The sequence below is a fragment of the Aegilops tauschii genome, chromosome 3 (genome assembly GCF_002575655.3).
Source record: "Aegilops tauschii subsp. strangulata cultivar AL8/78 chromosome 3, Aet v6.0, whole genome shotgun sequence".
Lineage (NCBI taxonomy): Eukaryota > Viridiplantae > Streptophyta > Magnoliopsida > Poales > Poaceae > Aegilops > Aegilops tauschii.
Window position 1 is genome coordinate 616,094,724 of NC_053037.3, and position 72,089 is coordinate 616,166,812.

A 72,089-nucleotide genomic window follows, 5' to 3' on the forward strand; every position below is an offset into this window, starting at 1 on the left:
GCTCGGCTGCAAAAGATACCTCGAATACAGTCCGGCGTTGGAGCTCGGATGCAAGAGGACAGCGCCGCACGGGAACAACTTCAAACCCGAGGTGTGGCGTAAAAAATAACAAGGCATTGATAAAGGCCGATAACTTAAAGGGACTCCTCGGATACCCGACATGTAAACTCTCCGGATTCACTTCGGCGATCTTCAAGATCGAAGATGAGATGATTTGTTGAACCAGTTTTCAAGACCGACGACCGAAGATGAAGAACAGTTCAGAAGAATCGAGGAGCGTCGCCAACTTGAAGACCGGTTCAGGGGGCTACTGACGGTGTCCTGGACTAGGGGGTACTCACCACGTCGTCTCCCGATCAGTTAGATTGGGCCGAGGACCCCCATGGCCGTATACTCATGGGCCAGTTCGGACAGCCGATGACATGCATGAGGAAGATTCCACAAGACTTGGTGATCAAGACAAGGACTCCTCCCCACCGGCGTATTCGACTAGGACTCTTGTTATCCTAGGCCTCTGGTGCATTATATAAACCGAGGCTAGGCTAGTTGATAGATATATGCTAGATCATTATGACATTACTCATCATACCTCTAGGGTTTAGACCACAACATATGATCTCGAGGTAGATCAACTGTTGTAACCATATATTCATCAAGATCAATCAAGCAGGAAGTAGGGTATTACCTCGATAGAGAAAGCCCGAACCCGGGTAAACATCGTGTCCCCTCTCTCCTGTTACCCATCGATCCATGACACACAGCTCGGGACCCCCTACCCGAGATCTGCCGGTTTTGACACCGACACCAGGTGCCCAGAAAATGGGTGGCCTGGGAGGAGGCAGAGGCCACCGGTGACACCGAGCACGAGGGAGCCGCCGGCCCGGAGGACACGGGCGTCAGCAGGCTCGAGGAGGAGCGGGTACCGGCCGTGGTGCCGGCGAGGGAGGAGCCGGAGGTAGGCGCGGAGGCCAGGCCGAAAGCCCGGAGGACACGGGTGTGCGCAGCCCCGACGAGGTGCGGGTGGTGGCCGCGGAGCCAGCACCGGGAACACCAGATGGGAGCGATGCAGTAGGGAGGGAGAGAGCCGAATTGCCCGAAGATACACGGCGCCGCTGCGGGGGCGGGACGGACCCGCCGGACGAAGAGGAGGCAGACGAGAGGCGAGCGGTGCACTCCTTGGCCTTATGCCCGAAGAACCGGCAACGCGCGTAGCGGATGTCGCGCCGACACTCGGAGCATGGATGCTCGGTGTCGAAGCAGTGGGAACACTCCCCCTCGTGGAGCCAAGACGGCCGCTGGCAGGATGGCTCGCCGGTGCCGCGGCGCAGGCGACGGGGAGGGGCGCGCGAGCGCAGGCACTTCTTGCCCTGGGCTACCAGCCAGCCGTCGCCAGGGGTGGGCGCAACGTCCGTCCGGCAGATCTCGGAGCGGAGCGTGCGGCGGGCGACCGACGGCGAGGGCGCGGGGGCCAGGGACGTGGGCGACGGGAAGGAGGGCGACGCAGGCACGGGATGGGAGGAGGAGGCCGGCGAAGGCGCAGACGGCCGGCAAAGGGCTTGCCGGTAGGACATGGCCGAGTCCGCGGAGCCGCCCGAGGAGGGGCTCGACTCCAGCCAGCGGACCTCGCGTGAGCGCCCCACGTCGGGCGGCGGAGGGGAGGCCATGGAGGGTGGACAGCGGGGCCGGAGTGGCCGGCGCCAGGGAGGGTGGGCGCCGGGGCTGGAGTGGCCGCCGGTGAGCGCAGGAGCGTGGGAGGCTAGGAGCGTCCCCGACGTGTATAGCGAGACGTGCTACAGTGAACAACGACGACGTGGCGGCAATTCAGAATCTTTCACCCTTCTATCCGTCTCTTTCGGCTACTAATTGAGAATCCTTCTCTCTGTACATACTGTACACGCTGCAATAAAGAAAACTACGTAAATAAATATGGAGCCAGTCGACTACAGTAGAACCGTCCAGGTGGGTGGAATGGGAACGCAAGCAACCCCACAAGTGCAGTGACCTACTTCCTTCATCCCATAATATATAAAAACATTGTTGCAAGCTTTCTCATTCTCATTATATAAGAATGTTTCTTGCTTAAAAAATATTCTTATATTATGGGACCGAGAGAGTACTTAGTTATTTCATTTGTCCAGATTTATTAGGCCCATCATAATTTAGGTATAACTTTTACCATTTATATATATCTATTGACATATGGTTTATACATGCTACAAAAAATATATCATTGGATTTGTATTTGAAAGAGGATTCCCTCCATATGTTTTTATGGCATATAATTTATATTTTACTGGTTAACTTCATACAATGTTTGACACTAAATACAAGATGGCCGAATAAACCGGGACGAAGGACTAATTCAACTAACATCCTCGGAAGCACAATGTATATGTTCTCAATACATCCTTGGTGTAGCATTGTGCCCAAAGACGTTGTATCAGCCATCTTGGCCTCTTCTTTTACGAATATATGATGTGTATGCTTGTGCGTATTCTAGAAATTATAAACCCCCATATCACCCGACCCCGTGTGTTTTGCATGGATGTACAAGCCCGGTCGAGTCAAAAACTATTGCTCGAAAGGATGGCCACCAATCATATGAAGTCATGCTCGAAGAATCTGACAAAAAGAACTTGCATGATCCACATAAGATCGCTGCCTTGTGATTAAGTAGGGGGGTGGTTATATGTACCAGTATTACCACACCTAACTACTCTCTGAAATGGAAGTGTAAACAATTGCCAGGACGGTGACGACACATGATAATATCTGGATATGATCCGTGATTGAAAGATTCGTTTTGCCTCCGACTTTGGAAATTTTGTTTGTTATTTGTGCGACCATATAAGTACATGGGGTACTAGTACTTTTCCAAATGTGTATAGCGAAACCGATCGGTCATGTATTCTCCGGAAATTTGGGACTGGGCATACTTAACTTACTTGGATCGAGACATAATTAACTTGGCATGCCAACATGATAATCTTTTCTTTGGATGCGAACATGATAATTTTTATGTGGCTTGGGGATACCGCATCTTGAGGATAGAGAGGCTAACGAATAACATAGCCGATGGCCATGGTCAAGCTTATAAATAGGACGTTATTCCTATATTCCGCAGCAAGACGCATGAGGCCTTGTACAATGAAAGGTGCTTAGCGGAGGTACTTAGAGAAATAAACCAGACTTTCCTTAAGCACCGGTGCTTATTTGTACGGGTAGACGTTTAATAAGCGTCTCTCCTGTAGAAATAGGCACCGGTGCTTCAGAAAATCTTGGTTTATTTTTCTAAGCACCCCTCTAAGCATCTCTCCCATTGTACAAGGCCGGAGGCAACCACATATTAACTTTTGATCTACAGTTAAAGTCCATTCTAGGTTAGGTTTGTGGAACTTAAGCTACATACTAATTACTTCAGCTAACGTCCACAGAAGCACAATCTACAAGCAATTAGTACATCTCTAATTTAAACTCCCATGCCGCCTTACCGTACCCCGGCCCGTGTGTTTTGCATGGATGCACGCAAGCCCGATCAGCAGGTCAAAAACTATTGCGCGTACGTATGGAGCGCCACCAATGATATGAGGCCGGGCTGGAAACAATCTCACAAAAAATAAAGCATGCATGATCGCTTGCTTGTGATTAACTAGTGGGGTGGTTATATATGGCACTATTACCACCTTTAAGTACTCTCTAAAATGGAAGTGTAAACAGTGTGAACAGTTGGCAGGAGCGTGACTGCACGTGATAATATCTAGATATGATCGATGATCGAAAGCATCTGACTTTGGAACTCCCGTTAGTTATTCGTACGACTATATACATGAGGCTGGTTCCTACATTGCTTTTTCCAACGTGCATAGCGGTGATCGGTCGATCATGTATTGTATTGAAGGATCTGGTTGGACATGGTAGGAGCCACGTCCAGAAATTTGGGACAGAAATATAATTAACTTGTTTGGATCAAGAAATATAATTAACTTCCTATTTTTATAATTTCCACCGGCCCTTTACCAGTTTCGGAATTAGAGAATTATCAAAAGGACAGTAGCCTACTTTCTGCTCCCACAAATAATCGGGCTATAATTGGGGTTTTGGATGTACTTCTCTTATGCTGAATGGTTCTGGATGTACTTCTTCAGCTGAGGCGTTCTGGATGCACAAATTCTTCCAGTGTGGTTTGAGATTTAGGCCAGCTAGGGTAATAAAATGTGCGATGATTAAATGCCCGTTCATCTTTGAAGTTTACAACTCTCATGTGTACGAAACCCAGCAGTACCTACCTCATATGAACTAGCTTTGTTGCAATGACCTACTGAAATGATGTACTCAGAATATACATATCAGCCAGCCAATTGTACTTATGTCACACTGTAATATGGATGTGAAGCTATATTCTGTTATGACAAACATCATATCAACCGTTGCTTACAAAGTTACAAAAAAATAAAAGAACCAGATGCATATTAGAAGGCCCACAAAATTTATCAACAATGTCACACTCCACAAACAATGGTCGAACCACGAATTCAGTGAAAAGAGTGCCACTCAAGATAGCACGCCACAGAGAACAAACAAGAACAGAGAAACGAATCATCAGCTGGTTGCCACAAAATTTCAGCATCCCATGTTCAATATTTACAAGAGGCAGAACTCACCCCTACTAATTGCATCGCGTTAACAGTAGCCTCAAGTTATCTTGACTTCCCATGACTACCCACCTACTCTTTACAAAAGTTGCCATGACCACCCACCTACTATTTACAAAAGTTGCCATGACTACCTATCTACCTACTATTCACAGTTTTTCCATGTCAAAGAAACATTGGTCATATCTAAGAATGTGCATGGCTAAGGAATGAATGACAGCAGAAGTTGAGATGATGTATGGGAAGAGGAGTCAGGTACAGATCCTATTTCTAGATTATAGGTAATTCTAGGGTCATTGCTAAGATACAGATATATATACTTGAAAAGGACGACATGAATTTCACTTAGTAATTATGAAGCAGATTTCTTAAATTTGAAGTACTAGAGTACTCCTAAGATATCCAAGGATGCCACCATGCAAAGACTGGAAAAAAAAAACGTGTACTGCTGTTCTGATTGAATACTATCAATCATGGCGAGTGGCAAAAGAGTATAAAAAGGATAATGTTGAAGTTTATCATAAAAAGGACAACAAGAATTTTATAGTTGGTATCTAAGGATGATATCGCCACCATGCACAACACTGGAAAAAAAAAACGTGTGCTGCATGTTCTAATTAAAGGCAAGCTGGCAAAGGAGTATAAGGGCCCTTTCCCTTACTGGCAAAAGAGAGAATCAGCTATTAGCGCTGACATACAGAGCAAACAAGAACAGAGCAATCATCATCTGAGACCTGACTGCCAACAAAATCTCAGCATTCCTGTTCTCTATTTACGAATTCACCTAATGGCAAGCAGTAGCCGCAGGATAACTAGCAATACCTCCAAGCGATTGGAACTCAATAAGAAGAAATTATTTATAAAGAGTGGCCATGACTACCCACCCTACTTAGTATTCACAGTTGGTGTCCAAGAGATGTAACCAATCTAGGAACATATATGGCCAAGAAATGACGGTGATGAATGGGAAGAGGAGTCATGTACACAACCTACTTCTAGATTATACATAATTTTCAGGCCATTACTCAGCCAACACCTATTTGACAAGGGCAAGAATTTCACTTGGTATTGATTGATGAAACAGATTTCAACATTACCGACCTAGTTGATGCCAAAGAAACATAACCATATCTAAGAACATATCCACCTAAGGAATGACCGAACAAGTTGAGATGATGATTGGAGAGAGGAGTCAAGTACAGAATCTATTTTAAATTAGTATACACAATTTTAGAGTATCTGGAAAGAACAGGAAGAATTTTACTTAGTCACGATGAAACAGATTTCTTAAAATTGCAGTATTAGATTAGTCCTTAGATATCTAAGGACGATGTAGCAGCCACCATGCAGAACACTGAAAAAACGTGTACCGCATGTTCTGACTGAAGACTATCAATCATGGTAAGTGGCAAAAGAGTACAAGAACGGTCATGTAGAAGTCTATCATGGAAAAGGACAAGAATTCTACTTGGTAATGGTGCAACAGATTACTTAAAAAACAAAGTGTTAGAATACTCCTTGGATATCTAAGCAAGGTATTGCCACCATGCACAACACTGGAAAAACATGTGCTGCATGTTCTGTTTGAAGTGGCAAAAAAGTGTCAAGGGCCCCTTCCATACTGGCAAGCGAATGAATCAGCTATCAGCGCTGACAGCATAAAGAATTGGTTATGAATAAGCAGAGATTGAGGCACTCATCGAGATTAGACGGGAATATCTGAACATGCGATTAAACACAAACAAGTCCACACAAGTAAGCCATGGTTGAGAATCTGAGGAAGATAGAGAGATAAGCATGAGGTTTATTGGAGAGTTGAAGGGATGGAGAAGACTGTTTTTGATCTAAGGACATTATGGGATGGCAAGAGTCCGATAGAGCTGACTGAAGTGTCCACATATATCCTTTCAAACTACAGCGGGAAGAACGTCCTTAAGTAGACATTATGAAAGCTTTGATCAAATTCTCTGCCGACTGCCTCTGCTCATGGGTGCCAAATATGTGAGCAACATGCTCATGACGAGATGATTTTGATTCAATAATTTCGATGTCAGCTCCAGAAATCTGCAGTTATAATCAATGATTGCATGTCAACTGTGAACTAGTACTGTGAGGAAAAGGTGAAAAGAACCCCCAGTGGATAGTGAAATAGAACGTGAAACCATACTTTAAGTAAAATTAACCTACCTATCAAGTAATCCTAAAAATAGACCATTCAAGATGTCAGATTATAAGTTCATAACTGATCATGCTTTCCATATGTTCATGCGTGCTAATCCTGTACAAAGGTTGCCTGAAAGCAATCCACTCTTGGTGTTGTACACACACCATTACGTTCTACATTTCATCTGTAGTCATGGATAAAATTACCCTTTTTTACAAAAAAATAATAATAAAAGAATCAAAAGATCTAATAGACTAGAAAACAACCTATTCTTTTAGGTACTGGTATATACTAATGGACTCCCTCCGTCCCAAAATAAGTGTCTCAAACAGCAAGTAGCACCCCATATGAACTGGAGTGAGGACACTCCTTCAGGCAGTCACCTGTAAAAAAAAATTGCTATCTACATGTGCCTCTTTTCCACACCTTTACTAGATGCTGAACTCACATCAAAGCTATATCTTAATTAAAAGCGCAAGCACCAGTAAAATGAAATAGTAAACTGACCTTTCTAATATTGTCCAAGTTTGTGCCATGCTTCCCCATTACTTTTGAAAGGCCACTAGATGGAATAAACATTTCCATATCCGGGACGCGTCTGATCAGTGGTAATCAGCAAAAAGAAATACAATCGTAAGGATTAGAATAAAGACCCAAGTAATAACTACAAATCTAAGAGAGCCACACAAGGAGCATGGCTATTCGTAAAAAAATGGAGCATGGCTTAGAAAGGGTTTATGGTGAGTTCAGTTGCAACCTACCTTCCATATGGCTTTGAAGTGTACGAGGAGCGTACTCCAAACCCATCATCTACAGCCTGATGGAGGATATCACCGGTTAAGTTTATCTCACAAACTTAATAGGCACGTCTCATTATGAAGATCAATAGAGAAACAAAGAAAATTGACGTTGAAGCAAAACATTTTACCTGCCTGGGGCTGTATCCATGATACAAGCTGCTACGAGGAAATACATTTGAGCCACGCTCAACTTCACTCCTTTGATCATAGCGCAATGGAGTGATTTGTTGACTGTACGGTAGTAATGCTGGCATCGGAAAGCTGCTTGAATACACTGGTTCAGTGGTGGCAACAGTTAGCTTCCCATCCTTGCCAGAATTTTGCCTTCCCACGCTGTCCTTCAGAACATCTTCCCGGAGTCTTAGAACGATCTGAACAAGAGCATCACGCAGGTTGTCCACTTCCCCGGACACCTACATGCAATAAAACTCGTAAAGACATCTAGATAGATCCACGGAGACTATCTCAAACAATAACACAAGGGGCAAACCTCAACGAGCTCATCACTGGAAGATGCCCTCCGAGGCTTAGTGCCCTTTGATATGTAGATAATTGCCTTAGACTTAGTCCGCATGTCATTAATGATTGAACCACCCTTGCCGATAAGACAGCCAATCACATTAGCTGGAACAAGAAGACGAAGATGCATTCTATCTTCATTTTCATCATTGATCTTTGCTTGAAGCAGAAGAACAGCTTCCACTGCTGCAGACTTTACATCATCGGTGGCCTGAAACAGAAGGTGTCACCTCAAATAAAAAGCATATCATAGGGTATAACGACAAAGCGCAGCTAGCCAGCTGGAAATGTGGTCTAACCTCAGTGGATGCAATGGTGATTATACTTTCCTCCTTGTCATTCTTTGCATCATCAACGTCTACCCTTGCACCACTCTCTTTCCTTATACTCTTTATGGTCACCCCACCTTTACCAATAACCAACCCAATCTTGTCAGCAGGGCATGCAACACGCAGCAATAGTTCTCCTGAACATTTTGGGGTGTTATAAGTAGGAATAGCTGGAACCATAGAATGATAAATGGGCAATCCGCCATGAGCATCAGTGGGTACAGTAAATTCAGGAACATGAGAACCATGACTTGGTGCCCCTAAGATAGACAGACTTGGATGTCCAGATGGCATAGAAGCATCTGACACTGAGTATAAGCTACTAGCCGGATAAACCGGAAGCTCTGAAGGAAGTATAATGGTTGGAGGAAGTTCATCAATAGATGTTTCGAGAGAAATGTTCTCTTTTGATGGACATTTGTAGATAATTGTTGATACTGCAAACAATGCCTTCTTGACAGCTCTAGCATCCCCAGTTATCTGTTAAAAATGGTAATAGTAATAGTTAATAATTAGCAGAATACCGAAGAAGAATGGACATTGAACAACATATCAGAACTCAAAATGTTGGAATTGTTCAACAGTGTAAGTGAGCACCACACAAACAGAAAACAAAATAGAATTATCAATTGTCTTCATCTGGGAAAATAAATTATTAATATGCATTAATTTCCAATCTTCATCAATATGCATTATTCCATCCCATAATACAGTGCGCATTAATTTCTTCAAACATCAATCTTCATCAACTTGACGAAGTTTATACCCAACTTGTTTAGGACTGAAAGGCCTTGTTGTTGTTGTTGTTGTTGTTATAGAGAAAAATAATTATATCTACAATACCAGATGAAAATATATTTCATGATAAATAAAATGGCATTGATTTGATATTCTATATGTTGATAATTTTTTCTATAAACTCAGTCGGAAGTTAACAAAGGTTGATTTTGAAAAAAATTATATACAAAGTATACTTAGGGGCGGAGGGAGTATCAAACAACTTGCTGATTTCTTTACCATGATAGAGAGATGACAATGATATATGCCATTTTAACACAAAAACATGTACTGGGAATTAAAGAATTGCTGCTTGATAGAATTAACCTACTCACTAATAGTTAATCTCACATTATCTCGGCACAGCTCACCAAACTATTATATGGAGGAAAATATACCTGAACGAAATTATCAAAACTCATAGCACATGAGTGTGTAACATCGCTTGGATCTTTTGGTTTAACTTTAATGAATGATTTTGAAACCGAGCGAAGCCTCTTGATGACAGAACCAGATTTTCCAATAACACTTGCAGCTTGACTAGCTGGTACAAGAATGTTGGCTTCTTCATCATCAGAGTCACTATTGACTGCCAGAGCATCAACGATTGCATCATGCACCTTGAGTAATGCATTTTGTGCTGCGCAAACAGGCTCCCTGTCATCATCATCAGCATCTATGTCGCTATGCTTGAGGTCTCTATGCTTGACATAACAATATACCAAAATAACCCTTTTCTCAGCACCAGGGTAAGGGTCGACAACCTTGACTTTGGCATTCGTCTGTTGCCGGATGGAATTTATCAACTTGCCACCCTTGCCAATTACACTACCAATCACTTTGTCTGGACAAAGTATCCGGTAAACAACCAATTCATCCGTACTGGAGGTTTCCTGGGTGTGGGCCGGCCTCCGCTTTTGGTCCCTGTCTTCTCTGTCATGATCCCTGTGTTGGCTGGTACGCTTACCGGCATGGCTCATGGTTTACTCACTAGACAAGAATATGCACAAACAGATTAATGACAGGCACTACAAAGATGAATAGATACATATCAGCTATATATATAAGATAAGCATTCATGGTTAGACATTCATCCGACATGATAGCGCAGAATGATAAGAATCAAACAAATGGGTCATGTATCACTGCGATGCATGTGCTAGAAAGATGTGGCCATGATTCCGGTAAATCAGTCGCTCAATCGGCATTCACAAAGAAAAAAGCAGCAGCAAGCTTATCCATAAGAACTCAACAAGTAACCGTTGTCGATTATTCATGTAATCACAACAAATATTAATCAGCACTTGCAAATAAAAAGGAAATACCTAATAAGCAGTAATAAGTCGACCACGACAGCTACACCAAGCACAACCAGTATAACATATCAAAACGAACGGAGAATGTACATTAATTACGCGCCACTGCATGAGTTAAAAAGGTAAGACATGCATGGGTTGTTTGGATACGTGGAATATATAGAATTCATTCTCTACAAACCAGGAAAAGAGTAAAATCACGTTTGGCAATTCTAACAAACTCCTGGAGATTTCCGCAAAAAAAAAAACTTCTAGATATATAAAACTTGGTTCTCGTACTTACTTACGAAGCCTTTTATCCCAAATAAGTTGGGGTAGGCTAGATATGAAACCCTTTCACGAGGACTTCCAGGAGGTCACCCATCCTAGTACTACTCTCGCCCAAATGGGTTTCATACCCAAAAGACTGGCTAGTTTTTACGTTGGCTCGCCAAGCCTATCACAATCCTTAGATATGAAACCCTTTCACGAGGACTTCCCAGGAGGTCACCCATCCTAGTACTACTCTCGCTCAAACGGGTTTCATTCCTATGGGACTATAAAACTTGGTTCTCGTAAACCTGGAATTTCAGGTTTGTAGAAAAACGACTATTACTCGTTTTTCTAAAAACGTGAATTACATATACGTACTTATCGTCTTATCCTAACAAGAACACGGCCAATCATGGTGTTGGAGCATCAGCCGAAGAGAAGCTGTCGGCGCCGCCATGGAGTTCGTGCTCCTCCAGCCGCTGTGCCGCCATCTCCGCGGCGGCCGCTGTGGTCGTTAGCGCCACCGAGGCCAGCACCTTGAGCGTCTGCTCCGGTAGAGCAGGTTCCAGCTCCGTTCCATGTTCTAGTACTGGCGCGGCTCACGGCAGCGCCCCGCACCCACGCTGTCGTCAAGAAGCCGCACCGCGAGGCCCCGAACAATCAAGCATGCACTTGTGGGAGGCCATGGGAAGTCGAGATGCCACCCAAAGCACGTGCCCACGCAGCTAGATGCCACGGCGATGAACCCCCCACAATCGAGCATGCACTTGTGGGAGGCTAAGGGAATCGGGACGCCACCCAGAGCACATGCCCACGCAGCTAGATGCCACGGCGATGAACCCCACACAATCGAGCATGCACTTGTGGGAGGCCAAGGGAATTCGGGACGCCACCCAGAGCACGCGCCCACGCAGCTAGATGCCACGGCGATGAACCCCGCACGATCGAGCACGCACTTGTGGGAGGCCAAGGGAATTCGGGACGCCACCCAGAGCACGTGCCCACGCAGCTAGATGCCTCGGCGATGAACCCCACACGATCTGCACTCACTGGCGGCAACGAGGGTGCGAGCCAAGGCCAGCAGCCAAGGGGCGAAGCACCAAGAGAAACACGAATAAAATGGAGCGCACAGAGCTGCCGATGCGGTGCGCCTACGGGTCGTGCGAGGGGCAGAAACTAGATGGTTAAATGACCCATCAAGCGACATCGAACCCATGCCTAGAAACCAGATCCAACGACCGAACGTGACAGGACCAGCAGGCGGAACGAGGCGACAAGGAGCTGGATTCCAATCCAGGATCCAGGTAAGCGAAACAGGACAGCATATTCCCCTACAAGCATTATCATCATCACAAACGCCTATCAATCAAACAAAATCCTTTCCCATGTAACGCTGAGCACATGCACACTCATCGAGAAATAATCATCGTATATTCTACAACAATATCAAATCTACAGCAAGCATTCATCCAGTACAAAAATCAGGTCAAGCAGAGGATACGAGAGGAGAGGGGGGGGGGGGGGGGGGGGGGGGGGGGGGGCTACCTGACTATGGACCGAGCCGCAGCGTTGCTGGGCGGGAGCGGCTGGTCGAGGGAGGGAGGCGCCGCTGGGCTCCTGTATTGAAATCTGGCCTTTGACTTCCCCGACTCGCTGCCGGATTTGAGGTAGCGGGGGGAGGTGCCGGAACGGAGTCGCGGTGACGACGGCTGACGGAGGGGGGGTCGAGGAGGAGGCGGTGGACGGCGTAGAGGTCGCGGGGCGACTGCCGACGGTGGCGCTATGGATCTCGTCAACGGAGGGGGCGGGCGAGAGGGGTGGTGGTAAACCCTAGCTGAGTCGCTGCTCGCTGGGACGGACGGACGGACGGACTCAAGCCTGCCAGTGTCGCACGGGCGGGTGGACCGGCCGGCCCAGGCCCAAGGCCCACGAGACATGCTGTGGTGTGGTACGAGCATACCAGTGTGTGGCTTCTTCTCAAAAAAACCAGTGTGTGGCTGTGTACGATGGCGATTCTCAAAAAAAAGAAAAAGATTGTGCGATGGTAATCGTGATGAGTCAAACGTGTTTTTCCAGGTAAAAGTTGTATTACTCGCACCACAAGGGGATTACAATCGATATAGTTAAGCTATCCTAAAAAGAAAAGATATAGTTAAGCTCAATGGCTCAGGCCAGGTCATCGTTCTACCATCTAACGAGGGTAACCCTACAAAAAAGCTAAACGAGCAGAGTTTGCCAAAGAGCTACTAATTACTCCTATATTCTAAGAACGATTAGTGTGCGTAATACTCGTTCTACGGAGATTCGTCACGTGTTTGACCTCGTTCACCAATGAAGAGTAACGCGATCTTCCAGGGACGCGAGCTTGAATCATCTTGACTGCCACTAGAGAGCCCATCTCGATCGCTGCCGACAGGTCCGTACGCATTAAGGCTAAAGATAGACCTTCCATGCACGCTCCAAGTTCAGCTTACAACGCTCCCCAACAAGAAAAGGCTGCCTGCACGAGGAGAACAAAATTGATCCATGCTCATCGTGCGAGACCATACCCAAACCAGCTTTACCATCAAGAGAGCCATTGCAGTTCATTTTCATCTTACCCAGCGTAGACAAACTCCGCCTAATAGGATGTATGCCCTAGTGGAAGGATGAACATAAGCTACAACAATTTGCCTTTACATGGATCGGCGAACGACTTTGCCTCAAGGCTTAATATTTTCAATCACAAGAAATGACACACATCAGACATGGCTCTCAACTATTCGAAAAGCTCTTGGACAAATATAGAAAGGATGAAAATTTAGCTAGTACTCCCTCCGTCCGGAAATACTTGTCGGAGGAATGGATGTATCTAGACATATTTTAGTTCTAGATACATCCATTTTTATGCATTTCTCCGATAAGTATTTCCGGACAGAGGGAGTAATTCTTTAGGGCTTGGTCCAGGCCGCCATGTTTGGCTTTTCGAGCCCCAGATCTTGCAAAACCTTACACTTTAGTTCAGAGAACTATGCGCAACGCTATTGTTCAATGAAAAGCTCCTAAGAATGGTATGGCAAAGTTAAACATTGATGATGCGGTTACTTTCTCCAGGTTTTCCACCTAAGTTCAACGCATGAACTTCTATAAGATGAAAAATTCTGAAAGTTCACTGTTCATTTGGGAAAATTCTGAAAGTTCAATTTTTTATTTTATTTTTTAAACTTGCAAAAACTTAAATTTTCTGAATGTTTGCATTTCCAAAGTTCAAACACAAATTTCTCAAAGTTTTGAATCCCAAAAGTTGGGTCTTGATTTTTCTAAAAGTTTCAGACATAATTTTCTAAAGGTGCCAAAAATGGAAAGCAGTCAAGTGTTTTGACTTTCTATGAATGGGAAGTTCACACCTGCTGGTAATTGTGCAGGACTAACCCCCATCTCTTAATAATTCATAAGTTTGTTCAGATTATGGAATAATGTTTTGCTACTGTGTTGAGCTACTTGGCATATTTGGGTTTTTTAGACTGCAAATAAGCACATTTCTTCCGAGAATTAACTTGTATCACTAGTAGAAAAGAGGGCTTTGGTTCAGGCCGGGTCAGCCCATTAGTCCCGGTTCAGTCCAGAACCAGGACCAATGGGGGCACTGGTCCCGGTTCGTGAGGCCAGAGGCCTGCCGGGCCTCGTGGGGGCATTGGTCCCGGTTCGTCTGGCCCCTTTGGTCCCGGTTGGTGGGACGAACCGGGACCAATGGGCCTCGCTCCTGGCCCACCACCATTGGTCCTGGTTGTGGCTTGAACCGGGACCACAGGCTGCCCTTTAGTCCCGGTTCATGCCACGAACCGAGACCAATGAGGTGCCTATATATACCCCTCGCCCGCGAGCAGAGCACTCCAGTGCTCTGTTTTTCTCTGGCCGGCGAGGGGAGGGCTTTGTGGTGCTCTAGCTCACCTCCTATGCACATGAGGTGTTCGATGAAATGCCCGAGCCACACTAGTTAAGCTTTCTCCTCTCGAAGCTCGACCTCAAAGCTCCATTTTCCTTGAGATTTGTCTAGGTTTAGCGGCCCGTCACGTCCCATTCCCGTCTTCACCGCCGTCGATCGCTCGCTCCGATCTCGTCGCCGGCACCACCGTGGTGAGCCTCTTGTTCTTATCTTCTTTCTGAAAGAAAAAAAATTCTTACTTTAGATAGATACTTGTCTAATTTTCTTACTATTTTATTGCTTGTTATTATATAGTGCGATGGTTTTGGTATCCGCCCCCGTCGGCCCTCGTCCTGTCTATGATTCGGATGTGGTATATATTATCTTTATAACTATTGGTTCATTTATTGTTTATGAAAATTATGCCGACCAACGTGACATAGATTTTATTTATCTAGGAGGTATGTGAACTGGAAATTCCAACCGACCCTATTGTCGAGAGGTTAAATTTAGTTGAAGAAGAAAACAATTTCTTGAAGGAAAAAATAAAAAAAATTGAGGAGGAGAAGATGATATTGGAGTTGCATGTTGCGGATGTCGTCGATGATCACAAGATCAAGATGGATGCAATGCGCTTGAAGATTAGAAAGATTAGAAAATATGCCATTCGTACCGAGGCTTGGTATCATTATGTCGTTGGATCAATTGTTACCTTGATTGTGATATGATCGCATTTGTTTTCGCATTGAAATGTTTTACATAGTTTCAATGTATGGTTTAATTAATTAGATGCTCTGGAGAGCTATATGTTGTTAGATGAGAACTATGTATGTACTTTGGTTTTAATGTGATGATGAACTTCTATTAATTTGGTCACTTAATTATCTATTCATGATGTTCTATAACGGTTTTTGACACACTTAATTATATATAATGCACGCAGATGAACCGGCAATGGATGTACGGTGACAGACACACCTCCGAGTACATTAAGGGCGTGCATGATTTTCTCGAAGTGGCTGAGGCAAACAAGCAGAATGGTTTTATGTGTTGTCCATGCCCTAAATGTGGGAATACGAAGTCTTACTCTGACCGGAAAATCCTTCACACCCACCTGCTTTACAAGGGTTTCATGCCACACTATAATGTTTGGACGAGGCACGGAGAAATAGGGGTTATGATGGAAGACGGCGAAGAAGAAGAGGACGATGACAACTATGTGCCCCCTGAATACGGTGATGCTACAACGGGGGAAGCTGCTGAAGATCAAGAGGAACCAGACGATGTGCCCAATGATGCTGCAATGGGGGAAGCTGCTGAAGATCAAGAGGAACCAGTGCCCGATGATGATGATCTCTGCCGGATCATTGTCGATGCAAGGACGCAATGCGAAAGTCAAAAGGAGAAGCTGAAGTTCGATCGCATGTTAGAGGATCACAAAAAAGGGTTGTACCCCAATTGCGAAGATGGCAACACAAAGCTCGGTACCGTACTGGAATTGCTGCAGTGGAAGGCAGAGAATGCTGTGCGTGACAAAGGATTTGAGAAGCTATTGAAAATATCGAAGAAGAAGCTTCCAAAGGATAACGAATTGCCCAACAGTACATACGCAGCAAAGAAGGTCGTATGCCCTCTAGGATTGGAGGTGCAGAAGATACATGCATGCCCTAATGACTGCATCCTCTACCGCGGTGCGTACAAGGATCTGAACGCATACCCGGTATGCGGTGCATTGCGGTATAAGATCAGACGAGATGACCCTGGTGATGTTGACGGCGAGCCCCCCAGGAAGAGGGTTCCTGCGAAGGTGATGTGGTATGCTCCTATAATACCACGGTTGAAACGTCTAGTCAGAAACGAAGAGCATGCCAAGTTGATGCGATGGCACAGTGAGGACCGTAAGAAAGACGGGAAGTTGAGAGCACCCGCTGACGGGTCGCAGTGGAGAAAAATCGAGAGAAAGTACTGGGCTGAGTTTGCAGCTGACCCAAGGAACGTATGGTTTGGTTTAAGCGCGGATGGCATTAATCCTTTCGGGGAGCAGAGCAGCAATCACAGCACCTGGCCCGTGACTCTATGTATGTATAACCTTCCTCCTTGGATGTGCATGAAGCAGAAGTTCATTATGATGCCAGTTCTCATCCAAGGCCCTAAGCAACCCGGCAACGACATTGATGTGTACCTAAGGCCATTAGTTGAAGAACTTTTACATCTGTGGAATGGAAACGGTGTACGTACGTGGGATGAGCACAAACAGGAGGAATTTAACCTGCACGCGTTGCCGTTTGTAACCATCAACGATTGGCCCGCTCTCAGTAACCTTTCACGACAGACAAACAAGGGATACCACGCATGCACGCACTGTTTAGATGACACTGAAAGTATATACCTGGACAAATGCAGGAAGAATGTGTACCTGGGCCATCGTCGATTTCTTCCGACCAGCCATGAATCTCGAAAGAAAGGCAAGAATTTCAAAGGCGAGGCAGATCACCAGAAGAAGCCCCCATGCGTATCGGTGATCACGTACTTGCTATGGTCAATGATTTACATGTAATCTTTGGAAAGGGTCCCGGCGGACTAGCTGTTCTGAATGACGCTGAGGGACACACACCCATGTGGAAGAAGAAATCTATATTTTGGGACCTACCCTACTGGAAAGACCTAGAGGTCCGCTCTTCAATTGGCGTGATGCACGTGACGAAGAACCTTTGCGTGAACCTGCTAGGCTTCTTGGGCGTGTATGGGAAGACAAAAGATACACCTGAGGCACGGGAGGACCTGCAACGTTTGCACGAAAAAGACGGCATGCCTCCGAAGCAGTATGAAGGTCCTGCCAGCTACGCTCTTACGAAAGAAGAGAAAGATATCTTCTTTGAATACCTGCTCAGTATGAAGGTCCCGACTGGCTTCTCGTCGAATATAAAGGGAATAATAAATATGCCAGAGAAAAAGTTCCTGAACCTAAAGTCTCATGACTGCCACGTGATTATGACGCAACTGCTTCCGGTTGCAATGAGGGGGCTTCTACCGAAAAACGCCCGATTAGCCATTGTGAAGCTATGTGCATTCCTCAATGCAATCCCTCAGAAGGTGATCGATCCAGAAATCATACCAAGGCTAAGGAGTGATGTGGCGCAATGTCTTGTCAGTTTTGAGCTGGTGTTCCCACCATCCTTCTTCAATATCATGACGCACGTCCTAGTTCATCTAGTCGACGAGATTGTCATTCTGGGGCCTGTATTTCTACACAATATGTTCCCCTTTGAGAGGTTCATGGGAGTCCTAAAGAAATATGTCCGTAACCGCGCTAGGCCAGAAGGAAGCATCTCCATGGGCCATCAAACAGAGGATGTCATTGGGTTTTGTGTTGACTTCATTCCTGGCCTTAAGAAGATAGGTCTCCCTAAATCGCGGTATGAGGGGAGACTGATTGGAAAAGGCACGCTAGGAGCGGACTCAATAATATGCAGGGACGGGCATTCTTGGTCTGAAGCACACTACACAGTTCTACAGAACTCTACCTTGGTGACCCCGTATGTCGATGAACACAAGAACAGTCTGCGCTCCAAACACCCGGAGCAGTGCGACGACTGGATTACATGTGAACACATCATGACTTTCAGCAGTTGGTTGGAAACACGTCTCAGAGGTGACAACACTGTTTGTGATGAGCTGTCACTAGTAGAAAAAGGGTCAAATGTGAAGCACATTAGTGCCGGTTTGATTTTGAGCCGGCACTAATGTGTCCATTAGTGCCGGTTCCAACGGCTAGGTGGGCGGAGATCATTAGTACCGGTTCGTGAGCAACCTTTAGTACTGGTTCGTGTCACAAACCGGTACTAATGAGGCTGCGTCAGGCTGTGGTCAGGCTGGGGCCCCACGGGCACCTTTAGTAGCAGTTCGTGCCATGAACCAGTACTATAGTTTCTTAGTAACCTGTTTTTTAGTCCCACCTCGCGAAGAGAGAGGCACTAGGAGCGGTTTATAAGCCCTGAGTGCAGAGACGATGAAGGAGAGGCGCAATGCTCATCTGCACGTTGCTTAGCTTGAAGCCTTGAGGAATAGTGTAGACTGCACGGAGCTATGTGCAGTGCAGTTTGCACTATTCTGAAAGGCTTGAAGCTAATTAACGAGCATTGTGCCTCTTTTTATCTTTAATAACTTATTACAACTCCGGACTTCTTGTGTTACGGCAAAAACTGGACGCACTTCGTGTACAAACTAGACAATCTCTTTCGAAGTATCACGGTTTCTGACGAGAACTCATCTGTTACATGGGCACTTCATTTTTTTAAACTTATTACAACTCCAGACTTTTTTGCGTTTTGTACACACCATTCAAAGCAACGTCATCAATTTTTAAAACTTTCTGACATCATTTGCTATTTTTCAGTCATTTACCGATTTGTTTAGAGAGCTAAATGGCCGTGAAATTGAAAATCACTACAAAATGAACTCTGAAAATGTCGAAACTTGGCATGGTATCATCATTTCACCCACATAGCATGTGCAAAAGAGTAGAGAGGGTTACGGCAAAAACTGGACGCACTTCGTGTACAAACTGGACAATCTCTTTCGGAGTATCAGGGTTTCGGACGAGAACTCATCTGTTACACTGGCACTTCATTTTTTTAAACTTATTACAACTCCAGACTTTTTTTGCGTTCCGTGCGCACCATTCAAAGAGACGTCATCAATTTTCAACACTTTCTGACATCATTTGCTATTTTTCAGTCATTTACCGATTTGTTTAGAGAGCTAAATGACCGTGAAATTGAAAATCACTACAAAATGAACTCTGAAAATGTCAAAATTTGGCATGATATCATCATTTCACCCACATAGCATGTGCAAAAGAGTAGAGAGGGTTATGGCAAAAACTGGACGCACTTCCTGTACAAAGTGGACAATCTCTTTCGAAGTATCAGGGTTTCTGAAGAGAACTCATCTGTTACATGGGCACTTCATTTTTTTAAACTTATTACAACTCGAGACTTTTTTGCGTTCCGTACACACCATTCAAAGCGACGTCATCAATTTTCAAAACTTTCTGACATCATTTGCTATTTTTTAGTCATTTACCGATTTGTTTAGAGAGCTAAATGACCGTGAAATTGAAAATCACTACAAAATGAACTCTGAAAATGTCGAAACTTGGCATGGTATCATCATTTCACCCATATAGCATGTGCAAAAGAGTAGAGAGGGTTACGGCAAAAACTGGACGCACTTCGTGTACGAACTGGACAATCTCTTCCGGAGTATCAGGGTTTTGGACGAGAACTCATCTGTTACACTGGCACTTCATTTTTTTAAACTTATTACAACTCCAGACTTTTTTGCATTCCGTACACACCATTCAAAGCGACATCATCAATTTTCAAAACTTTCTGACATCATTTCCAATTTTTCAGTCATTTACCGATTTGTTTAGAGAGCTAAATGACCGTGAAATTGAAAATCACTACAAAATGAACTCTGAAAATGTCGAAACTTGGCATGGTATCATCATTTCACCCACATAGCATGTGCAAAAGAGTAGAGAGGGTTACGACAAAAACTGGACGCACTTCCTGTACAAACTGGACAATCTCTTTCGGAGTATCAGGGTTTCGGACGAGAACTCATCTGTTACATGGGCACTTCATTTTTTTAAACTTATTATAACTCCAGACTTTTTTTGCGTTCCGTACGCACCATTCAAAGCGACGTCATCAATTTTCAACACTTTCTGACATCATTTGCTATTTTTCAGTCATTTACCGATTTGTTTAGAGAGCTAAATGACCGTGAAATTGAAAATCACTACAAAATGAACTCTGAAAATGTCGAAACTTGGCATGGTATCATCATTTCACCCACATGTTGGAAATATGCCCTAGAGGCAATAACAAATTGGTTATTATTATATTTCCTTGTTCATGATAATCGTTTATTATCCATGCTAGAATTGTATTGATAGGAAACTCAGATACATGTGTGGATACATAGACAACACCATGTCCCTAGTAAGCCTCTAGTTGACTAGCTCGTTGATCAATAGATGGTTACGGTTTCCTGACCATGGACATTGGATGTCGTTGATAACGGGATCACATCATTAGGAGAATGATGTGATGGACAAGACCCAATCCTAAGCCTAGCACAAGATCGTGTAGTTCGTTTGCTAAGAGCTTTTCTAATGTCAAGTATCATTTCCTTAGACCATGAGATTGTGCAACTCCCAGATACCGTAGGAATACTTTGGGTGTACCAAACATCACAACGTAACTGGGTGACTATAAAGGTGCACTACAGGTATCTCCGAAAGTGTCTGTTGGGTTGGCACGAATCGAGACTGGGATTTGTCACTCCGTGTAAACGGAGAGGTATCTCTGGGCCCACTCGGTAGGACATCATCATAATGTGCACAATGTGACCAAGGAGTTGATCATGGGATGACGTGAGTTACGGAATGAGTAAAGAGACTTGCCGGTAATGAGATTGAACAAGGTATAGGGATACCGACGATCGAATCTCGGGCAAGTAACATATCGATAGACAAAGGGAATTGAGTACGGGATTGATTGAATCCCCGACATCGTGGTTCATCCGATGAGATCATCGTGGAACATGTGGGAGCCAACATGGGTATCCAGATCCCGCTGTTGGTTATTGACCGGAGAACGTCTCGGTCATGTCTGCATGGTTCCCGAACCCGTAGGGTCTACACACTTAAGGTTCGATGACGCTAGGGTTATAGGGAAAGTATGTACGTGGTTACCGAATGTTGTTCGGAGTCCCGGATGAGATCCCGGACGTCACGAGGAGTTCCAGAATAGTCCGGAGGTAAAGATTTATATATGGGAAGTCCTGTTTGGTCACCGGAAAAGTTTCGGGTGTTATCGGTAATGTACCGGGACCACCGGGAGGGTCCCGGGGGTCCACCAAGTGGGGCCACCAGCCCCAGAAGGCTGCATGGGCCAAGTGTGGGAGGGGACCAGCCCAGGTGGGCTGGTGCGCCCCCCACCAAGGCCCAAGTGCATGGGAGAGTGGGAGGGGGCAAACCCTAGGTCCAGATGGACCTTAAGGCCCACCCTAGTGGCGCCCCCCGTTCTCCTCCCCTTGGCCGCCCCCCTTGGATGGGATCTAGGGCTGGCCGCCTCCTCTTGGGGTGGGAACCCTAGGGGGGAGCAGCCCCCTCCCCCCTATATATAGTTGAGGTTTGGGCTGCCCAAAACACATGAGAACGTCTCTCTTTCGACGCAGCCCTACCCCTCTCCCGCCTCCTCCTCTCCCGCGGTGCTTGGCGAAGCCCTGCGGGATTGCCACGCTCCTCCATCACCACCACACCGTCGTGCTGCTGCTGGATGGAGTCTTCCCCAACCTCTCCCTCTCTCCTTGCTGGATCAAGGTGTGGGAGACGTCACCGGGCTGCACGTGTGTTGAACACGGAGGCACCGTTCTTCGGTGCTTAGATCGGAATCAACCGCGATCTGAATCGCTACGAGTACGACTCCTTCATCCGCGTTCTTGCAACGCTTCCGCATCGCGATCTACAAGGGTATGTAGATGCACTCCCCTTCCCCTCGTTGCTAGGTTACTCCATAGATTGATCTTGGTGATGCGTAGAAAATTTTGAATTTCTGCTACGTTCCCCAACAGTGGCATCATGAGCTAGGTCTATGCGTAGTTTCTATGCACGAGTAGAACACAAAGTAGTTGTGGGCGTAGATGTTGCCAATTCTTCTTGCCGCTACTAGTCTTATCTTGTTTCGGCGGCATTGTGGGATGAAGCGGCCCGGACCGACCTTACACGTACGCTTACGTGAGACAGGTTCCACCGACTGACATGCACTAGTTGCATAAGGTGGCTAGCGGGTGTCTATCTCTCCCACTTTAGTCGGAACGGATTCGATGAAAAGGGTCCTTGTGAAGGGTAAATAGATATTGGCATATCACGTTGTGGTCTTACGTAGGTAAGAAACGTTCTTGCTAGAAACCTATACAAGCCACGTAAAAACTTGCAACAACAATTAGAGGACGTCTAACTTGTTTTTGCAGCATGTGCTGTGTGATGTGATATGGCCAGAAGATGTGATGAATGATATATGTGATGTATGAGATTGATCATATTCTTGTAATAGGAATCACGACTTGCATGTCGATGAGTATGACAACCGGCATGAGCCATAGGAGTTGTCTTTATTTTTTGTATGACCTGCGTGTCATTGAATAACGCCATGTAAATTACTTTACTTTATTGCTAAGTGCGTTAGCCATAGAAGTAGAAGTAATCGTTGGCGTGACAACTTCATGAAGACACAATGATGGAGATCATGATGATGGAGATCATGGTGTCATGCCGGTGACAAAGATGATCATGGTGCCCCGAAGATGCAGATCAAAGGAGCAAAATGATATTGGCCATATCATGTCACTATTTGATTGCATGTGATGTTTATCATGTTATGCATCTTATTTGCTTAGAACGACGGTAGTAAGTAAGATGATCCCTCACTAAAAAATTTCAAGAGACGTGTTCCCCCTAACTGTGCACCGTTGCGAAGGTTCGTTGTTTCGAAGCACCACGTGATGATCGGGTGTGATAGATTCTAACGTTCGAATACAACGGGTGTTGACGAGCCTAGCATGTACAGACATGGCCTCGGAACACATGCAAAACACTTAGGTTGACTTGACGAGCCTAGCATGTACAGACATGGCCTCGGAACACAAGAGACCGAAAGGTCGAACATGAGTCGTATAGTAGATACGATCAACATGGAGATGTTCACCGATAATGACTAGTCTGTCTCACGTGATGATCGGACACGGCCTAGTTTGACTCGGATCATGAATCACTTAGATGACTAGAGGGATGTCTATCTGAGTGGGAGTTCTTTAAATAATTAGATGAACTTCATTATCATGAACATAGTCAAAAGGTCTTTGCAAATTATGTCATAGCTTGCGCTTTAGTTCTACTGTTTAAGATATGTTCCTAGAGAAAAGTTAGTTGAAAGTTGGTAGTAGCAATTATGCGGACTGGGTCCGTAAACTGAGGATTGTCCTCATTGCTGCACAGAAGGCTTATGTCCTTAATGCACCGCTCGGTGTGCTGAACCTCAGCATCGTCTGTAGATGTTGCGGAACATCTGACATACACGTTTTGATGACTACGTGATTGTTCAGTGCGTAATGCTAACGGTTTAGAATTGTGGCACCAAAGACATTTTTTGAAACGTCGCAGAACATATGAGATGTTCCGAAGACTGAAATTGGGATTTCAGACTAGTGCCCACGTCAAGAGGTATGAGACCTCTGACGAGTTTCTTATGCCTGCAAACTAAGGGAGAAAAGCTCAATCGTTGAGCATGTGCTCAGATTGTCTGAGTACCACAATCGCTTGAATCGAGTGGGAGTTAATCTCCCAGATGAGATAGTGATGGTTCTCCATAGTCACTGCCACCAAGCTAGTAGAGCTTCGTGATGAACTATAACATATCAGGGATAGATATGATGATCCTTGAGCTATTCGCGATGTTTGACACCGCGAAAGTAGAAATCAAGAAGGAGCATCAATAGTTGATGGTTAGTAAAACCACTAGTTTAAGAAAGGCAAGGGCAAAAGGGATACTTCATGAAACAACAAGTCGTTTGCTGCTCTAGTGAAGAATCCCAAGGTTGAACCCAAACCCGAGACTGAGTGCTTCTGTAATGAGGGGAACAGTCACTGAAGCAGTACTACCCTAGATACTTGGTAGATGAGAAGGCAGGCAAGGTCGACAGAAGTATATTGGATATACATTATATGAATGTGTACTTTACTAGTACTCCTAGCAGCACCAGGGTATTAGATACCGGTTCGGTTGCTAAGTGTTAGTAACTCGAAATAAAAGCTGCGGAATAAATGGAGACTGGCTAAAGGGGAGATGACGATATGTGTTGGAAGTGTTTCCAAGGTTGATGTGATCAAGCATCGCATGCTCCCTCTACCATCGAGATTTGGTGTTTGCGTTGAGCATGATTGGATTATGTTTATCGCAATACGGTTATTCATTTAAGGAGAATAATGGTTACTCTATTTATTTGAATAATACCTTCAATGGTCTTGCACCTAAAATGAATCTCGATCGTAGTGATACACATGTTCATGCCAAAAGATATAAAATAGTAATACCACATACTTATGGCACTGCAATTTGAGTCATATTGGTATAGAACGCATGAAGAAGCTCCATGTAGATGGATCTTTGGACTCAGTCGTTTTTGAAAAGATTGAGACATGCGAATCATGTCTATTAGTATATATGCATGAAGAAACTCCATGCAGATGGATCGTTTGGACTCACTTGATTTTGAATCACTTGAGACATGCAAATTATACCACATGGGCGAGATGACTGAAAAGCCTCGTTTTCAGTAAGATGGAACAAGAGAGCAACTTGTTGGAAGTAATACATTTTGATGTATGCAGTCCAATGAGTGCTGAGGCATGCAGTGGATATCATTATGTTCTTACTTCACAGATGATTTGAGTAGATACTGAGTGTATTTACTTGATGAAACACAAGTCTGAATTATTGAAAGGTTCAAGTAATTTCAGAGTGAAGTTGAAGATCATCGTGACAAGAGGATAAAATGTATGTGATATGATCATAGAGATGAGTATCTGAGTTACGAGTTTGGCACACAATTGAGACATTGTGGAAAGTGTTTCACAATTAATACCACCTGGAACACCATAGTGTGATGGTGTGTCCGGACGTCATAGCTGCACCCTATTGGATATGGTGCATACCATGATGTTTCTTGTCGAATTACCACCATCATTTATGGGTTAGGCATTAGAGACAACCGCATTCACTTTAAAAGGGGCACCATGCAATTCCGTTGAGACGACACCGTTTAGAGAAACCTAAGTTGTCGTTTCTTAAAAGTTTGGGGCTGCGATGCTTATGTGAAAAAGTTTCAGGCTGATAAGCTCGAACCCAAAGCGGATAAATGCATCTTCATAGAATACCCAAAACAGTTGGGTATACCTCCTATATCAGATCTGGAAGCAAAAGTAATTGCTTCTAGAAACAGGTCCTTTCTCGAGGAAAAGTTTCTCTCGAAAGAATTGAGTGGGAGGATGGTGGAGACTTGATAAGGTTATTGAACCGTCACTTCAACTAGTGTGTAGCAGGGCACAGGAAGTTGTTCCTGTGGCACCTACACCAATTGAAGTGGAAGCTTATGATAGTGATCATGAAACTTCGGATCAAGTCACTACCAAACCTCGTAGGACGACGAGGATGCGTGCTACTTCAGAGTGGTACGTGATCCTGTCTTGGAAGTCATGTTGCTAGACAACGATGAACCTATGAGCTATGGAGAAGCGATGGTGGGCCCATATTCCGACAAATGGTTAGAAGCCATGAAATCCGAGATAGGATCCATGTATAAATGGATCTTTAAGAAGAAGACGGACATGGACGGTAATGTTACCGTCTATGAAGCTCGACTTGTGGCAAAGAGAATTTTCACAAGTTCAAGGAATTGACTACGATGAGATTTTCTCATCCATAGCGATGCTTAAGTCCGTCGGAATAATGTTGGCATTAGCTGCATTTATGAAATCAGGCAGATGGATGTCAAAACAAGTTTCCTTACCAGTTTTCGTAAGGAAAGGTTGTATGTGATATGATCAGAAAGGTTTTGTCGATCCTAAGGATGCTAAAAGGTATGCTAGCTCCAGGGATCCTTCTAAGGACTGGAGTAAGCATCTCGGAGTTGGAATGTACGCTTTGATGAGATGATCAAAGATTTTGGGTTTATACAAAGTTTATGAGAAACTTGTATTTCCAAAGAAGTGAGTGGGAGCGCTACAAACATTTCTGATAAGTATATGTGATTGACATATTGATGATCCGAAATGATGTAAAATTTCTGGAAAGCATAAAGGGTTGTTTGAAAGGAGTTTTTCAAAGGAAGACCTGGATAAAGCTGCTTATGTATTGGGCATCAAGATCTATAGAGATAGATCAAGACGCCCGATGATACTTTCAAAGAACGCACACCTTGACATGATTTTGAAAGAGTTCAAAATAGATCAGCAAAGAAGGAGTTCTTGGCTGTGTTACAAGGTGTGAGTATTGAGTAAGACTCAAGACTTGACCACGGCAGAAGAGAGAGAAAGGACGAAGGTCGTCCCCTATGCTTCAGACGTAGGCTCTACAGTATGCTATGCTGTGTACCGCACATGAAGTGTGCCTTGCCATGAGTTGGTCAAGGGGTACAATAGTGATCCGGGAATGGATCACATGACAGCGATCGAACTTGTCCTTAGTATCTGGTGGACTAAGGAATTTTCTCGATTATGGAGGTGAAAAGGAGTTCGTCGTAAAGGGTTACGTCGATGCGAACTTTGACACTAATCCGGATGACTCTGAGTAGTAAACCGGATTCGTATAGTAGAGCAGTTATTTGAAATGGCTCCAAGTAGCGCGTGGTAGAATCCACAAGATGACATAGATATTCGTAAAGCACACACGGATCTGAAAGGTTCAGACCCGTTGACTAGTAACCTCTCTCACAAGCATAACATGATCAAACCAGAACTCATTGAGTGTTAATCACATAGTGATGTGAACTAGATTGTTGACTGTAGTGAACTCTTTGGATGTTGGTCACATGGTGATGTGACCTATGAGTGTTAATCACATGGTGATGTGGACTAGATTATTGACTCTAGTGCAAGTGGGAGACTGTTGGAAATATGCCCTAGAGGCAATAACAAATTGGTTATTATTATATTTCCTTGTTCATGATAATCGTTTATTATCCATGCTAGAATTGTATTGATAGGAAACTCAGATACATGTGTGGATACATAGACAACACCATGTCCCTAGTAAGCCTCTAGTTGACTAGCTCGTTGATCAATAGATGGTTACGGTTTCCTGACCATGGACATTGGATGTCGTTGATAACAGGATCATATCATTAGGAGAATGACGTGATGGACAAGACCCAATCCTAAGCCTAGCACAAGATCGTGTAGTTCGTTTGCTAAGAGCTTTTCTAATGTCAAGTATCATTTCCTTATACCATGAGATTGTGCAACTCCCGGATACCATAGGAATACTTTGGGTGTACCAAACGTCACAACGTAACTGGGTGACTATAAAGGTGCACTACAGGTATCTCCGAAAGTGTCTGTTGGGTTGGCACGAATCGAGACTGGGATTTGTCACTCCGTGTAAACGGAGAGGTATCTCTGGGCCCACTCGGTAGGACATCATCATAGTGTGCACAATGTGACCAAGGAGTTGATCACGGGATGATGTGAGTTACGGAACGAGTAAAGAGACTTGCCGGTAACGAGATTGAACAAGGTATAGGGATACCGACGATCGAATCTCGGGCAAGTAACATATCGATAGACAAAGGGAATTGAGTATGGGATTGATTGAATCCCCGACATCGTGGTTCATCCGATGAGATCATCATGGAACATGTGGGAGCCAACATGGGTATCCAGATCCCGCTGTTGGTTATTGACCGGAGAACGTCTCGGTCATGTCTGCATGGTTCCCAAACCCGTAGGGTCTACACACTTAAGGTTCGATGACGCTAGGGTTATAGGGAAAGTATGTACGTGGTTACCGAATGTTGTTCGGAGTCCCGGATGAGATCCCGGACGTCACGAGGAGTTCCGGAATGGTCCAGAGGTAAAGATTTATATATGGGAAGTCCTGTTTTGGTCACCGGAAAAGTTTCGGGTGTTATCGGTAATGTACCGGGACCACCGGGAGGGTCCCGGGGGTCCACCAAGTGGGGCCACCAGCCCCAGAAGGCTGCATGGGCCAAGTGTGGGAGGGGACCAGCCCCAGGTGGGCTGGTGCGCCCCCCACCAAGGCCCAAGCGCATGGGAGAGTGGGAGGGGGCAAACCCTAGGTCCAGATGGGCCTTAAGGCCCACCCTAGTGGCGCCCCCCATTCTCCTCCCCTTGGCCGCCCCCCTTGGATGGGATCTAGGCTGGCTGCCTCCTCTTGGGGTGGGAACCCTAGAGGGGGAGCAGCCCCCTCCCCCCTATATATAGTTGAGGTTTGGGCTGCCCAAAACACATGAGAACGTCTCTCTTTCGGCGCAGCCCTACCCCTCTCCCTCCTCCTCCTCTCCCGCGGTGCTTGGCGAAGCCCTGCGGGATTGCCACGCTCCTCCATCACCACCACGCCGTCGTGCTGCTGCTGGATGGAGTCTTCCCCAACCTCTCCCTCTCTCCTTGCTGGATCAAGGCGTGGGAGACGTCACCGGGCTGCACGTGTGTTGAACGCGGAGGCACCGTTCTTCGGTGCTTAGATCGGAATCAACCGCGATCTGAATCGCTACGAGTACGACTCCTTCATCCGCGTTCTTGCAACGCTTCCGCATCGCGATCTACAAGGGTATGTAAATGCACTCCCCTTCCCCTCGTTGCTAGGTTACTCCATAGATTGATCTTGGTGATGCGTAGAAAATTTTGAATTTCTGCTACGTTCCCCAACACCACATAGCATGTGCAAAAGAGTAGAGAGGGTTACGGCAAAAACTGGACGCACTTCGTGTACAAACTAGACAATCTCTTTCGAAGTATCAGGGTTTCTGACGAGAACTCATCTGTTACATGGGCACTTCATTTTTTTAAACTTATTACAACTCCAGACTTTTTTGCATTCCGTACACACCATTCAAAGCGACGTCATCAATTTTCAAAACTTTCTGACATCATTTGCTATTTTTTAGTCATTTACCGATTTGTTTAGAGAGCTAAATGACCGTGAAATTGAAAATCACTACAAAATGAACTCTGAAAATGTCGAAACTTGGCATGGTATCATCATTTCACCCATATAGCATGTGCAAAAGAGTAGAGAGGGTTACGGCAAAAACTGGACGCACTTCGTGTACGAACTGGACAATCTCTTCCGGAGTATCAGGGTTCTGGACGAGAACTCATCTGTTACACTGGCACTTCATTTTTTTAAACTTATTACAACTCAAGACTTTTTTGCGTTCCGTACGCACCATTCAAAGCGACGTCATCAATTTTCAACACTTTCTGACAGCATTTGCTATTTTTCAGTCATTTATCGATTTGTTTAGAGAGCTAAATGACCGTGAAATTGAAAATCACTACAAAATGAACTCAGAAAATGTCGAAACTTGGCATGGTATCATCATTTCACCCACATAGCATGTGCAAAACAATAGAGAGGGTTACGGCAAAAACTGGATGCACTTCGTGTACAAACTGGACAATCTCTTTCGGAGTATCAGGATTTCGGACGAGAACTCATCTGTTACATTGGCACTTCATTTTTTAAAACTTATTACAACTCCAGACTTTTTTGTGTTCCGTACGCACCATTCAAAGCGGCGCCATCAATTTTCAACACTTTCTGACAGCATTTTCTATTTTTCAGTCATTTACCGATTTGGGGAAGAGAAAAAAACTATATAAAAAACTAATCAGAAATAAATAGAAGAAAATAAAAAAAGCAGAAAAGAAAAAACTATATGAAAAACTACTCAGAAATAAATAGAAGAAAATAAATAAAGAAGAAAAGAGAAAAAACTATATAAAAAAATTTCAACACCTTCTCACAGCATTTGCTATTTTTCAGTTATTTACCGATTTGGGGAAAAGAAAAAAACTATATAAAAAACTAATCAAAAATAAATAAAAGAAAATAAAAAAAGCAGAAAAGAAAAAAACTATATAAAAAACTACTCAAAAATAAATAAAGAAGAAAAGAATAAAACTATATAAAAAATTATTGGGGCGCTGCCCAGTGGGCCTGCTAGACCACGGGCGTGGGAATTCAGATCCACAAGGGCCAGCAGGCTCACAGGGCAGCGTGCCATAGTTAGGCCCAGAAGCCTGCTTTACAAGGGAGTTCAAAGTAGTAGCCGCAGCTGGGTTTATAAACCAGTGCGGCTGCCCTTCGCCCGGCGAGGTGGGACTAAACTTTCTACACCGCGGGTGGCAGCGCACCCCCTTTAGTACCGGTTGGTAGCCCAACCCGGTACTAAAGGTGGGTCTTTAGTACCGGTTGGAGCCACCAACCGGTACTAAAGGCCTGCTCTTCCCGCTTCTTGGCCTGGCCAAAATAGGCCTTCAGTACCGGTTGGTGGATCAAACCGGTACTAATGGCCACCGCTATATAAGCACCACTTACGAATATTTTCAGTTCGTTTCAGTTTGTTCTTCGCCCCCGTCGCCGCCCCTGTCGCGCCCCAGCCCGTCCCTGTCGCCGTCGTCGTCGCCGCCCCCGTCGCCGTCGTCGCCGCCCCAGCCGGCCCCCGTCGTCGCGCGACCCGCCGCGCCGTCGTCGCCGTCTCGCGCCATCGCCCCCGGCCCGCCGCCCGTCTTCGCCGTCCCCGTCGCCCCCAGCCCGCCGGCCCGTACGTGTCGCCGTCTCGCGCCGTCGCCCCCGGCCCGCCCCCCGTCGCGCCGTCCCCGCCGCCCGTACGCCGCCGCCCCGCTCGTACACACACACACATACACACACATACACACACATACACACACAGAGACACACACACACATTTTTTTACTTATTTTCTGTTTTCTGTTGTTTAGATTAATGCATGTCAAATTTTCTGTTGAATTAATATAACTAGTTTATTTTTAGTAAATGCTTAGTTGAACTAGTTGAATTAATAGAACTAGTTTATTTTTAGTAAGAAAATTTAGGTATATGAGATTTGATGATCTAATTAAAATATTACTATATATAGCTACTTTATATATTTTAGTAAGAAAATTAATATAACTAGTTCATTTTTAGTAAATTCTTAGTTGAATTTGTTGAATTAATAGAAATAGTTTATTTTTAGTAAGAAAATTTAGGTATATGAGATTTGATGATCTAATTAAAATATTACTATATATAGCTACTTTATATATATATTAGTAAGAAAATTAATAGAACTAGTTTATTTTTAGTAAATTCTTAGTTGAATTAATAGAACTAGTTTATTTTTAGTAAGAAAATTTAGATGTCTGAGATTTGATGATCTAATTAAAATATTATTATATAGAACTAGCTACTTTATTTTAGTAAGAAAATTAATAGAACAAGTTTATTTTTATTAAATCTTAGTTGAATTAGTTGAATTAATAGAACTAGTTGAACTAATAGAAGTAGTTGAATTAGTTGAATTAATAGAACTAGTAAGTGTTTAATGTTTCACCTATATGAACATAGGAAATGTCGTCTGATGACGAAAAAGGTTTCATTAAGTGCGAATTCTATGAAGACCAGCGCGGCCTGTGCGACAGAAATTTCCTTGTTGATGATAGGCGCTTCAGCATCAAGCTAGATGAGACCTTCGAAGTGGATACAGTAAGTCACAACGACAAGTCATTTTTCATAATTAAGCATGACTTATATATGCTTCATTTGCTTCAACTTATAATTTTAAATTTTCACTATTCTACTAGCGCATCCCCTGCCATGCAAGAATTTTTGTCTTGGATAAGATAGGTTTCAGTGCTATGGAAACTATGGAGGTAAAGAGAGTTTACCTGAACACCGAGCATGGTTATACTTTCAACGTCAAATTATACAATGCAGACACGTACACCTATTTTGAATGCAAAACTTGGCAAGCACTATGCAAGGCTTATGCATTTGAGCCTGATATGGTTATCACCTTTGATATTCGTCCAGAAGATGATATTGAAGGTAATAGAGACATCTGGGTCGATGTGCAGATGCCTCCAGTTCTACCATTATGTGAGTTTCTCAACCATATTTATGTCTTTGATCACTACAAGAAACCTGTTAATACATGACAGATTTCTCGTGACGTTCTGAGAAATCGTCATGGACGATGACGGATTTCTCTTATCCATCATGGAAATCGTCATGGATCAGCAGGATGTGACTGTACTCCGAAAAAGGTAGCTCATTTATGATGGACCTCGATGGGCCGTCACGGAAACTGTCACAGATCAACTTGCTGGTCTAGTCTTTTTCTTTCTTTATACAGCATCCGGACCGTCACCGATGGCTCCCGCCGATGTGTCGTGTGTGGTTCTTTAGTTGGCCCATATGTCAATGTATAGTCAACCGTATAACGGAAGTTAAAAATAAAAGGAGGACGCGCCAGAAATTTCGAGAGCGCGCGCGCGTGGACATACAAATTTTAAGTGGCCGACGCGGCCGGTGCAAAATTTTGGGGCCAGCCTATTTAACCCATAGTCCAAGCCCATCTAAACCCTAATCCCCATTCTCTCCTCTATTCCCTCAGCCGCCGCCACAACTGCCCACTCTCGATTTAGGCGGCTACCGCCAGCGCGGTGCACACCGCGGAGCTCGCCTCGCTTGGGTCCATCCTCCCCTCCGGCAAGATTTTCCCTTCCCAGCCTCTGTAGGAGATATGCCCTAGAGGCAATAATAAATGATATTATTTATCTCCGAGTTCATAATTATGTTTATGTTCCATGCTATAACTGCTATGGTTCTCGAGTCTGCAATAACCACGAGGCTCGGAGGAAGACTCATATGCACGTGTGGAATAATAAACGGTAAAATGTATTCCTAGTCTGGCCTCTAAGACTAGCTCAAGTGTTGCATGATGGTTATGTTTTCCTGATCATGGGCATGTCTATGTCAGCAACCTTGAGGGCATAATGTTAAGAGAACATTTGTGTTGAATCGACCCGGCATGATGTTATGCTATGAGATTCATTCATCACAAGTTTATTGGTACATAACACAGAGATGGTTAACGTTTGCATGATTCCTTAGACCATGAGAGTATCGAGTTTCTTCATGCTTGCTTCATGAACTTTGGGGTTTGTTAAACGTCATCCGTAAATGGGTGGCTATTACGGCGGCTTACAGGTTCATGGAAAAGTGTGTCAAGTAACTTGATAGCTCAAGATTGGGATTTGCTCCTCCGACGATGGAGAGATATCTCTGGGCCCTCTCGGTGTTATGGTATCCATCATCGTCTGGCCAGACACTTTGTGATTTGATCACGGGGATGCCGGAACACGATAACGAGAAAAGAGAACAATACCGGTAACGAGGTAACTAGCATAGTGGACAAGTTGTTGATCCACGGGAATGCCAACATGTCTCACCTCGGGTATTTGTAACATATCGCGAAGCAACAGGAATAGCACACGGCAACTGGAGGTTCACTCGAATATTTATTCGTGTGGGTATAGGGGTCAATATGGGTGTCCACGGCTCCGATGTTGATCATTGATCGGAAGGGGTTCCGGGTCATGTCTATACTTCACCGAACCTATAGGGTCACACGCTTAAGGGTCATCTATCTGCTGAATACTAGACAGGGAGTCTGAGAGAAAATCACCGAAAAAGTTTCGGACAGCGAAAAGTTTCGGACAGCGGAATCGTACCGCAGAGAGAGGTCATCGGATAAGTTTGGATGATACCGAAAAGTTGTTTCGGGATACACCATTAAGTCAAATTGGTTTCGGCACATGCCTGATAATTCTTGGAGGATGCCAGAATCATTCTGGAAGCTTTTTGGAATTTTCTGAGATAAAAACCGGAAATGTTCCGGAGCTGCCGGAGCCACTTCAGATGCGTTTCGCAGATGAAAATCACTAAAACCGGAATTGTTTCGGAACGCGTTGAAAATCATTTTAGTGGGTACTGGAAATGTTCTTGGCCCACATAAATATTTTCAGTTCGATCAGACGCTGAAAAATGTCGTCGTGAATAGTGAAAATCAGCTTTATGGTTACTTTATGGAAAGCCACCTTTTGGGGCTTTGCTCCAAAAGATCTTGGGGATGACATGGATGGATAGGAGCCATTTTTTGGGCCCCTCATGGGGGTGTGGCCGGCCACATGGGGTATCCCCCCTTGGGGACCCTCTTGTTCCGTGGTTTCACTCCTAGGTCCTTGTGGAAGGACTTCATTCATGTTCATTTTGGGTTTTTTGTGAAACTACCCTACCCCCTTGGGATTTCCTATAAATAGAGGTGGAGGGGAAGCCCTCCACATCATCCCTTGCTCTCATACACATGCCATGCATTATCTGGCTTCTTCTCTCCCTCCCACGAAAAGAGTTTCGTAGAGCCGTAAGGCTGTCTGGGTTCCGGCAGGAACTAGTTCTGGACGGCGAAGCCCTGCCGGATAGATGACACCGTATGTGTGCAACTCTGTAGAGAGATTGTAGTTTCGGTCTTAGTTCGTGAGTGCCTCCCGAAGGGCTGTCCGTGTGACCGTCCGAGTTTCGAAGGTCCTCCCGAAGGGCTGTCCGAGTGACCGTTCGAGTTTCGAAGGTCCTCCCGAAGGGCTGTCCGCGACACCGTCCGGGGGGCTGTTCGACCGCCTCCTGGAGGGCTGTCTGAGGAGCAGATGAGGGTATACATCCTCGCGGTTGGGAGGTTGTAAATCCTAGCTGCGGGGATCTGCATCGCCGATCGTCATCGACTCTACTTCCCGCTGCGCTACGAGTCGGTAACGAAAAAGATCAAACCATGTATGCAGTCTCCATAGTGGTCCTGGGCTGGTGCGTAGGTCAGAAATTTTTTGTTTTCTGCTGCGTTCCCCTACAGCCTCTACCGCTCGCCTAAAACCCACACCCGTCCTAGGGTTTCGGCCTCTGACATCACCTTCGTCGTCGATGCATCTCCGACGGCTCTTCTCCATCGTCTACAGCGCCCCACACGCTGTTGGAAATATGCCCTAGAGGCAATAATAAATGGTTATTATTATATTTCTTTGTTCATGATAATTGTCTATTGTTCATGCTATAATTGTGTTATCCGGAAATCGTAATACATGTGTGAATACATAGACCACAACGTGTCCCTAGTAAGCCTCTAGTTGACTAGCTCGTTGATCAACATATAGTCATGGTTTCCTGACTATGGACATTGGATGTCATTGATAACGGGATCACATCATTAGGAGAATGATGTGATGGACAAGACCCAATCCTAAGCATAGCTCAAAGATCGTGCAGTTCGTTTGCTAGAGCTTTTCCAATGTCAAGTATCTTTTCCTTAGACCATGAGATCGTGCAACTCCCGGATGCCGTAGGAGTGCTTTGGGTGTGCCAAACGTCACAACGTAACTGGGTGACTATAAAGGTGCACTACGGGTATCTCCGAAAGTGTCTGTTGGGTTGGCACGGATCGAGACTGGGATTTGTCACTCCGTGTGACGGAGAGGTATCTCTGGGCCCACTCGGTAATGCATCATCATAATGAGCTCAATGTGACTAAGGAGTTAGTCACGGGATCATGCATTACGGTACGAGTAAAGAGACTTGCCGGTAACGAGATTGAACAAGGTATTGGGATACCGACGATCGAATCTCGGGCAAGTAACATACCGATTGACAAAGGGAATTGTATACGGGATTGATTGAATCCTCGACACCGTGGTTCATTCGATGAGATCATCGTGGAACATGTGGGAGCCAACATGGGTATCCAGATCCCGCTGTTGGTTATTGACCGGAGAGGCGTCTCGGTCATGTCTGCATGTCTCCCGAACCCGTAGGGTCTACACACTTAACGTTCGGTGACACTAGGGTTGTAGAGATATGAGTATGCGGAAACCCGAAAGTTGTTCGGAGTCCCGGATGAGATCCCGGACGTCACAAGGAGTTCCGGAATGGTCCGGAGGTGAAGAATTATATATAGGAAGTCCAGTTTCGGCCACCGGGAAAGTTTCGGGGGTTATCGGTATTGTACCGGGACCACCGGAAGGGTCCCGGGGGTCCACCGGGTGGGGCCACCTATCCCGGAGGGCCCCATGGGCTGAAGTGGGAAGGGAACCAGCCCTTAGTGGGCTCGGGCGCCCCCCTTGGGCCTCCCCCCGCGCCTAGGGTTGGAAACCCTAGGGGTGGGGGCCGCCCCACTTGGCTTGGGGGGGAAGCCACCTCCCCCTTCCCCCTTGGCCGCCGCCCCCCATGTAGATGGGTTCCAGGGCCGGCGCCCCCCCTCCAGGGGTCCTATAAATAGTGGGGGGGGGGGGGAGGGAGGGCAGCAATACTACAGCCCCTGGCGCCTCCCTCTCCCCCTGCAACACCTCTCCCTCTCGCAGAAGCTTGGCGAAACCCTGCCGAGACCCCGCTACATCCACCACCACACCGTCGTGCTGCTAGATCTCCATCAACCTCTCCTTCCTCCTTGCTGGATCAAGAAGGAGGAGACGTCTCTCCCAACCATACGTGTGTTGAACGCGGAGGTGCCGTCTGTTCGGCACTCGGTCATCGGTGATTTGGATCACGGCGAGTACGACTCCATCAACCCCGTTCACTTGAACGCTTCCGCTCGCGATCTACAAGGGTATGTAGATGCACTCCTTTCCCCTCGTTGCTAGTATACTCCATAGATGGATCTTGGTGATGCGTAGGAAATTTTAAAATTCTGCTACGATCCCCAACACGCGCGACCTCGCTTCCTGATGGTCAACCTCCAGCAGGGCAGCCTGGAGGACCCCCGCCCGCAGGATCTACGGACGCGGCGCACCATGCAGACGCCTGTCCTGGACGAGGGCGACCACGGGGGCCTTGTCCTGCTCAACGACGGCCGCGGCGAATGCCAGTGCTCCTCCTCCTTCTCGACCTCCAAGGAGGGGCGCCGGTACAGCACAAGCACGTCCAGCCCCTGAACCCACCTTCTTCACCCATCCAGCGGCGTACATGGCATGCTCCGCCTTGATTCAGTCGTCCCCAATGGGCTTTCTTCGCTGGAGGAGGTGGAGCAGGAAGTCTAGCACTCAGAACTAAGAAATTGTCAGTCGTTGTGTATTGCATTTATCTTTTCGTTTGGATGCCAAAAATTATCTTCTTTGTGGCTTCTAGCCATTTTGAATGAGATTACTACCAATGACAAATAGTATGGAAGGCGAAACAACAATTTACTATAGTTACATTGCCTTCACTTTATCTATCATGTCACCATCAACTGTTTCTATGTTACCTTGCAGATTCACTCAACAGAAGACACTTGTAATATTGTGCAAATAATTAGCTAGCATTGTGAAAAATCCTATTTCTCAAAAAAAGTTAAGAGTGTGATATTTAGTTGAGATATGACATATCAATGCTAATATATTAGGACGTCCTAATTGTGTAGTTCCTAGCGAAATATGTAAGGGCATGTAAAGTTCGTAACATATTGAAGTGTGATACTACACAATATTTGTTGTATCTTTGGTTGGACTATTTTTATGTGTGTAATAGTACAAAAAAATTGAGTGACTTCTACTTGATCCAATCCTTTATTAGCAGTAGTAGTATCTTACAAATGTCTTTTCAGCTAGATTAGTCGTAAGCCACATATGCCAGATCTTTTTCATGTGGAATATCATATCAGATAGGACACATACTCCATCAAGACATAATCATCATGGAATTGGTCCATTCCTTTTTTTCCTTTTGAGAAACAATGCCTAGAAATTTTCATTAATGTGCAATATTCAGCTGGGCTACATTTCTTATCGAGTTTACCGTAGTGATAGTGTAAATTAAGCACAACAGAGTTTACTACCAACTCTATTGATCTATGTTTGCTCATCATTCCTTTTTGTTGCCACCGGTTGTCCCTTTTCAGACTTTTGTTAATTTGTTGCACTACTTTTGCATCCTGGGAGTGAAAAAATGTATAACTTGATAATGTGTAGCAAGCTACTTGTAGTTTAACCCACTGGTTGTAATATTTTATTGCTTGACATATTTTTCATCATGTGGCAGATATTAGTATGGGAGCAGTTTCAAGAACAAAGACATGCGTTTTGACAACATTTTGGCATGGACGGGTTGATTTGCTGCTATAAGTGTTGGATGACCCCTAATTGGTGTGTGGCAGCCTGACAAGAGTGGCGTGGCCTTGGTTGATGGGGGTGGTGCTGGCTGCAGAGTAGCATAGTGTTCTCCAATACATGCTTGTAAATTAATGTTTTTTGGGTCTTTTATTTGCGCTCCTGTATAAAGTGTACTTTTGGATATGTTGTAATTTTCTTTTCTGATGACATGAGCATATACTTTTTGTCAAATTCTTATTGGCTTAAATTTTCATGGAAAATTTGAGATCTCCTGGACTGAAATTAGTGGGCGTTGAAATTAATGGGCTTAAATAATAATTGGGTTGATTTCTATATGGGCCGCCATTGTTGGACCAGGCCGAAGTTTAGTGGGCCAAAATATAGATGGGCTGATTACTACATGGGCTGCCATGTCATATCCTTGTCAGCTGATGATGTGGCATAGAAGTTAACGCCGTTATGAGCACTGCAGTTAGATGTCATCCATGACGGTCAAGATCCGTCATGGTCGGTGACGGTTTTGGATGATCCGTCAAGGAGCGTGAAGTGGCACTAGTAGAAAAAGAGGCTTCCATACGCCCCCATTAGTCCCCAAAATAATCGAACCGCGACAAAAGGGGTCTTTAGTCGCGGTTCGGGAGGAGACCCGCGACCAACTATCTGGGACCCGCGACCAACTATCTGGGCCTAGCGCGCTCGGTCGACAGCTGGCGGACGGGAGGGGCTTTAGTCGCGGTTGGCCAGGCCAACCGGGACTAAAGGCCCATCCAGCTGGCGGACGGGAGGGGCTTTAGTCGCGGTTGGCCTGGCCAACCGGGACTAAAGGTCCCCGAAGGCCTTTAGTCGCGGTTGGCCAGGCCAACCGGGACTAAAGGCCCATCCCTATATATAGGACTCAGCTCACTTCACTTCACTCAGCTCACTTCACAATATTCAGAAGGGGGTGGTGGGTTTGCTTTTGGTTCCTCCTATGCACACAAGGTGTTCGATGAAATGCCCGAGAGCCTGAAACAAACATGATATGAAGTGTCCGAGCCACACTTGAGCTTTCTCATTTATTTTTCCTCCGCGATCGCGGTTAGCAACTTGAACCTTTCATGTGTCATTGATAAAATATGCATGTGTGTAGTTCATTGTTTAATTTGTATTATTTCTAGCTAGTTAGTTTAACAAATGCATGATGGTTAATTATATACTTTATATAATAATAATGCAGATGAATCGGCAATGGATGTACGGTCCCCGACTCTCCGGCGAGTTCACTACGGGTTTGAAAGATTTCCTCGTAGTGGCAAATGCGAACAAGCAGCAAGGTTTTATTATCTGTCCATGTGCTGTCTGTAAGAATCAGAAGGGTTACTCCTCCTCAAGAGACGTTCACATGCACCTGCTTCGGCACGGTTTCATGCGAAGCTATAATTGTTGGACCAAGCATGGAGAAAGAGGGGTTAGAATGGAAGAAGATGAAGAAGGGGATGATATCGATGACAACTATCATGATCATTTCGGTGATACTTTCATGGAGGATGATGCTGAAGGTGGGGAAGGGTTAGGTGAAGGTGAAGAAGAGGCACATGATGAGCCCGCTGATGATCTTGGTCGGACCATTGCTGATGCACGGAGACGCTGCGAAACTGACAAGGATAGGGAGAATTTGGATCGCATGTTAGAGGATCACAAAAAGTCGTTGTATCCAGGATGCGATAATAGTCTGAAAAAGCTGGGCTGCACACTGGATTTGCTAAAATGGAAGGCACAGGAAGGTGTAGGTGACTCATCATTTGAAAATTTGCTGAAAATGTTGAAGAATATGTTTCCGAAGAATAACGAGTTGCCCGCCAGTACGTACGAAGCAAAGAAGGTTGTCTGCCCTCTAGGTTTAGAGGTTCTGAAGATACATGCATGCATTAACGACTGCATCCTCTACCGCGGTGAATACGAGAATTTGAATGAATGCCCTGTATGCACTGCATTGCGTTATAAGATCAGAGGCGATGACCCTGGTGACGATGTTGAGGGCGAGAAACCCAGGAAGAGGGTTCCCACCAAGGTGATGTGGTATGCTCCTATAATACCACGGTTGAAACGTCTGTTCAGGAACGAAAAGCATGCCAAGTCGCTGCGATGGCACAAAGAGGACCGTAAGTCCGACGGGGAGTTGAGGCACACCGCTGATGGAACGCAATGGAGAAAGATCGACAGAGTGTTCAAAGATTTTGCAGCTGACGCAAGGAACATAAGATTTGGTCTAAGTACTGATGGCATGAATCCTTTTGGCGAGCAGAGCTCCAGCCATAGCACCTGGCCCGTGACTCTATGCATATACAACCTTCCTCCTTGGTTGTGCATGAAGCGGAAGTTCATTATGATGCCAGTGCTCATCCAAGGCCCTAAGCAACCCGGCAACGACATCGATGTGTACCTAAGGCCATTAGTTGAAGAACTCTTACAGTTGTGGGCCAGACCTGGTGTACGTGTCTGGGATGAGCACAAAGGAGAGGAATTTGACCTACGAGCGTTGCTTTTTGTAACCATCAACGATTGGCCTGCTCTCAGTAACCTTTCGGGACAGACAAATAAGGGATACAATGCATGCACGCACTGCTTACATGAGACTGAAAGCGTACGTTTGGTTAATTGTAAGAAGAACGTGTACCTGGGTCATCGTCGATTTCTTCCCCGAAATCATAATGTAAGAAAGAAAGGCAAGCATTTCAACGGCAAGGCAGATCACCGGCCGAAGCCTGCGGAACCTACTGGTGCTGAGATATTTGATATGGTCAAGGATTTGAAAGTCATCTTTGGAAAGGGTCCTGGCGGACAATCAGTTCCGCGGGGAGTTGGCGGGCACGCACCCATGTGGAAGAAGAAATCTATATTTTGGGAGCTAGAATATTGGAAAGTCCTAGATGTCCGCTCTGCAATCGACGTGATGCATGTTACGAAGAATATTTGCGTGAACCTGCTAAGCTTCTTGGGCGTGTATGGGAAGACAAATGATACAAAGGAAGCACGGCAGGACCAGCAACTTTTGGAAGACCCAGATGACCGGCATCCGGAATGGTTTCAAGGTCGTGCCAGCTACGCTCTTACCAAAGAAGAGAAGGTCATTTTTTTGAATGCCTGAGCAGTATGAAGGTCCCGTCTGGCTTCTCGTCGAATATAAAGGGAATAATAAACATGGCGGAGAAAAAGTTCCAAAACCTGAAGTCTCACGACTGCCACGTGATTATGACGCAATTGCTTCCGATTGCTTTGAGGGGGCTCCTACCGGAAAATGTTCGAGTAGCCATTGTGAAGCTATGTGCATTCCTCAATGCAATCTCTCAGAAGGTAATCAATCCAGAAGATCTACCACGGTTACAGAACGATGTGGTCCAATGCCTTGTCAGTTTCGAGTTGGTGTTCCCACCATCCTTCTTCGATATTATGACGCACCTCCTGCTCCACCTAGTCGAAGAGATTTCCATTCTCGGTCCTGTATTTCTACACAATATGTTCCCCTTTGAGAGGTTCATGGGAGTATTAAAGAAATATGTTCGTAACCGTGCTAGGCCAGAAGGAAGCATCATCAAGGGCTATGGAAATGAGGAGGTAATTGAGTTCTGTATTGACTATGTTCCTGACCTTAAGCCGATTGGTATTCCTCAATCGCGGCACGAGGGGAGACTAAGTGGAAAAGGCACGATCGGAAGGAAATCAACGATATGTATGGACGGTCATTCTATGACTGAAGCACACCACACAGTTCTGCAAAATTCCAGCTTGGTGGCTCCGTTCTTCGAGCAGCACAAGAATATTTTACGCTCGGACAACCCGGGGAAGCCTGAATCCTGGATTAGAAAGCCCCACATGGAGACTTTCGGCAGTTGGTTGCGAAAACATTTAATGAATGACAATGATGTTGGAGATCAGCTGTACATGTTGGCCAAGAAACCATCTTCGACTATAACGATTTTCCAAGGGTATGAGATAAATGGGAATACATTTTACACCATCGCCCAAGATAAAAAGAGCACCAACCAAAACAGTGGTGTCCGCTTTGATGCAGCAACCGAGAATGGGCGAAAGGTCACATATTATGGTTACATAGAGGAGATATGGGAACTTGACTATGGACCCTCCTTTAAGGTCCCTTTGTTCCGGTGCAAATGGTTCAAGCTAACAGGAGGTGGGGTAAAGGTGGACGAGCAATACGGAATGACAATGGTGGATTTCAACAATCTTGGTTACCTTGACGAACCATTCGTCCTTGCCAAAGATGTCGCTCAGGTTTTTTATTTGAAGGACATGAGTAGCAAACCGAGGAAACGGAAAGATAAGAAAACGATCAGTACATCATGCGATGATCCAAAGCGCCACATTGTTCTTTCAGGGAAAAGAAACATCGTGGGAGTGGAGGACAAGACAGACATGTCAGAAGATTATAATATGTTTGGTGAAATTCCGCCCTTCAAAGTGAACACTGACCCAAGCATTAAGTTAAATGATGAGGATGCTCCATGGATATGGCACAATCGTAAGCAAGCAGGAACACAAGGGAAGAATTGATGTGTAATAATTTATTGTACCAAACTTTGTATTTGGTCGATGAACTGAATGATGTATCAAACCTTTTGTCAAACCTTCAAGGGATCGATGAACTGAATTTTTTGATATATTATTTGTATTTTTAAGATTTTAAAATGAATTAGTTTTATTTTTTGATTTTTTTGATATATAATTGTATTTTTAAGATTTTAAAATGAATTAGTTTTATTTTTCTGTTTTTTTGATATATTATTTTTATTCTTAAGATTTTAAAATGATTTAGTTTTATTTTTCTGATTTTTTTGATATATAATTGTATTTTTAAGATTTTAAAATCATTGAAAGCTAAAAGAATTTTCATAAAGAACTTTTTTTGTTAGAAACTTTAATAGCAAAAATAATTATCATAAAGTAAAATAAATAAGTAATTAGAAACAAAATAAAATAAAATAAATAAGTTTTTTGTTGTAAGTAGAAACAAAACAAAATAAATAAAGCAAAAAAGAAAACAAAAAACAGGCAAAAAAATGCCGCCTACTGGGCCACCACGGCCTGAATACGACTAGAAACCCATCGATGGGCCAGGATTCAGGCCCGCAGAAGGCCTAGTAGGCCCATCAGGTAGAGCAGTGTCAATTAGGCCCGTAAGCCTGCAATGGAGAGGAGCTCAACAGGGGAGCGACAGTGGGGCTTATAAACCACTGCGCGCCCCTCTCAACTAGCGAGGTGGGACTAAACTTTCGACGCGGGCGGGCGTAGCAGCACAATGCCTTTAGTCCCGGTTGGGGAGGCGGACCGGGACTAAAGGGTACCCTTTAGTCGCGGTTGTTGTCCCCAACCGCGACTAAAGGCTCTTTCTGCGCGGGAACGAAAGCGGCGCCAAAACCCTTTAGTCCCGGTTGGGGAGGCGGACCGCGACTAAAGGTACCCTTTAGTCGCGGTTGGTGTGGCCAACCGCAACTAAAGGGTACCTTTAGTCGCGGTCCGCCTCCCCAACTGGGACTAAAGGTACGTCTATATATACTGCACTTAGCAGTTTCCGCCACTTCCCATTCTCCTCTCTCGACGCCGAAGCCCTGCCCCGACGCCGATCGCCGCCCGACGCCCTGCCCCGATGCCGACGCCGAAGCCCTGCCCCGACGCCGACGCCGACGCCGAAGCCCTGCGCGCCGCCGCCCCCGTCCCCAGTGAGTGCCGCCGCCGCCCGTGCCCTGCCCTTAGCGCTCCGCCGCCGCCGCAGCGTGCCCCTGGCCCTTGCCCGCCGCGGCCCCTGCCCTTGCCCTTGCCCGCCGCCCGACGCCCTGCCGCCCGCTGCCCCTGCCTGCCGTCCTCCGCGCGCCGGCAGAAGAAGAAGAAGGAAGAAGAAAAAGGAAGAAGAAGAAGAAAGAAAAAGGAAAAAGGAAGAAGAAGAAAGAAGGAAGAAGAAAACAAAACAAAAACAGAAGAAAAACAAGAAAAAGGAAGAAAAAAGGAAAAAGGAAGAAAAAAAAGAAAACAAAAGAAAAAGGAAGAAGAAAGAAAAAAGAAAACAAAAGAAAACACAAGAAAAACAAACAGAAGAAAAAAACAGAAGAAAAAAGGAAAATGGAAAAAAGGAAGAAAAAAACAGAAGAAAAACAAAAGAAAACAAAAGAAAACAGAAGAAAAAGGAAGAAGAAAAAAAGAAGAAAGAAAAAGGAAGAAGAAAAAAATGAAAACCAAATGAAAACCAAATGAAAACCAAAAGAAATAAGAAAGAAAAAGGAAGAAGAAAAAAAGAAGAAGAAAGGAAGAAGAAGAAAGAAAGAAGAAAGAAAAAGAAAGAAGAAAAAAGGAAGAAGTAAGAAAAAGGAAGAAGAAAAAAAGAAAACAAAACAAAAGAAACCAAATGAAAACCAAAAAGAAAGAAGAAAGAAAACCAAATGAAAACCAAAAGAAAGAAGAAAAAAAAAGGAAGAAGAAAAAAAGAAAGAAGAAAGAAAGAAGAAAAAGGAAGAAGAAAAAAAGGAAGAAGAAAAAAAGAAAGAAGAAAGAAAGAAGAAAGAAAAAGGAAGAAGAAAAAAAGAAGAAAGAAAAAGGAAGAAGAAAAAAATGAAAACCAAATGAAAACCAAAAGAAAGAAGAAAGAAAAAGGAAGAAGAAAAAAAGAAGAAGAAAGGAAGAAGAAAGGATGAAGAAGAAAGAAAGAAGAAAGAAAAAGGAAGAAGAAGAAAGAAAGAAGAAAGAGGAAGAAGAAAGGAAGAAGAAGAAAAAAAGAAGAAAAAAGGAAGAAGAAAGAAACCAAATGAAAACTAAAAAGAAAAACAAAGAAAACAAACCAAAATACTTGGCAGTGCTCAATAATCTTATTTTTTAATTCCACCTCCTGTATGTCCCCTTAATCTTATTTTTAATTCCTTTATACTTAAAGAATTTTTACTACATGCAGGAGTGACATATGGCGGACGATAGAGCCGAGCCGCTTAGGGATCCGGAGGCTGAACGTTATCTAATGGGCATCATCAACAACGAGATTCCTTATGTGCCGGGCTCAGAATATGAGCAAGAAGAGGATGTAGTCTCTTCTTTTCTGAACCTTGAAGGTGGAACAGAGATTGTCGATGATCAAGAAGGTGAAGGAACGGACATTGTCGACGGAGGTCAACTGTCAACAAACGACGATCTCGAATTGCAAGTAGCAACCACCTCCGGCGAGGTATATATATACATTGAGCCTCTCGTGATACAAACTTACTGAAATGTGAATACATATGTATTAACGCGCGCGACTCTCTTTCTTTTTTTAGCCCTCCGGATCGAGTACGACAAAGCGTGGCAAATCCAAGGCGATGAAAACAAGAGAAACATATGCCATTGAGTTTGTCAGTGAAACCGGCAAGCCCCTACAGCACACCTCAAAGTTTATCAACCAATGCGGAGTCGTTGTTAGAGACAACGTCCCGATCACCGTCCAGGAATGGAAGGAGCCAAAGAAGGCACGTCTTGGTTTCAGTTTTGTCGACAAGAGAACGAAAAAGGATTGCTGGAGAAAGCTTATGGAACATTTCATTCTACCTCCGGAATACAACAAAGTCGATGAATTCGGTAACGAGGTTCCGGGTGGACGTCAGAGGAGGAGGCTAGTTAAAGAGTTCGCTCTTCAGAAGATGGGCGAAGCATTCCGGAACTTCAAGAAAAATTTAACCCGTGACTATGTCAACAAGGGCAAGACTCCGGATTTCAATGGACAACATGAGAAACTGAAAGATGATTGGCCAGAATTTGTGAGGCAAAAGCAATTGGAGCATTTCAAGGAAATATCCAAAAAATAAGGATAATGCGAGTAAGAAAAAGTTCCATCATATTATGGGTCCAGGAGGATACCGCCTTTCGGAGCCTAGGTGGCAGAAGATGGAGGAGGACCTGAGGGTGCAAGGAATCCCTCTAGGTACAGAGGGATGGGACCCAAGGGCCAAAAGCTGGTGGTACGGGCATGGGGGATCGCTAGACCCGGAGACAGGGGTGTGTGTTCACCGGCAGAGACAGTTTACTCCCACCCAAGCCCTTATTGACGCAATGACCCAAGCTCAAGAGGGCTTGATCAAGTTCAACAGAGAGAAAGACGCACTGACAACAGCCCTCGGGAATGATGAACACGGAGGACGTGTACGAGGCAAAGGCAAAGTTCCGTGGAAAGTAGGGTTTTCCCAGGACAATGACCCATACTGTTACAGAAGCCGTAAGAGAAAGACGGACCGGGATGCAGATCTTATGACGAAGTTTGCATCGGAACTCCATGAGTTGAAGCAGACCGTGCATGAACTAATAAAAGAAAAATCGGCTGCAGGGCCGCATGAAGATCATGAAGCGGATCGCGGAAGCCAGCAGCGGAGAAGCAGCGTGGCTTCCACGGATGCCCCGCCTGGTGCTAGTGCACCGATGATCGAGATTCGTGCACCGGAGCCTCACTACCCCGTGGATGATGTAAAGGAGATGAAAGAATGTGATCTGCATTATCCCGTGGGGAACGTTTCCACGAAGGTAGCTAGCGGCAGTGCTTTACCCTGTACACCTGGAGCACTCCACCACAACAACCCCATTGCATATGGCTATGCTCGTGTCACGGTGGAAGACATAGTCCAAGGGTTTGAGGACCTGGAGATTGACAAACCTACACCCGAAGGGGAGAGAAGACTTGGAGATGTCAAGCGCCAGATCATTCTATGGAAAAAGAAGTACATAGTGTTTCCAGGCGAGGCGCCAAGGCTAGCAAGTCCACCCCCCTCCGATGGTGGTGGTGGTGGTGGTGGCGGTGGTGGCGGTGGTGGTGGTCGTGGTGGTTCACCTACACCTCCTTCATGCCATTCGACGCCGTCCCCCGATCCACAACCTCCGGCGGGTACGACGCCCCCCAATCCTCCTCCGGCGGGTACGACGCCCCCCAATCCACCTCCGGCGAAGAAGCAGAAGCAGGCGGACAGCAAGGAAACCCGCTCCTGGACTATTAACCCGGACCCTTATGTACCTAAGACCACAAGGGTACCGGAGCCATCACTGAAGCCTCTCCTCCCAAGGCCTGGGGAACTTAGTGAAGCTGAAACCAAATTGGCCGCGTCTGCTGATTATGAGAAATGGAAGGCGGATATGAAGGCGATAAAAGAGCCTGAGCCCAAGCAAGTATTCACTGAGAAGCAAAAGAAGTGGGCTAAGGATTTTTTGACGACACCGTCCCAAGCCGAGCTGAATATGCCTGACGACTATGGACATGAACTTCGTAGGCAAGCAAAAATATTGAAGGAGGAGAAAGAAGAAAGTAAAAAAAAGCGGGAAACAAGTTGACCAGCTCGGGATGCAGAAGAAACAATCGATCCCCCCGCTCATAGTGAAAGCCGGTCCGGAAGAGGACCCCGAGATCATAGCAGCTGCGGCAGCACTTGGATTGACTGTAGCGAGTGCCATGAAACAAGCGTCCGAGATGGGTTTGACTCTTCGTGCCTTCTTAGGCCTTGAGGATGCGCCAGTATGTGAGATAGCATTACAATATGTGCGGAATGGGCCTCTCGTCGAGCCTGCGCGGGAGAAGAGTCTACCGCCACAAATGCGAAATCTGCTACGTTGGTACAAGCAATTCATAACATGGGCCGACAAAGAATATATTTATGCGGATGTTACAGAGGAGCATCACACCAAACGGTACTCTGTACAAGTTCATATGAGTGAATTGTTCCAGCTGTTCAATCTGCGCGACCTCGACAAATCTATGCTGAGTTGCTACGTTCTGTAAGTGATTTATTTCTACCTCATCTCGTTCTTCATTGCCTGCACTATATATATATATATATATATATATATATATATATATATATATATATATATATATAGTCCTAACTATATTGTTGCGTACGCTATTATGCAGATTGAAGATTTGGGAATGCAAAATAAGAAACATCCATGATGTTGGGTTCATTGACCCACATATCGTTAATGGACATGTGTTACAATATCACCCCGAAGACGTGGAGAAAGACTTGTACAAGTTTCTTAGAAAGCATCAACTCAAAAGTCATATTCTATTTCCTTACCATTTTGGGTGAGTGTTTCTCTCTTGTGCCCATTCTCTTTTGTTTACTCCATGCATGGTATGTCTAATCGATGAGTTATGCATGACTGTGCATGTAACGTGTCCGCAGGTTCCACTGGATTCTGCTAAATATTGAACTTCACACCTCCAGAGTTCTAATCATGGACTCTATGGATTCAGATCCAAAGCGTTGGGCCGACATGAGAAAAATGCTGCAAAAGTAATTATTTTCAATCATTTGAGCTCTATATCGATCGGTCTCTTTCGTTCATTTCCTAATATCAAGTAACTAATAACTCCCTTGTTCATTTAATTTTCTTTGCCCTGTAGGGTTTGGAGACGGTTCTCAGAAGAAATTGTCGGTGAATTCAAACATGAGCTAGATTTCAGAAGGTTAGTTAATGTGGATAAGCAGCCACCGGGGACCAATCTATGCGGATACTATGTTTGTGAGAACATCCGGAGACTAACCTCTGAGCGGAAGGCATCGGATAGCGTGCGGAACACGACGGATAACTTGCGGAGGAGGCTTAGTCCAGAAGCTCGCTTCCGACCAATTCAAGATGAATTAGCAGGATTTTTCTTCAGGGAGGTCATCAATCCTAAAGGAGAACACTATACCGAGGACGCAGACATTTATATGCATACCCGAGATTGAAACTTGTTCGAAGTTGTATATGGTCCTCCATCCTAATTGTGTATGGAAACTTGTTCGAAGTTGTATATGGTCACCCGAGATTGAATATATATTATATATTCCTCTTGAATTCTTCTTGTTTGAAATTTCATATGCATGTATATAGTATCGTAGAATATGTGTACTGAAACTTCATCAAAATTAAAACAAAACACAAAATAAAATATAAAAGAAATAAAACATTACAAATTAAAAAGAAACCAGGTTTAGGGGGGCTAAAACCCTAAACCTGCGGACGAGGCCTTTAGTCCCGGTTAGCCACGAGAACCGGGACTAAAGGTCCTCCGCCCCGACAGACCCCTGGCGGCCACGTGGACGGGCCTTTAGTCCCGGTCAGCCACGAGAACCGGGACTAAAGCCTTTAGTCGCGGTTCGTAAGAGGCACGACTAAGGGGGGGGGGTCTTTAGTCGCGCATATTTAGTCCCGGTTGCACAGCCGGGACTAAAGGCTGTTGCGAACCGGGACTAAAGGGCTTTTTTCTACCAGTGTGGTCAGATTATGACACGATATACATGACGGATTTGAAATCCGTCACACATACCTTTGCATGACAGTTTTGCATAGGTCTGTGACGGACTAAAACTGTCATGTATTAACAGGATTCTTGTAGTGGATATTGTTTATTCAAAAATAGTAGACAACTAATTTCTATTGACAGCCTATTTCCATTCAAGCAAACATGTCCCGCGCTTGGTAGACAAGACCTACTACTGTCCCGGAGCTGAACTAAACTGCGAGGAGATAAGTCATTATGTTTCATGGCTTGAGGATCTTGATGCTGTTAAGAGAAATCATTTTCCTGAATTTGAAAATCTTAGTACTCAAAACGTGCGACCAATAGTGATCGTATTGAACTACGGTCACATGTATTTAGGAAAGATGGTAAGATTTTTACTATTAGTCCTCAGTGCATCTTTTGCATACATTATTTTTCAAGCTAAACTTTCATTGCTAAGTATATTAATACTATACGATGTTCTTCAATAGGGACTCCCGATGACAGTTGTGCCTCAGTGGATCAAGACTAAAGGTCGCATGTCAATTGTTAGCTTACGGCCAAGATATCCTACAGTGCACATGAGTGCATTCAGGATTTCTGAAAGCGATGAATGCTTAATAGTGAAAGATTGGAGCAAAATTGTTAACGATCGCAGATAAGTACTAGGGGGCAGCAATCAGAAGCGCAACCCACGATTAGGAGACATGTTCATCTGCATGCTCCAATATGATGAATCAGGAGAGCTATACATGTTCTATGCTACTTTAGCTGAGAGAGAGCACCAGGAGTGATTTAGCTAGTTATCATGCTCTTAGTACTTGTTGTCCTCTCATGCGTGTCCGTGTTCTTCGTCCTGAACTTAATCTCAAAGAGTGATTTGCTTTTGTGGTGTTATGAACGCTTATAATATCATGACCATGTTGAACTCGATGATATCTTTGCTAGCTAGTATATACTGTTGTTGGTGATGATATGATGCAAGAGTTTTTATATTAATATGATGATGATGAGTTATTATATCATTTATGAAAGAAACCACATATTAGTTTCAACTGGATGGATCCTAGCTAAGTGATCAAGTATATGCCATATCCATATTACTTAGATCACTAAGTGATCAAGTGATCTAAGTAATATGGATATGGCATATACTTGATCACTTAGCTAGGATCCACATGCATCCAGTCGAAACTAATCTACAGTACTTTCACCTAATGATTTAACAACTCATTATAATGTAAAACAATCAATAAATTAAATTGAAAACACAAAACTAAAGGAAAAAATAAAAATTAAAACCAAAACACACCCAAACATTTAGTACCGGTTGGTGTTACCAACCGGTACTAATGTTCTACACGCACCCGGGCCTGGCTCGTGCCACGTGGTGGCACGTTAGCGCCGGTTCGTGCCGAACCGGTACTAAAGGGGGGGGCTTTAGTCTCCACTCTTTAGTGCCGGTTGCAGAACCGGCACTAAAGGCCCTTACGAACCGGCGCTAAAGCCCGGTTCTGCACTAGTGTGTACTCGTTGTCCAGGGGACCATCTTTGACTGTATTGACTTACAAAGGATACGAGATAAATGGGAATACATTTTACACAATCGCCCAAGATCAAAAGAGCACCAACCAAAACAGCGGTGTCCGCTTTGATGCAGCAACCGAGAGGGGAAAGGACACATATTATGGTTACATAGTGGACATATGGGAACTTGACTACGGACATGATTTTAAGGTCCCTTTGTTTAAGTGCAAATGGGTCAATCTGTCAGGAGGCGGGGTACAGGTAGACCCACAGTACGGAATGACAACAGTGGATCTGAAAAATCTTGGGTACACTGACGAACCGTTCGTCCTAGCCAATGATGTGGCACAGGTTATCTATGTGAAGGACATGTCTACCAAACCGAGAAAAAGAAAAGATAAGGAAGTGAATACATCATACGATGAGCCAAAGCGCCACATAGTTCTTTCAGGAAAAAAGGACATCGTGGGAGTGGAGGGCAAGACAGACATGTCTGAAGATTATGAAAAGTTTCATGAAATTCCTCCCTTCAAAGTCTAGGCTGACCCAAGCATCCTGATAAACGATGAAGATTATCCATGGTTACGGCGCAATAAGCAAATGACACAAGCGAAGAAAAAGTGAAGACTTTCTCCCGCAACTATTATGATGATACCATGCCAACTTTGTAACAGACGAGTATGATACCATTGTCCGTTTTGTACACGAAGTGCATCCAGTTTTTGCCGTAACCCTCTCAACTTTCTTGCACATGCTATGTGGATGAAATGATGATACCATGCCAACTTTCGACCTTTTCAGAGTTCATTTGAAATGCTTTTCAATTTCAGGGTCTTATAGCTCAAAATAATCAATAAATGCATGAAGAATAAGAAATGAAGTCAGAAATGTTGAAAATTGATGATGTGGCTTTGAATGGTGCATTTTGAACACACAAAAAGTCAGGAGTTCAAATAAGTTTTAAAAAATAAAATCCCTTTGTAACAGACGAGTTTCCGTATGAAATCCTGATACTTCGAAAGAGATTGTTCGTTTTGTACATGAAGTGCATCCAGTTTTTGCCGTAACCCTCTCAACTTTCTTGCACATGCTATGTGGATGAAATGATGATACCATGCCAACTTTCAACCTTTTCATAGTTCATTTGAAATGCTTTTCAATTTTAGGGTCTTATAGCTCAAAATAATCAGTAAATGCATGAAAAATGGTGCATGAAAAATAACAAATACAATAAATAAGTAATTAGAAACAAAATAATATAAACTTTAATAAAATATATAAGTACAAACAAAATAAAATAAACTTTAATAACATAAATAAAACTTATCAAACTAAAATTATCAAAGTATTTTCTGTTCAAAACATTATAAGCAACCTCTAGTATTATTGAAACTAAAATTATATAAAATTGATGCAACTAATTATCGAAGTATTTTCTGTTCAAAATCATTGAAAGCAAAAAGAATTTTCATAAAGAACTTTTTTTGTTAGAAACTTTAATAGCAAAAAGAATCATAAAGTAAAATAAATAAGTAATTAGAAACAAAATAAAATAAAATAAATAAGTTTTTTGTTGTAAGTAGAAACAAAACAAAATAAAAAGCAAAAAAGAAAACAAAAAAACAGGCAAAAAATAAAAAATATGCCCACCAATGGGCCAGGATTCAGGCCCGCAGAAGGCCCAGTAGGCCCATCAGGCATAGCAGTGACAATTAGGCCCGTAAGCCTGCAATGGAGAGGAGCTCGAGAGGGGAGCGGCAGTGGGGCTTATAAACCACTGCGCGCCCCTCTCAACTAGCGAGGTGGGACTAAACTTTCGACGCGGGCGCAACAACACAAGGCCTTTGGTCCCGGTTGGTGGCACCAATCGGGACTAAAGGGGTGCATTGGTACCGGTTGGTGGCACTAACCGGTTCCAATCCCCCCCTTTAGTCCCGGTTGGTGCCACCAACCGGGACCAAAGGCCGCCGCTTCCCACCCTTTGGGCTGCTGAAAAGAGACCTTTGGTCCCGGTTGGTGGCACCAACCGGGACTAAAAGGGGCATTGCTCTCAGTTGCTGCCATGAACCGGTACCAATGCTCTCCGTATATAAGCAGGATTTGTAAATTTTTCAGTTTCATCGAACATTTGCCCCCCGACAACGCCGAACTCATCGACGCCGCCAGGCTGCCCGTGCTCGCCGTCGCCCCCCGCTCCCTTGCTGCCCGTGCTCGCCGACGCCGCCAGGCTGCCCGTGCTCGCCGTCGCCGCCCGGCCGCCCGCTCCTCGTCACCGCCCACTCCTCGTCGCCGTCGCCCCGCGCCGTTGCCCTGCCCCGACACGCCGCCCCGGCCCGTGTCCCTGCCCCGACGCGCCGCCCCGCCCCGCGCACCCCTGCCCCGACACGCCGCCCCGGCCCGAGCCCCTGCCCCGACGCCGCCCCATGCCCCCGGCCTGTCCCGACCACACGCCGCCGCCACGTTCGGTCCGGCCGCCGGCCTTCCTCTCTGTTTTTTTCATATATATGATATTTTTTTTCAGATTTTTTGTTCATATATATGATGATTTGTTTTTTGCATTTTAAAAAAAATGTATATATGTATGTATGTTCTCTGTGCATATAAAAGTTAGATTTTTAGTACATTTGGGTACATTTTAGGTTAGTTTCATTATTAGAGAAGTTTTATATATTTTGGAAAAGAAGGAAGAGAAGGAAGAAGGAAGAAGAAGAAAAAGTTTTATATATGCAAAAGTTACATTTTTAGAATAGTATTATATATCTAGCTAGGAAGATAATGAAGAAGAAGAAAAAGAAGGAGAGGAAAAAAGAAAATAAGAAGAAGAAAAAAGAAGAAAAAGAAGAGGAGAAGAAGAGAAAATAGAACCTCTTTTTTTTCTTCTTTTTTTCTTCAATCTTCTCCTCTATTAATATCTTCTTCTCCTCTTTTTATTTCTTCTTCATCTTCTTATTTTTTATCGGATATGTCGTTGTCGATATACCCCGTGTCCCGATAACTTCAACACGAGGGGGGTGGGGGGTTCGACCTGCCCCCTCCCCGATAACATTATTTTCCCATGTATGTATGTCGTCGTTGTCGATATAACCCCCTCCCGGATAACTTCGATCGTGATAATTTATACCACGGGAGCACCCCCCGGCCCTCTCGCTCGACCAAAACTCTCGAGGACACCCAAACCCTAGAAAAAAAGATGTCGGTCTCCTACCCCCTCCCGCCGCGCCCCTACCCTTGAAGCGTTGCCGAGGCCACCCCAAACCCGGAATAAGCTAGGTCTACGTTTGCACTAATATATCCACCTGCTGTCATGTTTGTGTAATAATTGCCATGTTATAATATTTGCAGAAACAATGGAGCACGGACGAGACGAGGAAGCAGAAGAGGTGTTGGGGGACATAATCTTAGCCGGAGGTGATGTCTTGTCGTATCTTAACGACACTGATGGTCTGGAAGAACAGGGTGAAGAAGCAGGCTACGGTGATCGAAGAGTGGAGGAGGAAAGACATGATTATGATGGCTCCGGTGACCCAATGCTAGTGCAAGAAGGAGCCCATGGTGACGGCTCCGGTGACCGAACAGAGTCCGGCCAGGTAAATATATTAGTTAAGCCTGTGCTGACTAGCTAATTGATGCATTCATTGTTTTGGTATGTACACATATTAATTAACTCTCGTCTTTCTTCTTTTTTCTAGCCCTCCGGATCGAGCACAACTTCGGTAAAGAGACGAGGCCCGAAGAGAAAGTTGCGCTCGGATGAAAGGTTTGAGATCACAGCAATCGCGCGCGACGGCCAACCGATTGAACCCATCCGGACAAAGGAGACATTTGCTGCTCAGTGCGGGGTTCTTGTTAGGGACAAGATCCCGATCAGCATCCACCAATGGTATAAGCCTAAGAAGGAAGACCCTGAGGTGTCTTATGTCAATGATATGCAGAAAGATGATCTTTGGACTGAGCTGAAGGCAAATTTCACCCTACCGCCAGAGGAGGATCCGGAGAAGCTAGTTAAAGAGCAATTAATCAAGTCTCATGCTCTTAAGAAGATGGCAGACCTATTCAGGAGGTGGAAGAATGAGCTGAAAACGTTTGTCGACAAAGAAGAGACACCAGAATTCATCGGCAAATATGAGAAGATCAGAGATCACTGGCCTGCATTTGTGGCCCACAAGACAACAGAAAAGAGTAAGAAGTTGTCAGCGACAAACAAGAAAAATGCTGCGAAGAAGAAGCTTCACTGTCGCACGGGGTCAGGTGGCTACCTCAAAGCCCGGCCTAAGTGGGCCAAGGCTAAGAATGATCTGCTTGATAAAGGGATCGAATCAGAGACAATGAACTGGCCAGACCGTTGCCGGACTTGGTTCTTCGGGGCTGGCGGAACCTTGGACCCTGTACCAGGGAAGTGCGTTTGGACGGACGAGCTTTTGAGAATACCAGTCAAGAGGCTTCAGCACTATATCGATGCAGCGCAGCAAGGGACGTTCGTTCCAGACAGAGAGAACGACGAGCTTACAATGGACCTCGGGAATCCCGAGCACCCTGGACGGACACGAGGCACGCCAAGCTCCGTTCCGTGGAAGGATGGTTTTCCAGACGCAGGCGGCTATAGTAATGTAATTGATGACTTATGCATGCGTGCGCAGCTTCCACTATATTCTCCTAGAGATTAAGCTTGAGTAGGGACTAGTAACCGTCTTAGACTCGAGATGAAAAGATCCCCAGGACTATGCGGACATGACTCAAATGCTCGAGAAGTAAGTTAAATCGATCATTATCCACCATATCAGCAACTTTGTTCATTTCCTGATATCAAGTAATTGTTTTCTTTGTCTGGCAGGGTTTGGAGAAAATTCACCAAAAAAGCTCCGGGACTGCCGAAGAACCTGCAATTTAGACACCCGAAAGTAAGTACCATAGTAGCATGTTCCGCGCATCTCCTAGTGATTCAAGCGCTAGTTTCATCAATACCATTTAGCATGCTTGCTTATCAGTTTGATTGACCTCTATTTATTGTAAAGTGGTTGTGGCAGGAACAAGGGAATGATTTCTGTGGATACTACGTTTGCGAGTCCATCCGCCACACGACCTGTGAGCGGGGCTACTCTGACGAACAATATGAAGTGCGTAAGCAATAATATTCACAATTTTATTTTATTACCATCATTTGTGTTGAGTTTCATTTATTCATATATATATGTATTGACCCCCTTCTTTAAATTAGATCTTTCGGATGCGGGATGAACTTCTAGCACCAGATCGTACGCGAGCAATTCAAGAGGAATTGGCGGCATTCTTCCTTGACCACGTGATCGCTGAAAACGGAGAATACTATGTGGACCCTGTGTTCATATATAATTAGGAGATTATATTGTAAGAGATAATTATTGTATATATGTAGCCGGTAGTGTCGGATAGATATACGAGAACTTGTTGTTCGACCAATCTCTCGGAGAAGGAGAGCTGGTCGATATCACTTCTCTCTGTATGCATATGTTCATGACGATCTTCTGTTTCCTTCATTTGCTTACTAGCTAGCGTGTCTAGTCCTCTCTATACGTATATAGTACGTAGCGTCGACCAAGCACGGAGATAAGAGAGGACACTTCTCTCTATTAATTAGCTAGCTAACACAATATATGAAACACCTAAATTAACCCCCCAAAACCCCCAACCCCCCTTTAAAAAATAACAAAACCCCCAGCCCCTGAAATGCTGACGCGTGGATGCCTATTGGTCCCGGTTAGTGCCACCAACCGGGACCAAAAGCCCTCCTGCCTGGGCTCGCCGCACCGGCCACGTGGAGGCCCATCTGTCCAGGTTCGTGTAAGAACCGGGACTAAAGGGCTAGGGCATTATTAACGACCCTTTAGTCCCGGTTCAAAAACCGGGACAAAAGGCTCTTACCAACCGGGACTGATGACCCTTTTTCTACTAGTGTATGTACTAGCATCTAGACACACTAGTGGGAAAAATAAAAAAAATTCAAAACTAAAAACTGTCTTTTCTTTGGAATACCCTTTATAAATGTTCTATCTACTGAAAGATGGTAGTATCTTAATTAGCAACGAAAGCTGGTACACATATCCTATATACCTAAGAGATTGATCCCCACTAACTTATTTATCTTAACATGCAAGCATGTCACATAACCATACAATTATGGATGGGATAAAGCCCACCTTAACATGCAACCATGCATGATAAAAGACCCACCACCACATGCAACCATGCATGGGAAAATAATTATCATTCTATTGTTCAACTTATATTCAATAAATATTTTATCAGATATAATAAGTCATATGTATTTTTAATTTTGGTTCATGTGTTGTTAATCTAAAAATTCATATTCTAGACAATCAAGTGTTATTGAGATATATTGCAACCAATTCCCACAACAATGCGCGGGGCATCATCTAGTTTCTAACAAACAACATGCCACAATTCCTTACAAACCAAATCAAATGTATTTATCGGGTTGAACGTAGGTTCACAGTTTTAAGTTGGTTTAAGATTGGAGAGACACCTTCCATCTCACGGCTCATCACGTCCATCGAGGGCAAATCTTGGGCTCGAGTGGGCACGTACGGTTTAAGATTGCTCATCATGTAATCGTTTAACATTGTACCCGGGCTGAGCAACCCGTCACCAATGTTCTGCCTCTCATTGTCTTGACATCTGTGCACAAGACCTTGAGCCGGCACGCCCCCCCCCCCCCCCCCCCCCCCCCTACTCTCCATACCTATCAATGAAAAGATACACACTCTAGCGTATTCGCGAAAAAATTGGGTAAAAATATGATCAATTTGCTCCAAGGATACATAATTAAATCACATGCACATACATTCAGATACGTAGGCGTTTAACCATACATGGTGTAGCTAACCTTGCAATATTACAGTTTAGTTTCTGAAACTGATGCCAAAAGACCACTACGCCCGCCAGCAACACACACAACTACGCTGGTATCTCGGCCTTGGGAATCAATCCTATGACTTCTGCAACCTTGAGCTTCTTCCTGGCGTACTGCACATACCTCTTCGGCAGATCACACTGGAATTGGAAAGAATGAGCTATTACGTACAGAACCCGCAAGGGGAAACAATATTGCCTACAAATATCTATACAACATATATACCTTGAATCTAACCTCCTGCGAAATTAACTCACGTGCTATCCACTCTGGAACCTACACACACACATGAAGGAGAGACATCAGATGTGAGGATATGGTCTACATAGTGGAGTACAATGTACGCGACACCACACCACAGTGTACTTACTTCCTTACTGATGCCCTCCGTGCACCGTCGGAACTACAAGGAGACACTAGTAGAAAAAGGGCCATTTGTCCTGGTTCGTAAGGGCCTTCTATCCCGGTTTTGGAACTGGGACTAAAAGGTCGTTACTAATGCCCTTGGCCTTTAGTCCCGGTTCTTACACGAACCGGGACAGATGGGCCTCCACGTGGCCGTTGCGGCCAGCCCAGGCAGGGGGCCTTTGGTCCCAGTTGGTGACACCAACCGGGACCAAAAGACATCCACGCGTCAGCAACTGGCTGAAGCTGAGGTTTTTTTGAAAGGGGTTGTTTAGGGGTTTTGGGGGTTAATTTAGGTTGTTATTAGCTAGCTAATAGAGAGAAGTGTCCTCTCTTATATCTCCGTGCTTGGTTTACCAACGCTACTGCTATGCCTAAACATGGCTTAGATTGAAGTGAAGGCAACATGTGGTGCATGTCGAAAGTAATACTAATCCAAACTTTGATCAAGTTTGGATTGTACTACTTTCGACATGCAGCACATGCATGTTGCCTTCACTTCAATCCAATCCATGTTCATTTCACCCGCTGATATATAATAACTCTTCATGCTCGCATCATGCATCATCATATATAATAACAAGTCCTACTAATCATCATCATACAACTTCTATTCGTTATTAATAACAAGTCATACGATCATCATCCTCATAGTCATCGAACCAACCCTATTTAATTGTTCTTAGCACATGATCATCAGTATTAGGTAGGACCTAAATACCCTCTTTAAGGTAAAATAGCATAAAACAATATAGACCCTGACTCTCCATTATGGAGAATGGAGATCATCCTGTCTCCAATTCTTGCGCTTCGCTTCCTTTTGCTTCCAAGAACCTCCTTACGACTGTCCATATATTTTTTCCATTTTTTGATTAGGATGTCTCCACTTCTTTGAGAAATCCGGTATGGACAGTTGAGATTCATAGGATGACCTGGATATATGTTCAAAACACGAAGGCTGCCATTCCGATACATCAAATGAGGCACACAATCCTCTGGGATTCTCTGTTGAAAAACATAGTAATAACTTCATAGTTAGCAATGATGTACTAGTTTTAAAAGTATGCAAAAGATGCACGGATGTCGTAATAGTAAAAAATCTTACCTGGGTATCTCCATGGTAGTTACTGTTGGGAATCGTAGCATAATTTAAAATTTTTCTACGCTCACCAAGATGCATCTATGGAGTATACTAGCAACGAGGGGAAAGGAGTGCATCTACATACCCTTGTAGATCGCGAGCGGAAGCGTTCCAATGAACGTGGATGACGGAGTCGTACTCGCCGTGATTCAAATTACCGATGACCGAGTGCCGAACGGACGGCACCTCCGCGTTCAACACACGTACGGTGCAGCGACGTCTCCTCCTTCTAGATCCAGCAAGGGGGAAGGAGAGGTTGATGGAGATCCAGCAGCACGACGGCGTGGTGGTGGATGTAGCGGGATGCCGGCAGGGCTTCGCCGAGCTTCTACGAGAGGGAGAGGTGTAGCAGGGGAGGAGGGAGGCGCCCAAGGCTGTTATGTTGCTGCCCTCCCTCCCCCCTTTATATATAGGCCCCCTGGGAGGGGGGGGGGGCGCCGGCCTAGAACCCATCTAGATGGGGGGGGGCGGCGGCCAAGGGGGGGAAGGGGGTGGCTTCCCCCACAAGCCAAAGGGGGGCACCCCCCACCCCTAGGGTTTCCAACCCTAGGCGCAGGGGGAGGCCCAAGGGGGGTGCCCCAGCCCAGTAAGGGCTGGTTCCCTTCCACCTTCAGCCCATGGGGCCCTCCGGGATAGGTGGCCCCACCCGGTGGATCCCCGGGACCCCTCCGGTGGTCCCGGTACAATACCGATAACCCCCGAAACATTCCCGGTGGCCGAAACTGGACTTCCTATATATAATTCTTCACCTCCGGACCATTCCGGAACTCCTCGTGACGTCCGGGATATCATCCGGGACTCCGAACAAATTTCGGGTTTCCGCATACACATATCTCTACAACCCTAGCGTCACCGAACCTTAAGTGTGTAGACCCTACGGGTTCGGGAGACATGCAAACATGACCGAGACGCCTCTCCGGTCAATAACCAACAACGGGATCTGGATACCCATGTTGGCTCCCACATGTTCCACGATGATCTCATCGGATGAACCACGATGTCGAGGATTCAATCAATCCCGTATACAATTCCCTTTGTCAATCGATATGTTACTTGCCCGAGATTCGATCGTCGGTATCCCAATACCTTGTTCAATCTCGTTACCGGCAAGTCTCTTTACTCGTACCGCAATGCATGATCCTGTGACTAACGCCTTAGTCACATTGAGCTCATTATGATGATGCATTACCGAGTGGGCCCAGAGATACCTCTCCGTCACACGGAGTGACAAATCCCAGTCTCGATCCGTGCCAACCCAACAGACACTTTCAGAGATACCCGTAGTGCACCTTTATAGTCACCCAGTTACGTTGTGACGTTTGGCACACCCAAAGAACTCCTACGGTATCCGGGAGTTGCATGATCTCATGGTCTAAGGAAAAGATACTTGACATTGGAAAAGCTCTAGCAAACGAAACTACACGATCTTTTATGCTATGCTTAGGATTGGGTCTTGTCCATCACATCACTCTCCTAATGATGTGATCCCGTTATCAACGACATCCAATCTCCATAGTCAGGAAACCATGACTATCTGTTGATCAACGAGCTAGTCAACTAGAGGCTTACTAGGGACACGTTGTGGTCTATGTATTCACACATGTATTACGATTTCCGGATAACACAATTATAGCATGAACAATAGACAATTATCATGAACAAAGAAATATAATAATAACCATTTATTATTGCCTCTAGGGCATATTTCCAACAGTCTCCCACTTGCACTAGAGTCAATAATCTAGTTACATTGTGATGAATCGAACACCCATTGCGTCCTGGTGTTGATCATGTTTTGCTCTAGGGAGAGGTTTAGTCAACGGATCTGCTACATTCAGGTCCGGATGTACTTTACAAATATCCTCCATTTTGAACACTTTCATGAATGGAGTTGAAGCGACGCTTGATATGCCTGGTCTTCCTGTGAAACCTGGGCTCCTTCGCAAGGGCAATAGCTCCAGTGTTGTCACAGAAGAGAGTCATTGGGCCCGACGCATTGGGAATCACCCCTAGGTCGGTAATGAACTCCTTCATCCAGACTGCTTCCTGCGCTGCGTCCGAGGTTGCCATGTACTCCGCTTCACATGTAGATCCCGCCACGACGCTTTGCTTGCAACTGCACCAGCTTACTGCTCCTCCATTCAAAATATACACGTATCCGGTTTGTGACTTCGAGTCATCCAGATCTGTGCCGAAGCTAGTGTCGACGTAACCCTTTACGACGAGCTCTTCGTCACCTCCATAAACGAGAAACATGTCCTTAGTCCTCTTCAGGTACTTCAGGATATTCTTGACCACTGTCCAGTGTTCCATTCCGGGATTACTTTGGTACCTTCCTACCAAACTTACGGCAAGGTTTACATCAGGTCTGGTACACAGCATGGCATACATAATAGATCCTATGGCCGAGGCATAGGGGATGACACTCATCTTTTCTCTATCTTCTGCCGTGGTCGGGCATTGAGCCGTGCTCAATTGCACACCTTGCAATACAGGCAAGAACCCCTTCTTGGACTGATCCATATTGAACTTCTTCAATATCTTGTCAAGGTATGTACTCTATGAAAGACCAATGAGGCGTCTTGATCTATCTCTATAGATCTTGATGCCTAATATATAAGCAGCTTCTCCAAGGTCGTTCATTGAAAAACACTTATTCAAATAGGCCTTTATACTTTCGAAGAATTCTATATCATTTCCCATCAATAGTATGTCATCCACATATAATATGAGAAATGCTACAGAGCTCCCACTCACTTTCTTGTAAACACAGGCTTCTCCATAAGTCTGTGTAAACCCAAACGCTTTGATCATCTCATCAAAGCGAATGTTCCAACTCCGAGATGCTTGCACCAGCCCATAGATTGAGCGCTGGAGCTTGCATACTTTGTTAGCATTCTTAGGATCGACAAAACCTTCCGGCTGCATCATATACAACTCTTCCTTAAGGAAGCCATTAAGGAATGCCGTTTTGACGTCCATCTGCCATATCTCATAATCATAGTATGCGGCAATTGCTAACATGATTCGGACAGACTTCTGCTTCGCTACGGGTGAGAAAGTCTCATCGTAGTCAACCCCTTGAACTTGTCGATAACCCTTAGCGACAAGTCGAGCTTTGTAGATGGTCACATTACCATCCGCGTCCGTCTTCTTCTTAAAGATCCATTTATTTTCTATGGCTCGCCGATCATCGGGCAAGTCAGTCAAAGTCCATACTTCGTTTTCATACATGGATCCTATCTCGGATTTCATGGCTTCTAGCCATTTGTCGGAATCCGGGCCCGCCATCGCTTCTTCATAGTTCGAAGGTTCACCGTTGTCTAACAACATGATTTCCAGGACAGGGTTGCCGTACCACTCTGGTGCGGAACGTGTCCTTGTGGACCTACGAAGTTCAGTAACTTGATCCGAAGCTTCATGATCATCATCATTAACTTCCTCCCCAGTCGGTGTAGGCACCACAGGAACATTTTCCCGCGCTGCGCTACTTTCCGGTTCGGAAGGGGTGACTATCACCTCATCAAGTTCCACTTTCCTCCCACTCAATTCTTTCGAGAGAAACTCCTTCTCCAGAAAGGACCCGTTCTTGGCAACGAAGATCTTGCCTTCGGATCTGAGGTAGAAGGTATACCCAATAGTTTCCTTAGGGTATCCTATGAAGACGCATTTTTCCGACTTGGGTTCGAGCTTTTCAGGTTGAAGTTTCTTGACATAAGCATCGCATCCCCAAACTTTTAGAAACGACAGCTTAGGTTTCTTCCCAAACCATAATTCATACGGTGTCGTCTCAACGGATTTCGACGGAGCCCTATTTAAAGTGAATGCGGCAGTCTCTAAAGCATAGCCCCAAAATGAGAGCGGTAAATCAGTAAGAGACATCATAGATCGCACCATATCCAATAGAGTGCGATTACGACGTTCGGACACACCGTTTCTCTGAGGTGTTCCAGGCGGCGTGAGTTGTGAAACTATTCCACATTTCCTTAAGTGTGTACCAAATTCGTGACTTAAATATTCTCCACCACGATCTGATCATAAGAATTTTATTTTCCTGTCACGTTGATTCTCAACTTCACTCTGAAATTCCTTGAACTTTTCAAAGGTTTCAGACTTGTGTTTCATTAGGTAGACATACCCATATCTACTTAAATCATCAGTGAGAGTGAGAACATAACGATATCCTCCGCGAGCCTCAACACTCATTGGACCGCACACATCGGTATGTATGATTTCCAATAAGTTGGTTGCTCGCTCCATTGTTCCGGAGAACGGAGTCTTGGTCATCTTACCCATGAGGCATGGTTCGCACGTGTCAAATGATTCGTAATCAAGAGACTCCAAAAGTCCATCTGCATGGAGCTTCTTCATGCGCTTGACACCAATGTGACCAAGGCGGCAGTGCCACAAGTATGTGGGACTATCGTTATCAACTTTACATCTTTTGGTATTCACACTATGAACATGTGTAACATCACGTTCGAGATTCATCAAAAATAAACCATTGACCAGCGGGGCATGACCATAAAACATATCTCTCAAATAAATAGAACAACCATTATTCTCGGATTTAAATGAGTAGCCATCTCGAATTAAACGAGATCCAGATACAATGTTCATGCTCAAAACTGGCACTAAATAACAATTATTGAGGTTTAAAACTAATCCCGTGGGTAGATGCAGAGGTAGCGTGCCGACGGCGATCACATCGACCTTGGAACCATTCCCGACGCGCATCGTCACCTCTTTCTTCGCCAGTCTCCGTTTATTCCGTAGTTCCTGTTTTGAGTTACAAATATGAGCAACCGCACCGGTATCAAATACCCAGGAGCTACTACGAGTACTGGTAAGGTACACATCAATTACATGTATATCACATATACCTTTGGTGTTGCCGGCCTTCTTTTCCGCTAAGTATTTGGGGCAGTTCCGCTTCCAGTGACCACTTCCCTTGCAATAAAAGCACTCAGTTTCAGGCTTGGGTCCATTCTTTGACTTCTTCCCAGTAACCGGTTTACCGGGCGCGGCAACTCCCTTGCCGTCCTTCTTGAAGTTCTTCTTACCCTTGCCCTTCTTGAACTTAGTGGTTTTATTCACCATCAACACTTGATGTTCTTTTCTGATCTCCACCTCCGCTGATTTCAGCATTGAATATATCTCAGGAATGGTCTTTTCCATCCCCTGCATATTGAAGTTCATCACAAAGCTCTTGTAGCTTGGTGGAAGCGACTGAAGGATTCTGTCAATGACCGCGTCATCCGGGAGATTAACTCCCAGCTGAGTCAAGCGGTTGTGCAACCCAGACATTCTGAGTATGTGCTCACTTACAGAACTATTTTCCTCCATTTTACAGCTAAAGAACTTATCGGAGACTTCATATCTCTCGACCCGGGCATGAGCTTGGAAAACCAATTTCAGCTCCTCGAACATCTCATATGCTCCATGTTTCTCAAAACGCTTTTGGAGACCCGGTTCTAAGCTGTAAAGCATGCCGCACTGAACGAGGGAGTAATCATCAGCACGCTGCTGCCAAACGTTCATAACATCTTGGTTCTCAGGGATTGGTGCTTCACCTAGCGGTGCTTCTAAGACATAATCTTTCTTGGCTACTATGAGGATGATCCTCAGGTTCCGGACCCAGTCCGTATAGCTGCTGCCATCATCTTTCAGCTTGGTTTTCTCTAGGAACGCGTTGAAATTGAGGACAATGTTGGCCATTTGATCTACAAGACATAGTGTAAAGATTTTAGACTAAGTTCATGATAATTAAGTTCATCTAATCAAATTATTTAATGAACTCCCACTCAGATAGACATCCCTCTAGTCATCTAAGTGATACATGATCCGAATTTAACTAGGCCGTGTCCGATCATCACGTGAGACGGACTAGTCAAGATCGGTGAACATCTCCATGTTTATCGTATCTTCTATACGACTCACGCTCGACCTTTCGGTCCTCCGTGTTCCGAGGCCATGTATGTACATGCTAGGCTCGTCAAGTCAACCTAAGTGTATTGCGTGTGTTCCGAGGCCATGTCTGTACATGCTAGGCTCGTCAACACCCGTTGTATTCGAACGTTAGAATCTATCACACCCGATCATCACGTGGTGCTTCGAAACAATGAACCTTCGCAACGGTGCACAGTTAGGGGGAACACTTTTCTTGAAATTATCATAAGGGATCATCTTACTTACTACCGTCGTTCTAAGCAAATAAGATGCAAAAACATGATAAACATCACATGCAATCAAATAGTGACATGATATGGCCAATATCATTATGCTCCTTTGATCTCCATCTTCGGGGCACCATGATCATCTTCGTCACCGGCATGACACCATGATCTCCATCATCATGATCTCCATCATTGTGTCTTCATGAAGTCGTCGCACCAACGATTACTTCTACTTCTATGGCTAACGCGTTTAGCAACAAAGTAAAGTAATTTACATGGCGTTATTCAATGACACGCGGGTCATACAAAATAATAAAGACAACTCCTATGGCTCCTGCCGGTTGTCATACTCATCGACATGCAAGTCGTGATTCCTATTACAAGAATATGATCAATCTCATACATCACATATATCATTCATCACATCTTCTGGCCATATCACATCACATAGCACTTGCTGCAAAAACAAGTTAGACGTCCTCTAATTGTTGTTGCAAGTTTTTACGTGGTTTGTAGGTTTTCTAGCAAGAACGTTTTCTTACCTACGTATGACCACAACGCGATTTGCCAATTTCTATTTACCCTTCGTAAGGACCCTTTTCATCGAATCCGTTCCGACTAAAGTAGGAGAGACAGACACCCGCTAGCCACCTTATTCAACTAGTGCATGTCAGTCGGTGGAACCTGTCTCACGTAAGCGTACGTGTAAGGTCGGTCCGGGCCGCTTCATCCTACAATGCCGCCGAAACAAGAAAAGACTAGTAGCGGCAAGAAGAATTGGCAAACTCAACGCCCACAACTGCTTTGTGTTCTACTCGTGCATAGTAACTACGCATAGGCCTGGCTCATGATGCCACTGTTGGGAATCGTAGCATAATTTAAAATTTTCCAACGCTCACCAAGATGCATCTATGGTGTATACTAGCAACGAGGGGAAAGGAGTGCATCTACATACCCTTGTAGATCGCGAGCGGAAGCGTTCCAATGAACGTGGATGACGGAGTCGTACTCGCCGTGATCCAAATCACCGATGACCGAGTGCCGAACGGACGGCACCTCCGCGTTCAACACACGTACGGTGCAGCGACGTCTCCTCCTTCTTGATCCAGCAACGGGGAAGGAGAGGTTGATGGAGATCCAGCAGCACGACGGCGTGGTGGTGGATGTAGCGGGATGCTGGCAGGGCTTCGCCGAGCTTCTACGAGAGGGAGCGGTGTAGCAGGGGAGGAGGGAGGCGCCCAAGGCTGTTATGTTGCTGCCCTCCCTCCCCCCCCCTTTATATATAGGCCCCCTGGGAGGGGGGGGCACCGGCCTAGAACCCATCTAGATGGGGGGCGGCGGCCAAGGGGGGGAAGGGGGTGGCTTCCCCCACAAGCCAAAGGGGGGCACCCCCCACCCCTAGGGTTTCCAACCCTAGGCGCAGGGGGAGGCCCTAGGGGGGCGCCCCAGCCCACTAAGGGCTGGTTCCCTTCCACCTTCAGCCCATGGGGCCCTCCGAGATAGGTGGCCCCACCCGGTGGACCCCCGGGACCCCTCCGGTGGTCCCGGTACAATACTGATAACCCCCGAAACATTCCCGGTGGCCGAAACTGGACTTCCTATATATAATTCTTCACCTCCGGACCATTCCGGAACTCCTCGTGACGTCCGGGATCTCATCCGGGACTCCGAACAACTTTCGGGTTTCCGCATACACATATCTTTACAACCCTAGCGTCACCGAACCTTAAGTGTGTAGACCCTACGGGTTCGGGAGACATGCAGACATGACCGAGACGCCTCTCCGGTCAATAACCAACAACGGGATCTGGATACCCATGTTGGCTCCCACATGTTCCACGATGATCTCATCGGATGAACCACGATGTCGAGGATTCAATCAATCCCGTATACAATTCCCTTTGTCAATCGATATGTTACTTGCCCGAGATTCGATCGTCGGTATCCCAATACCTTGTTCAATCTCGTTACCGGCAAGTCTCTTTACTCGTACCGCAATGCATGATCCCGTGACTAACGCCTTAGTCACATTGAGCTCATTATGATGATGCATTACCGAGTGGGCCCAGAGATACCTCTCCGTCACACGGAGTGACAAATCCCAGTCTCGATCCGTGCCAACCCAACAGACACTTTCAGAGATACCCGTAGTGCACCTTTATAGTCACCCAGTTACGTTGTGACGTTTGGCACACCCAAAGCACTCCTACGGTATCCGGGAGTTGCACGATCTCATGGTCTAAGGAAAAGATACTTGACATTGGAAAAGCTCTAGCAAACGAAACTACACGATCTTTTATGCTATGCTTAGGATTGGGTCTTGTCCATCACATCATTCTCCTAATGATGTGATCCCGTTATCAACGACATCCAATGTCCATAGTCAGGAAACCATGACTATCTGTTGATCAACGAGCTAGTCAACTAGAGGCTTACTAGGGACACGTTGTGGTCTATGTATTCACACATGTATTACGATTTCCGGATAACACAATTATAGCATGAACAATAGGCAATTATCATGAACAAATAAATATAATAATAACCATTTATTATTGCCTCTAGGGCATATTTCCAACAGTTACCGTAGTTCAACACGTGCACTAGTGGCACGTATTGACCATAATGTTGAGGAGTTTGATTGTAGATATTGTAATTCTCAATATCAGTACAAAATCCGACCAGATGATTTTTCTCCTGATAAGTTAATTCGGAGCCATCGGTGTAGTGGGTTTTGTCTACCATGTTCCGCACAATATTTGAACAATCAAAATAAGCTGTCAATGGAAATAAGTTGTCAACTATTTTGAAATAAACAATATAAATTAGCTAATAACTATGTTTGAGAAACTCACATAGTGGTAGAATTGGAGGCGTATCAACAAGGACCAAAATATCCATATTGTCTTGCTCGATTTCAGGATCACCAAGATCCATGGTGACAAGCATACCCTCATCAAAACCATACATCTTGCAAAGTGCTTCCCAATTTTTGCAACCAAAATGGGTTACGCTCTCAGAATTGTACAACTTTACTTCAAAATCCACACCATGATGGGTCCTTAGGTGAATTTTCTTTGTTTCGAAACTTTCATGGTCTTCAAAACCCATCCACTCCAAGACATAGCGTCTTGCATGGCATGGGATAAGCTAGTCGAATTGTAAAAGATGAAAAGTACACGTTGAAATATTTGAAGTCGTGCTTAATTACAAAAAAATAACACTTGTCGTCATTGCGTACCGTTTCAACATCAAAGGTCTCCTCCAGCTTAATGCTGAAGCGCCGATCTTCGTCCAGGTGAGGCCTGTCACACAGACCTCGGTCGTCGTGGCACCAGTCGCACTCCCCCGGGAGACTTTCGTCGTCCGAGTACGACATTTCCTATGTTCACAATTCAAATATTAAACATCTACAATTAAATATATGTACTAAAAAACCTAAGTTAGATCATTATTATTCATCATGGGTTGACTATCGGTCTGTCAAGACTTTTCTTGAAAACTCTTAGCTCACGTGGTGTATACATTCGACCGTTGGTGATGGTCGCTCCTCCTTTCATCCCCGAGTGCATTACACCAAAATGTCTAGCACACGGGAATGAAGGAGAAGCGACCCCCACGACAACAGTCGGGACTCTTCGTCCTCTCATATATATATGGTGGAACTCTCCCTCACTTATTCCTCTCTGACATTTGCGACCGTCGGTGATGGTAGCTCCTCCTTTCGTTTCCGAGTGCATTACACCAAATTGTCTAGCACACGGGAACGAAGGAGAAGCTACCCCCACGACAACAGTCGGGATTCTTCGTCCTCTCATATATGGTGAAGACTCAACAGACTTAAAGTCAACCCGAAATATCGTTTAATTATCTTTCTAAAACCAGTTCGTGGCTGGTCTCACCTCGAGGTCGGAGGGGGTCGGTGACGGGGACGACGGCGGGGATGATGGAGGGGGGCTCCTAGATTTCTGCGAAAACAAAAACCCTACAAGCTATCAACTAATCATATGCATACGCCTTGCATAGTGCTCTCCAATTTGAGCATTCAAAGTAGAAGTAGTTTTCCAATTTGAGCATTCGATAAGCAAAATCAAATCACAAAATAAAGTAGTATTCAAATTAGGATGCATTCAATTATAAGAAAAACTACATCATCTCCAAGCGTCCGTACATCGTCGAATATTATCACTAATACACCTCGAATACATATAGTACAGCTAGAACCGTAGCGCCCGACGGGTATCGGCGCGGGCGGTGGACACCCAAAGAGAAGGAACCATCACATGATCATAGCTCCAGTGAGATCCCTGAAGAACCTGCAAGGTATTGTCGAACCTGCCCTCCAACGCAACCATGTATCGACGGACGTGCTCGTCCTCCTCGCTGGCACGGTGACGTACCACCTCCGCGGTGTCCGGAAGCCTTGGCACCGTCACTGGCCCACGCGACCGCCACCAAACAAGGATCGGGTCAACGACGGGCTGGCTCCTCACCAACCTACACCCCCCGGAAGGTAGCACCTCCCAAAACCAGCCCGGCGGAGCCCAGTCCTGGACATGGCCCCTCTGATCAAGCCGGCCTCCTCCGCCGAGTCGACGACGAGGATGTAGGATTGGCATCGTCGACGTCGATGCGGGAATAGTTGCTTTTACTAAAAAATAAACTAGTTCTATTAATTTTCTTGCTAAAAATAAACTACTTCTATAGTAAAATAAACTAGTTTTATTAAATCAACTAGTTCAACTACTAAGCACTTACTATAAATAGAATAAAGTAGTACTTACTAAAAATAAACTAGTTTAACTAGTTCTATTATTTTTCTAACTAATTCTATTAAACACTTTCTCTTCTTATTCTATGAACAAAATTACAACAGAAAAAAATCATAAAAATTCTATGAACAAAATCACAACAGGAAAAATCATAAAAATTCTATGAAAAAAATTGACATATTCTTTGCATATATATGAACACACAAACATTTCATTATTCAACAATAATATCACCAAAAAAATCTATGAACAGAAAAAAATTCTAACTTTTACATATTCATTTATGAACAAATTACAACAACTCAACTAACTACACATCTAAACTACACATCTAAATTAACTACACATCTAAATTAGGAAAATTCATAGGAGCTTGTACTGTGCAAGGGGGCGGCGATCGACGAGGAGGCAGGGCACGGGGGCGACGGTGAGGGGCGCGACGACAGCGACAGTGAGGGGCGAGGCGACGGGCGACGAGGAGGCAGGGGGCGGCGACGTCGACGGTGAGGGGCGCGGCGACGGGCGACTAGGAGGCAGGGGGCGCGGGGCGGCGACGACATCTGGGCGGCAAGGGACGGCGTCGGAGGCAGGGCGACGACGGCGACGGCGAGGCGTAGAGGGGCAGCCTGGCGGCGTCGTCGGGGTGGGGAAAGACGAATTGAATGAAAAATTTCACAAGTGCGAGTTATATAAACGAAGCATTGGTCCTAGTTCGTGACAGCAACCGGGACGAATGCGACCTTTAGTCCCGATTGGTGCCACCAACCGGGACCAAAGGCCTCTTTTCAGCAGCCCAAAGGGCGGGAAGCGGCATCCTTTGGTCCCGGTTGGTGGCACCAACCGGGACTAAAGGGGTGGCATTGGTCCCGGTTGGTGCCACGAACCGGTACCAATGCACCCCTTTAGTACCGGTTGGTGCCACCAACCGGGACCAAAGGCCTTGTACTGCTGCGCCCGCGTCGAAAGTTTAGTCCCACCTCGCTAGTTGAGAGAGGCGCGCAGTGGTTTATAAGCCCCACTGCCGCACCCCTCTCGAGCTCCTCTCCATTGCAGGCTTACGGGCCTAATTGTCACTGCTATGCCCGATGGGCCTACTGGGCCTTCTGCAGGCCTGAATCCTGGCCCATCGATGGGTTTCTAGTCGTATTCAGGCCGTGGTGGCCCAGTAGGTGGCATTTTTTTATTTTTTGCCTGTTTTTTTGTTTTCTTTTTTGCTTTATTTATTTTGTTTTGTTTCTACTTACAACAAAAAACTTATTTATTTTATTTTATTTTGTTTCTAATTACTTATTTATTTTACTTTATGATAATTCTTTTTGCTATTAAAGTTTCTAACAAAAAAAGTTCTTTATGAAAATTCTTTGTGCTTTCAATGATTTTGAACAGAAAATACTTCGATAATT

General features: G+C 45.1%; 1 protein-coding gene across 1 annotated transcript; it reads right to left on the bottom strand.

Moving 5' to 3' along the window:
- Positions 1–4,586: 4,586 nt before the first annotated feature.
- On the bottom strand, positions 4,587–12,715 carry LOC109736105 (KH domain-containing protein At4g18375). Its single transcript, XM_045233968.2, has 8 exons — positions 12,355–12,715; positions 9,640–10,231; positions 8,435–8,944; positions 8,107–8,346; positions 7,745–8,029; positions 7,578–7,633; positions 7,324–7,414; positions 4,587–6,716 (listed from the first exon to the last, which is right to left on the bottom strand). The coding sequence occupies exons 2-8, from the start codon at positions 10,219–10,221 to the stop codon at positions 6,585–6,587; spliced, it is 1,896 nt and encodes a 631-aa protein (XP_045089903.1). The 5' UTR covers positions 10,222–10,231; positions 12,355–12,715; the 3' UTR covers positions 4,587–6,584.
- Between the last annotated feature and the right edge of the window lie 59,374 nt (positions 12,716–72,089).

Excerpts from the sequence above, each read along its gene's own strand:
- LOC109736105 (XM_045233968.2), bottom strand. The coding sequence starts at position 10,221 with ATGAGCCATGCCGGTAAGCGTACCAGCCAACACAGGGATCATGACAGA. Across the intron at positions 8,945-9,639 it reads GTTTTGATAATTTCGTTCAG|ATAACTGGGGATGCTAGAGC; the intron begins GTATATTTTCCT and ends CATTTTTAACAG. Across the intron at positions 6,717-7,323 it reads ACTTGGACAATATTAGAAAG|ATTTCTGGAGCTGACATCGA; the intron begins GTCAGTTTACTA and ends TTATAACTGCAG.